The following is a 72,089-nucleotide window of genomic DNA, read 5'->3' as shown; positions in this document are numbered from 1 at the left end:
TGTGTCCTGACACTTGGGAGGGGGGGACAAAAACAGTCGGTAGCTCTGTACCATCAATGGTAAAAGTATTCGTCATACACCATCGATGATTTCAAATCATTGATAGTCGATGGCCATCCCTAGGCTGAGCCTCCCTGCCGGTTATAGTGTCTTTGCCCTGCATAGAAGCTGCTCTGCCCGTGTTCCTGCTCTCACCGCTGTGTCTCTCTTAGATTCCACCATGTATTCTTGCCCGTCAGCAGTAACTTACTATACCTCAGTACCCGTCAGCTCTGCCTCCCAGATTCCAGCCTGTGTTGTTACTTGTCAGTAGTAACTTACTATACCTCAGCACCCACCAGCATCTATCTTATATATCACTGCTGCTATCTGCGTTCCTTTGTCTACCACCAGGTATCCTGGTTCCTGTAGGCATTCCCTGGTAGATGGCCACCGATGACCTGTGCTAGGTCCTGACTCCTACTACCATGAGTAGTACTGGAGGTTACCTGAGTACCTGTGAGAATTTCTACTAAAGGTGGAGACTTCTGTAGCCGGGATCTAGGAGGTCATGCGGTTACCTGGGTGTGGTGTAACGGGTAATAGTGAATTGGTGATGAGCTGGGAATCTAGTCTCTCTCAGCATTATGGAGATTGGTCAGGTATACTGCACCAGCTACTCTGTACATGGAGCTGCTGTCCCTAGAAGGCATCCGGCCCTCTAATATAATTATCTATGGGTAGGTGAGGGACGCACTATTACTGTGTGGTGGTGGGGATGGGGGAAGGGAAATTGTTGTGTTATACAAAATGGACCTGTAATTATACTGTGAGTACAATAAATGCAATTGAGGCAGAATGGGGCAAATGCTGTTTTTTTTTATTATTTATGATGCTTTAGCTTATCTATTAAGCATTAGCTAATCTATAACACTGCTGATATCTAAACAATTCCAGGTGGAGTCCTTATGGAGCGGTATAATGGTAGGACACGATGCTTAGATCCGCCGACCAGTACTAAGCGGTAGTCTGACAAGGCTAAACACTTAGTACTGGACACCGGATCTAAGCATCGCTCTGCACATGCAGATTGATAGTGATGTCCCACCATTATACTAATTTACAAGGTGCTCCATAAGGGCTCCACCTGGAATGGTCTAGATATCAGAGGTCGGCACATCCTTTAGCGGGGGCGGCAACAGGATCTTCCTTTCTTTCTTTTGGGAAAAGGCCTCAATCTCTGGTTAGAATCCACCTCATATACACGTATTTCAACATTCTCAGCAAAAGACACTGTTTTCTTTCTTTTTCCTTCTTTCTTCTCTTTCCCTGAGTGATGTAAAGTAGAAATAGTTAGGAAGGGGTAATAAGCTGCTCACAGTGGTCCCCATGGGGGTAATTATAGTGGGTGCAATGGTGCCATTGCTATGGGGCCCAGGGCTTAGGGGGCCCTGAACCCAGCTCAGATAGTTGTCTACCAAGTTCTTGAAATTGCGGGTAAGAAATTGGGTTTTGCCAATAGCCTGGGCATGAAAAGGTGGACTCATCAGTGGCACTTCTATGGGGCATAACATGAACTAGGTCACTACTAAGGGGCAATTAATACAATAGGGCACTATTACTGTATATTGCATACATTGAACTAAGGCAATATTATGGGGCATAAAATGAACAACCACTGCGGAGAGAGGTGTCCCTCTAGAGGCCAAGGGGAGGGGCCCCTTCATAATGTAGCTGTGGGGCCCACAAAGTTCTGGTTACACCCCTGGTGGTCACCCGTTATTGAGTAGATCTTATATCTAGTTACTCTTACCAGATGTTTTGGCCCCCGCGCTCACTCTTGTGCGTTTCTTGTAACTGCAAAAAAAAGAAAAAAAGGTCAGTTACAGATGATAATTAGCAAGTAATGGGGACTGAAACTGCGGCACGTCATCAGGGTGTGTGATGTCACAGAGCAGTATTCCATGGTACAGTACAGGGCAGGATATGGTAGTACAGTACAGAAGCAGAGGTAGCTCAGTATATTGCAGTGTAACACAGATGTACCTTAGTGTGTCTGTATGTGCACTTGTGTGTTAGGGAACTTAGAGTGTGAGCTCCAGTGGGACAGAGAGAAATATTCTCTGTACAGCACCGTGTAAACCTGTGGTGCTATATACATAAGCAATAGTAATTACATATAGTGTATTATACAGAGTTGGAGGTAACACTGTCTGCCCTCCGCTGGGAATAGAGCCGGGAGAGATCCTATGGACACAGTCCTACTACACCTAATGCTAAATCTGCTCCTGGTAAAGGCTGGGACACATACACCGAGCCTCCGACTAGATACTTCTGTTACCACTAGATAATAGTAATAATAATATTGTAATACACAGTCTAGTAACCTGTAACACCATCTGTAGATAATCTTAGTAACTTACTAGGTAGACGCCCCGAGTTTCCCGTTGTTTCCTATGTAAGAAAGAAACACATCTGGTTAGTACATACATTATATTACATCCATGTTACACGTATCAAAAATGACAGAAAGCAATTTTTCCAGTAAAATAAGTGCTCTCATTAAAGTTGGGGTACATAAAAATGGGTATAAGTATACATTTGGGTCATTTTAGGGGACGTTAAAAAAAGCGGAAATGGACCGATTACTCCCACCTGTGAGTCTAAAATCACTTGTCCCACTCATAAAACAACCCGATATACCTGTCCCATACCTTGTACCCCAATTTTCATCACTTTGCATTTTTTGACCCCAAAAATGATATGTCATTATTGGCTAATTAAAAATAACTAAAACTTTAAGTGCCTAATTAGTTATTACTTATACCCTGCTCAGAGATGGTGAAGAGAAATCCGCGATAAACCCTATGGAGACTTATCAGCGATAACTTATCACCGGTAATAGGATACCGAATTATCACATTTGCGATAATTTATCATGAAACTGCGATATTGCGGATAATAGGATCCCCCTTTGTGATAACAGCACAGAAGATAATGCAGTGTGTCCTGTAAATCCTACAGATCACCGGCTTAATAACAGTAACTGAAGTCTCCGTTTACCTTTCTCCATGGTGTTCTATCCGCTGTGTTGCACAGATGTTATCACGTCAAGATATTATCACTGGAATGGCAGTAACTGCTAAAGCCCCTGCTATTACCCCAGCCAAAGCTCTATTATGATGCGTCTGTGATGTCATAATGCAGCTAGGACAGGGCTGTGACTATTGGGATCAGTAAACTATAATAATGTATCAATGTAATTATAATGAAGAATTGCTATTGGAGAAATGTAATTAGTAACGGGTCACCCTTTCTTTATATATTACCTAGATCAGTAGCGCTTACCCTGTGACCCAGGACACACATCGTGGAGAGGTCATGTTATTTAGGGGGGTAGTTACAATGAAAGATGCCGACCCCAGTGTTTTGGTGCTTGTTTTGCATCTGTATTAATTTCTTGATTTGGTTTTTCGAAAAACAGAAAAAAAAAACAGCACTAATCCAGGCGCTAATCAATTTATAATGATAAATATTCTTAATTCTTTAACGTAATTTAAGCTGCAACCTCCGTCCAGCTGTACCTGTGTTCGTACAGCTAAAATTGATTATGAGGTAGGGGGCTCACTTGCTCTCCTTCCTCAGAAACCGAAGAAGTAAGAAAGAAAAAGAAAGAACTGATTGCGCTATATTACCAGGTGCGTATATGAATAAAGACACATTTAAAATTACATCTCTGGTTTTTATTTTAATTCAAAATATCACAAATGTAAATATATAAAAACTCAATATGCATGCATATTCACTATGAGCTCACTTAAAAACTATAACACTAATTCTATGTTTAAGCGTCCAGTGCTCAGATCTGTTTTTTGGGGGCAGTTTTATTTCTCCCACTGATATATATAAATAGCTCGTATTCCCACAACAATAGGTGATGTTTTTACTAGGGATGAGCGGGTTCGGTTCCTCGGAATCCGAACCCGCCCGAACTTCATGTTTTTTTACACGGGGCCGAGCGACTCGGATCTTCCCGCCTTGCTCGGTTAACCCGAGCGCGCCCGAACGTCATCATCCCGCTGTCGGATTCTCGCAAGGCTCGGATTCTATCGCGAGACTCGGATTCTATATAAGGAGCCGCGCGTCGCCGCCATTTTCACACGTGCATTGAGATTCATAGGGAGAGGATGTGGCTGGCGTCCTCTCCGTTTATAGAGAAGAGAGTGAGACAGTAGAGAGAGACACAGTAGTAATTTTGGGGAGCATTAGGAGGAGTACTAGTTACTTGCTGAAGTGATAGATAGTGTGACTGTATATTATCTGACTTGTGGGGGAGACACTGACAGTGGGGAGCTCCAAAACATAGACAGAAAGAAATAATTACCACACCATATCACAGGCGCTTCTTATGCAATATTCATAGGGTTGCTACACACCCCTGATCAAGGAGTGGACGTGACCTTAAAAACAACATAAAACACAGGCATAGTGTAATATCGTCAAAACAGTCTAAATTCTTCTGTTTCAGTAAAATTGGCCTCGTATCCCAAAGAGTGGTCTACCACAAGTAGACAATCAGCACTTAGATAGGGAGCGGATCACCGATCAGATGCAATGCCTCCGTTCTACATGCGATTCTTGTGGTTATGAGCCCCTTTTCCACGTTAATTCATCAATGGAGTATGTGGATCAAAGATAGCTCAATAGTGTATTACCATAAAAACATTTTATTTTACACTAAAACAAAAATGGGCAGACAGGTGGACTCTCACCGAACTGAATGGTCTACAGTTGGAAGTAGACAAACAAGCATGTGTTATTGTCAGCTGAGCTTCCCCAGGAACAATCGTCAAACGTCCAGCGAGTCTTCCTTGAGTCTCCCACGAACTTTCACCGACGCGTTTCGATAACTAATGGTTATCTTTTTCAAGGTGTGTGTTTGTAACCCCAAAGGTGTTGGTATTTATACCCCACCTAATGGGAACATATCTAATCCTAATACCAGACATAGACTTCCTAATCACTACTGGGCCTATTCACAATAACACAAAAGTTCATTCCAGATAGTCCATTCCCTATGTCACCGTGTTCTTTTCATATTGGTCCTTTCCCGCGTAATGTGCGGACCGCATGTTGATGACGTGCCTCGGTCTCACTTCCGGCGGAAGTCTGTCATTACGCCGGCTCTCACTTCCGGCCATCCACATGGTCGGAAGTGTACTATCCGTCCGTTCCTCCGATATCCATCACGTGACCGGAAGTGGAATGTGTTCGTGCCGCTTGTCTCCAGCTGTACTAACATAGTGTGTTGGAGTCTCTATTAGGCGCCATTTTGGAGAAGCCCGTTCATAATCAGTAACATAGTAAAAGAGAATAAAAAATGTATAAAAAAAGGAGAATAAAGAATATATAAATACATACATAATTATAGAGACATCTTCATGTTTTCATGCCCCCGCTAATCCCACGGAAATGAACCCAAAATATTTCTTTAATAAAATATTTAGGATCTCCCAATTTAATACATCCTGATCTAGCACTTTTCGGTAATACCGATCCATATGTATTTTACACAATCATTATGACTAGAAAAAGGTGTATAATCACAATGTTAAGAAACAAAATGGATCTTACTCGACTCATAGAAACCACTTTGTCTCAAAATCTTTGTTGAGACCCATGGGTTCCAGAGTCTTGTAAGTAAAAATGGCTTGCATCTCCGTTTTTGCTAATTTTTTGTGTCCAAATTGATACACAGCCTTCATGCAGTACCTCCAAATAAACCCAAGATAACATCCATTGGGTTTTATAGATGTGGAACATGCATAGCATGTAGAAACATCCCTAATACGTTTGGAAATAAGAACGAAGAGGTTACCATCAATAACAAAAAATGTGTCATTAGTGACTTTATTACATGTCACTCAGTGGACGTTGTTTACTGCATTGAATGTAGTTGCAATAAGTTCTATATTGGTCGTACCGGAAGAGCTTTGAAGGTCAGGATAGGAGAACATCTCCGAAACATTAAAAAAGGTCTGGATACTCATGCTTTAGCAGCACATTTTAAGAAAGTCCATCAGTGTGACCCCAAGAATATATTAAATTTTTATGCAATAATGAAAATATCTCCAGACACAAGAGGGGGGGATCCACACAAAAAATTAGCAAAAACGGAGATGCAAGCCATTTTTACTTACAAGACTCTGGAACCCATGGGTCTCAACAAAGATTTTGAGACAAAGTGGTTTCTATGAGTCGCGTAAGATCCATTTTGTTTCTTAACATTGTGATTATACACCTTTTTCTAGTCATAATGATTGTGTAAAATACATATGGATTGGTATTACCGAAAAGTGCTAGATCAGGATGTATTAAATTGGGAGATCCTAAATATTTTATTAAAGAAATATTTTGGGTTAATTTCCGTGGGATTAGCGGGGGCATGAAAACATGAAGATGTCTCTATAATTATATATGTATTTATATATTCTTTATTCTCCTTTTTTATACATTTTTTATTCTCTTTTACTATGTTACTGATTATGAACGGGCTTCTCCAAAATGGCGCCTAATAGAGACTCCAACACACTATGTTAGTCCAGCTGGAGACAAGCGGCACGAACACATTCCACTTCCGGTCATGTGATAAATATCGGAGGAACGGACGGATAGTACACTTCCGCCCATGTGGATGGCCGGAAGTGAGAGCCGGCGTAATGACGGACTTCCGCCAGAAGTGAGACCGAGGCGCGTCATCAACATGCGGTCCGCACATTACGCGGGAAAGGACCAATATGAAAAGAACACGGTGACATAGGGAATGGACTATCTGGAATGAACTTTTGTGTTATTGTGAATAGGCCCAGTAGTGATTAGGAAGTCTATGTCTGGTATTAGGATTAGATATGTTCCCATTAGGTGGGGTATAAATACCCACACCTTTGGGGTTACAAACACAGTCTGTGAACTGTCAATTTTAAGACAGATGAATGCCGCTTACCGCCGCAGCCATGAGCACGGACGTGCTGGGGAGATCCTCGCTGTGCACAGCGGCGTGTCTAGTTCTCCTTTCTCCCGTCTCTCTTTAGCGGTGGTAGCGGTGCTGAATGGTCTCTACCCCTCAACGTGCTGGAGCGGCAGGTGTGTGGAGTCTCGTTGGTTGTCCTTAGCTCCCAGTCCGGCGGGGCAGATCCAAATGTGGAGTGTCACTTATCAGGGTGAACAGCAGATCTGGGAGCTAAGGTCAACCAACGAGACTCCACACACCTGCCGCTTCAGCTGAGCCGCAATCAGAGGAGACGCGGTCAGCCAGGTAAGGAGTCTGTTCTGCATGTGACCGCATACAAGCGGCTCCAGCACGTTGAGGGGTAAAGACCATCCAGCACCGCTACCACCGCTAAAGAGAGACGGGAGAAAGGAGAACTAGACACGCCGCTGTGCACAGCGAGGATCTCCCCAGCACGTCCGTGCTCACGGCTGCGGCGGTAAGCGGCATTCATCTGTCTTAAAATTGACAGTTCAAAGACTGTGGCCAGTACACAAACAGGAACTGTGTTTCTATTTAGAGGACTGAGTCCCACTATACTGGTAAAAACATCACCTATTGTTGTTGGAATACAAGCTATTTATATATATCAGTGGGAGAAATAAAACTGCCCCCAAAAAACAGATCTGAGCACTGGACGCTTACACACAGAATTAGTGTTACAGTTTTTAAGTGAGCTCATAGTGAATATGCATGCATATTGAGTTTTTATTAAACATCCTAGTGATATCTGGTGGACCCCCTTTCTTCAAAGTAAAGCATTCGTTACCTTCAACCCAGAAATAAAGACACGGAGACTTGAATTTTGGCAGAAAAATTGCTAGCTATTTATTTGACCCTAACCAATAGCAAACCTGTAATAGAAAGTTTTTATTAAGATGCCGATCCAGCCGGCATATGGTGGCAGAAAAAAGAACGGCTCTATTATATTAACCTAAACTAACCGTAAAATACAAAAAATTCGAAACCCTCCTAATTTTACTACAACTATCAAAAACCGGTAATAGGTGACAACTCAACCCCCACAGTGACTACCCACCCTGATGGGTGCCCTGCTGCTGCCTTCCCGGACGGGTGGTCAAGCGGGCAATAAGTCGATGGAGGTGAGTGCACCTAAACAATACCAAACTGTAAAACACTACAGCTTACCATACAAATACAAACTGCCGTTCTTTTCCGCCAATAAATAGCCAATGATAAAACCAGCCAACAATTTAACGCCAAGGCACCACGTGCCAGAACCTCTGACAAAAAGGGGCGGGAGGGTGGGAAGGCAAATCACCACAAGAGAGAACTAAAATGGCCTCACCTTCCCTATATATATTAACCCCTCCCCTTCAAGAAGGCTGTACTTTCCTCACAGCTAGGTCCACCCCTCCCCAGATGTTTAACTCTTTCCTTTCCTATGCAGTCAATTCTCTCTCCATATTTACATTTGTGATATTTTGAATTAAAATAAAAACCAGAGAGGTAATTTTAAATGTGTCTTTATTCATATACGCACCTGGTAATATAGCGCAATCAGTCATTTCTTTTCTAAAAACAGCCCTCGTGGGTTTTTGGTTTTGCATCTGTATTTTTATTTTATTAAAACTGCTATAATCATATAATTTGGGCCTTTTTTTGTTTCCATCACATTATTAACCCCAATAACATTTATTTCCAGTCATTTCCACTCACTTTTGACCACCTCACAGCTCACAATATTGTTCACCAACATAGGCCAAAGGCCGGCTGGCTACAGTAAGCAGCAGAGCAGCGGCACAAACACACGGCAGTTATTTCTGTGTAACAATGTATTGCAGATTAGTAATGTATTAGCAATAACCAATCAGACCAGCTCACAAGTGCTTCCAAAGTTCCACTAGAAAACAATAGAAATAGTATAGAGACCCCTTTTTTATGGCTTCTTATAAGTGTGGTTGAATGACAGTGAATGTGTCGTCTTCTAGGACAATCACTTCTGTACCGCTCCTCCGGAGAACAACATCCCGGTCATTCTGGCCATGCTGGGAGTCTGGTACATCAACTTCTATGGGTGCGAGACTCACGCCCTGCTGCCGTATGACCAGTACATGCACCGATTTGCCGCTTACTTCCAGCAGGTCGGTAGCACAGCTGACCAATCACCTGCAGAGCCCAGTCTCCATCCGTGGTACATCATACAGTAACAATACTTCTCTCCCTTTGCAGGGAGACATGGAGTCTAAAGGGAAATACATCACAAAGACTGGTGCGCGTGTGAATTACAGCACTGGGCCTGTTGTGTGGGAAGAGCCTGGAACTAATGGCCAGCACGCGTTCTATCAGCTCATACACCAAGGTAAATCCCTCTCCCCCTAATGCTTTACTTATTGGGGCAAGACCTCAATACGCCTATCACACAATTGTGCAGCTTGTGCCTGTTCCTGCTGGGCCTGTGCAGACCAATGTGCTAGAACTAGGAAAGCAACAGTGTCGCCTAGTGTCAGAGCGCAATATTGCACTAAATGTAAATGCTACACTTTATAATTAGGAGGTATACTACCCACCAGCACAGTAGGTAAGTGGTTTCTTTAGCATCGCTGCGTTTACTCTTCTGAAGGATTACACATTCCTGTAGCGTTTTCAATTAACCTGACATCAGTCTGGCTATCTCGGTGTAGTCAGTAGCGGATCTTGCCACGGGCAAGCAGGACTTTTGCCAGGGGCGCCGCCTTCCGGAGGGGGCGCCGGCGCCATCTGGAGGGCGCCACACCATGGCAAGATCCGCTACTGCTGTGCCCCCTGCTGCCCGCTGTGTCCCCCGGCTGTGTCCTCCTGTGAAGGGAACTAGACGCTACGCGCCTAGTTTCCCTTCGTGGAGAGGACCTTTGCTGTGCGGTGCGCGATGACGTCATCGCGCACCGCTCAGCATTTCAGCGGCGCTACTCTACTGTACAGGGGGCGTGACTGACCACACCCACTGTATGAAGCCACACCCCTATTTCCCGCCCGGTGCGCAAGAAGGGCTAGAACCGGCCCTGGGTGTATTATGGGTTTGGTAATGACTGCACTCACTTGGGGCTATAGGTATAGCTATGCTGTATCTAGAAGGTTCCTGACCGCCTTAATTATAGGGGGGCTGGGGGAAGGGTATCCGGACTCCAGGTCAACACCACTTAGGTCAACACCAAAAATAGGTCGACACAGACAAAATGTCGACATGAACTAGGTCGACATGGGAAAAAAAGGTCGACGTGAGTTTCTCACAGTTTGGTTTTCCATTTTTTTAAACTTTTTCATACTTTACGATCCACGTGAACTACGATTGGAACGGTAGCCTGTGCCAAGTGCAGCGGCAGTGGAGCGAGGCACCTTGCCCGAAGCATGGCTAGCAGACACGGTGCACTATTTGGAGTTACCCCACCCAAATCTAACTCTCTCTGCACATGTTACATCTGCTCCACCTGCAGTGCACATGGTTTTGCCCATTAGCTAACAAATTTGATACTTGCGATCAGATCTGAATTAGGGCCACAGTGCGTACGGTCCTCTGTCAGCAGAAGCTTCACTTCTGTTTACCTACCCCTTGACCACACTTTATTCAAAGGTAGGTAGCCTGTGGCTTTCCTGCTGTTGAACTACATCTCTCAGAATGCCTTGCCCGCTATGATATGGTGTGACTTGTAGGAAGACGGGTGAGGATACTGGTAATCTGACACATTATCTCCACTATAGGGATCCGAATAATCCCTTGTGACTTCCTCATCCCAATACAGACTCAGAATCTCATCCGGAACGAGCTGCATCACAAGGTGAGACGCAATGGTCTGCAAGTAAACGTTGCTTACACAGAGCAGGAGCACAATGTGCTGCGGGCTGAGCGACTATCCGGGTGCATGCCGCCTAGTCACTAGGAGCCAGTCACATCGCATAGACCTCAGTGGTCTGATATTTGAGGTGTTTCTCGGGATGGATTGGGCGTCAGTGAGGACTTGTTGCAGGGGACTGGTCCACTTTATATTTGTGGCTGGAAACTGCCTTTTGTAAACCAGCGATGTATTCCGCACCCTCTGATCATGTCTGTTCCTCCCACATCACAGAAGCAGCCGTGCTTGGTTCAGCTCCTCACAATAGCATAATTGGGTGCGGCAGGAGAACATGGACTCGGTGGTTTATGTATCTGACAATGTGGCTGCTATATAGCTGAATGTGAAACACTTCATCCAGCGCCACCTATTTTGTCATCCGTTCTATTATACAAACTTTGGGATCTATGTACTAAGCCTTGGAGAGATAAAAAACCAACCAATCAGCTCCTGTTCTTTTTCAAACACAACCTGTAACATGGCAGCAAGGAGCTGATTGGCTGGTACTCTATCTCTCTGCAAGGCTTAGTACATAGACCCCTTGGTGCCGTCTGAGACAGACCCTCCCAGCAGTGAAGGAGATACTCTGCCCCAGAGGCGGATTTAGACCTCATGGGGCCCTAAGCGAAATACCGATTTGGGGCCCCCCTACCTCAAACAATCCATAGCACTATATTTTTGTTCTGACTTATGCCCCCTTACATTACAGATGGAGTTCCATCTGTGCCTGGGCCTAGCACCGCGTCTGGGGCGCGCACGTGTCCATGACACACACGCGCCCCATTCACTAGAATGAGAGTGTCTGTGTGCACTCCCGGCGGGGCTAAGCGGCGACCAATCAGACAGAGAGTGCCACATAGAGGCGCGCACCAAAAAAATGGGTGTGGCCAATTAAAATGGGACATGATACACAGACATATGCCCCCAATAGTGCAGTGCAAGATCCACAATTGCCCCCACAGTGCCAGATCCACAACTTAACCCACAGTGCCAGGTATACAAATGCCCCCACAGTGCCAGATCCACAAATGCCCCCACAGTGCCTGGTATATAAATGCCCTACAGTGCCAGATCCACAAATGCCCCCACAGTGCCAGGTATACAAATGCCCCCACAGTGCCAGATCCACAAATGCCCCCACAGTGCCAGGTATACAAATGCCCCCACAGTGCCAGATCCACAAATGCCCCCACAGTGCCAGGTATACAAATGCCCCCACAGTGCCAGATCCACAAATGCCCCCACAGTGCCAGGTATACAAATGCCCCCACAGTGACAGGTATACAAATGCCCCCACAGTGCCAAATCCACAAATGCCCCCACAGTGCCAGGTATACAAATGCCCCCACAGTGCCAGATCCACAATTGCCCCCACAGTGTCAGATCCACAATTGCCCCCTCAGTGTCAGGTAATACCTGACACTGTGGGGACAATTGTGGATTTGACACTGTGGGGGCAATTGTATACCTGACAGGTATGCAAATGCCCCCACAGTGCCAGGTAAACAATTGCCCCCACAGTGCCTGGTATATAAATGCCCTACAGTGCCAGCCAATTGCCCCCACAGTGCCAGGTATACAATTGCCCCCACAGCAGCCAGTGCTGCAGCTGCTTACCGCTGCTGCTCCTTCGGGCTCCGGCTGTGAGGGATGGGTGAGGTGACGGTGTCAGGAGAGGAGAGCGTGCAAGCCGCAGCGCGGCTATGTCTGGACTCTGTCGGCGTGTAGCGGACTTCAAACCAGCCGCTGGTTCGTGAGCCAATCAGAGCTGGCGGACCGGCAGCGGCGGCTCCTGATAGGCTGCCGGTCCGCGAGCTCTGATTGGCTCACGAACCGGCGGCTGGCCTGGTTTGAAGTCCGCTACACGCCGCCAGAGTCCTGACATAGCCGCGCTGCGGCTGGCACGCTCTCCTCTGTCTCCTAACAGCTGAGACACGCTGCCGCCGGACTGAGCGGCAGCGTGTCTCAGTGACACAAGCGGGGGGCCCGCTTCGGGCCTCTTGGCACCCGTGGGGCCCTAGGCAACCGCTTAGGTTTCCTAGCGGCAAATCCGCCTCTGCAGTCTGCCCCCCTCATTCTATACCGGCAGGAGAATGTCCTGACCGTTGTTCCTTTTGTGTCAGATCCTCTTGGCCAACTTCCTGGCACAGACGGAGGCTCTCATGAAGGTCAAATTCACAGAAGAAGCCAAGGCAGAACTGCAGGCCTCTGGTCTGAGTGGAGAGGCGCTGGAAAAGTTGCTGCCACACAAGGTAAGTGCCGTATGCAGCCCAGGACACCCCACTTGCTGGGATGGGAAAATATCTCCATGTTTACTAACCTAGGATAAAAGGTCACTCAGTGTAGAGGCCCCATGGTGACAGCGCTTCACGTTGGCTTAATATCTAATGTGTAGCAAGTTGCTTGGCTAGAGGTGGCTGCGTGGCCTGATTGCTGGAGCCACCTATCCTCCACGTACAAGGTTACTCTAGGCTGCAGCCTCCAGAGATTATTACTGTAAGACACAACTGCTTGCTGCAGACTGGGGGTACATGCAAGCCACAGCATAGGCCCAATGCCCCTCTTACCATGGTGGGGGTCTTACACAGGTGGCACGTGCCCTACATGTAAAACCAGAGCCACCCTGTTCATCTGTCAGAACTTGGTGACTAACAGGAATTTCCTTCCCCATAAACTCCGGTCATTCTGGGTGATAAGTAATTCTCCATGACACTCTTATTCCTGGATCATTCACCATCACAAATACTGGGGTGCGGCAGAAGAGGGGGCGGAGGATGCTACATGTAAGAGCATCCGTGGTGGAACCCCAACCCAAGCTGAAATTATGCCACATATCAAATAGGTGATGGGGAGAGGCAGTGTTACAAAGTAATGGAGGGGGAGGCAGTGTTACCAAGTAATGGAGGGGGAGGCAGTGGTTGACGGAGAGAGGCAGTGTTACCAAGTAATGGGTGGAGGAGGCAGGGGGTGACGGGGAGAGGCAGTATTACCGCATAATAGAGGGGGCGGACAAGGCTAACAGGCAGTGGGTGATGGGGTGAGGCAGTGGGGCCCATCATGCTTTCTGCACTGGGCCATTCATCTAACATTGCTCAAAATGGTCAGTGGGCGGGAAGCTAGGGGATAACTCATTGCTGGCCTGGGCATCAGTGGGCCCTTTAGCCTCAGGGTGCCCGGTGCAATGAACCTGCTGCACCAATGGTAGTTCCGCCTCTGTGCCGGGCACACCCATGAGAAGCTTCTTGTGTGTGTTCGCAATTGTTGCCCATTTGCCACCTAGAAACACATGGAGAGAGATGACTGAGATGCTTACGTCTCTGAATCAACCGTAAATTTACAATGATGCATCCATTGTTATAGCATACACGAATCAGGCCCTGTAGTCATTGGCGGTGATTCAGACCTAGTATATTTGACCCAGTGCCAGTCAGTAATTTAAATACCGGCCGCCTTTTGGTGGGTATACTCACCCCACCTGGACTAAAGTATATGCAAGAAAGAATTCCACTTCGTGGAAAAAAGCGCTGTTATTTGAGCAATTTAATAATCAACATAATTAATTTAAATGTCCTAAATAAACAAGCAATTGCTATATATGAGCCGCTGATAGCTTATTAGTTGTAGAAAGCAAACGCTGCTTTTCTATTAGCCAACAGGATATGCAGTAGATCACCTTGTGAGATTTAAAAAGGTGAAGTCCTCCCGACCGCTGGTGCTAAATCCTTTAAACGCGGTCTTGTCCAGAGGGAATAGAAATGAAGACAACCATGGTATAAAGTTCCATCTCCTTGGTCAGTAGGACGCTTTTGTGTAAGACGTGTCAGGAATGCAGTGACACACTTACCGCTCCCTGCAGCGCACTACTGCAGGGAGGACTTATGGGGACATGTACTAAGCAGTGATAAAAGTGGAGAAGTGAGCCAGTGGAGAAGTGGCCATTGGCAACCAATCAGCTTTGGCGTAACATTTAGAATTTGCATACTATAAATGTACTGTATACAGAAGAGCAGCCGATTGGTTGCCATGGGCAACTTCTCCACTGGCTCACTTCTCCACTTTTATCACTGCTGTCCTTAGTACATGTCCCCCTTAATTTACTATGGACACTGTGGACGGGTAAAGTGCCCCTGTACCTTTATAAATCTCACAAGGTGACCTATATCCTGTTGGCTAATAGAAGAGCAGCGTTTGCTTTCTACAACTAATAAGCTATCAGCGGCTCATTTATAGACCTGATCGATGCTGTTCATTTTCACACAGTGGGCGATTAGGTCCTAATTGCGCATGCATCACCAGTCAGCGTTGGGGTGGTGCGAAAAATCAGATCGGACAGGAGTTTGCCAGGTGATTGACAGGAGGAGGCTATTTGTGGGTGGCAACTGACCCTTTACAGGGAGTGTCCGGAAAAACGCAGGTGTGTCCAAGCGTTTTCAGGGAGGGTGTGTGACGTCAGCTCCAGCCCCGATCAGCCTCTTCACATCGCACTGGAGGAGTAAGTCCTGTGCTGCGCAGAGACTGCACAAAGTGCATACATATGGGATCGCACACTTGCACGGCTAATTTAACCCCCCCTTGAGGTGGCGACTATCCGAATGCAGAACAGAAAACTTTGCAGCCCAGAGATTTGGTCTGAATCAGCCCCATTGTACCTTATCATGTTGAAGATATTGTTCTCTGGAATCAAGATAGATCAGCATTAGATGCTAAATCTACTAACTTTGTCTATTGTGGACAGGGCCGGTTCTAATGCTTCCAGCGCCCCGGGCGGGCAAAAGGGGCATGGCTTCATACAGGGGGCGTGGTCAGTTACGCCCCCTGTACAGTAGTGAAATGATGTGCCGTGCGCGATGAAGTCATCGCGCACCGCACATCAAAGGTCCTCTCCACGAAGGTAAACCAGACGCTACGCTTCTAGTTCCCTTCACAGCGGGGAGCAGCGGGACAGAGCGGGCAGCGCGAGGGGGTGGGGGGGTGGGGGCATAGCAGCAGCGGATCTTGCCATGGTGCGGCACCCTCCGGAAGGCGCCGGCGCCCTCCGGAAGGCGGCGCCCCGAGCAAAAGTCCTGCTTGCCCGTGGCAAGATCCGCTACTGATTGTGTATTACACATACATGCATGCAGGGCTGTAGAGAGCTGGGTGGGGCACAGGAAAATTTTGGGGTGGGGCCTAACCATGTGAGGCAGGGTAAAAAAAAAAATAGGGGGCGGGGCATTCAGTGTGATTGTTGCCCTTCCCACTTCTGACACACACAAAGACACAGCAGCGTGTGTGGGGCCGAGGTGAGAGACTGCTGCTGCTCACAGGTAAGGGGGTGGGTCGGCGTAGTGTGTACATCGGAAATGGTATTTCTCAGGATTGTTTCATCCATCAGAAAAAAATAAAATAAAATCGGGCATTCTTTCTCTACGCTGTCAGGTGTGTCCCTAGCTGTAAACTGGACAGATCTGATCATTTCTCCGTCAGGCTAAAAATTTGTCCGCATCAGCACACCCACAACGGCACACCTGTTGCAGACGGTCCCAGCCCCCTAGTTGTACCCAGTGCTGACTGTGGTGGTCATTCCAAGTTGGTCGCACGCTAGCAGTTTTTAGCAGCCGTGCAATCGCTATGCCGCCGCCCACTGGGTGTGTATTTTAGCTTAGCAGAAGTGCGAACGAAAGGATTGCAGAGCGGCTACAAAATAATTTTGTGCAGTTTCAGAGTAGCTTCAGACCTACTCAGCGCTTCAGACCGTTCAGTTTCTGATTTGACGTCACAAACACGCTCTGCGTTCGCCCAGCCATGCCTGCGTTTTTCCTGGCACACCTGCGTTTTTATGAACGCTCCCTGAAAACGGTCAGTTGACACCCAGAAACGCCCTCTTCATGTCAATCACTCTGCGGCTGCCTGTGCGACTGAAAAGCATCGCTAGACCCTGTGTGAAACTACATCGTTTGTTGTAATAGTACGCGGCACATGCGCAATGCGCCGCATACGCATGCGCAGAAGTGCCGATTTTTTGCCTCATCGCTGCACAGCGAACGAATGCAGCTAGTGAACAACTCGGAATGACCACCTATGTGAACACCATGAGAGTGTGAGAACCTGCCTCTGAATCTTTGTTAAAATTAAGGACAAAGAGCAAAATTTTGTGTTCATTTTTAACAGGTGTTTTTTTTTTCTCCCCCCTCCCCCCCTCCACGTTTGTGTGTGTGTACGAGCCTCCAATAATTTACAATAAGCGGTATCTTAAAAAAATTGATTTTATTTGAAGGAAGTTTGAGATGAGTTATATTTTATTAAAACACTTTGAAAAGTTTGTTTGTGATTCAAGGCTTGGGTCATTAAATTGTGTTCTGGGGTAGAGGCAAAGAACCTTTCTTCATGGCTTGTCAGCCCTGAGCGATCCTAGATCCAGGACTGACAAGATGAGTAGCGCTGTTCTGATCTTTCAAGTGGAGCAATGTTCTAGGTAACTGTTATCCATGCACTAAAATCAAACTGCTCTTTTTATACGAGTACAAGTTTGGCAAAATCCCATTAATTGTATGTATTCTACACACCAGAGGCACACAGACCTGTAGCTCTCCAGCCTTTGGGGAACTACAAGCCCTAGCATGCCCTGACAACCTCAACATTGTCTAAATTTGTTGGCATTTTCAAAAATTTGCCAGCTATGGGGATGTAATCTAATTCCGCATGTGGCCCGTGCATCATTTCCATGTACCATAGGACAGGTGCCGATCACGATGATGACTTGTAGTGCCACACACATAGGGGCTTATTTAGACCTGAACGCTGCTATGCGTGTTCGCACAGCAGCGATCAGGTCTGAACTGCGCATGCGTCGGCGCTGCAGTGCGCCGGTGCATGGCAGACAGCCGACAGCTGTCTTAGCCCTGCGATCGCCTCTGCCTGACTGACGGCAGCGGGCCGGCAGCGTTTGGCCACCATTTACGGGGCACGGTCCGGCCAACGCAGGAGTGCCCGGACCGTGCGGGGGGGTGGGCCACGGCGATTGTGTGACGTCACACGCAGCTGTTGTGACTCGGGCAGCGATGAGTAACTCCCTGCCAGCGCGCAGGAGCTGCGCTGGATGGCAGCTACTCCTGAAGTACAAAAGCATCGCCGCTGTGCAATGCTTTTGTACTTGTGTGGTGGTGGTGGGGGGGAACGGGCCAGACATGTGGGATGGACTAGCCCTGTGCTGGGCATCCCCCCGCATGTCTGTGTGACCAGAGGCGTAACTAGGGTAGGGCAAGTGGGGCACGTGCCCTGGGCGCCTTGGCAGGCCCAGGAGAGGGGGGCGCAGCCGGCAGCCAGGGCATCATGCCACACTCGCCCCCGTCCTGCCGAAATGTGAAGATAGGAGAGCGCAGCGTCTCTCCCTCCCCTCACCGCTGCGTGTGTCCGGTCTCCGGCGTTAGCCAATCAGAGCTTGCGGACCGGCTCCTGATTGGCTGCTGGTCCGCGAGCCCTGATTGGCTGGCGAACCGGCACCACACAGCCGCCGGGGACCTGGAGCGGTGAGGGGAAGGAGAGGCGCTGCGCTCTCCTCCCCTCACATAGACACAACAGGCGGTGAGTGACCGGCGGGGGGGGGACTCGGGGGAGCACAGTGGGGCATGTATCTGGCACAGTGGGGCATGTAACTGTCACAGTGGGGCATGTATCTGGCACAGTGGGGCATGTATCTGGCACAGTGGGGCATGTACCTAGCACTGTGGGGCAATGTATCTGGCACTGTGGGGCATGTATCTGGCACAGTGGGGCATGTATCTGGCACAGTGGGGCAATGTATCTGGCACTGTGGGGCATGTATCTGGCACAGTGGGGCATGTATCTGTCACAGTGGGGCAATGTATCTGGCACTGTGGGGCATGTATCTGGCACAGTGGGGCATGTATCTGGCACAGTGGGGCAATGTATCTGGCACTGTGGGGCAATGTAACTGGCACTGTGGGGCAATGTATCTGGCAATGTAACTGGCACTGTGGGGCAATGTATCTGGCACTGTGGGGCATGTATCTGGCACTGTGGGGCATGTATTCGGCACTGTGGGGCATGTATCCGGCACTGTGGGGCATTGTATCTGGCACTGTGGGGCATGTATCTGGCACTGTGGGGCATGTATCTGGCACAGTGGGGCAATGTATCTGGCACTGTGTGGCATGTATCTGGCACAGTGGGACATGTATCTGGCACAGTGGGGCAATGTAACTGGCACTGTGGGGCAATGTAACTGGCACTGTGGGGCAATGTAACTGGCACTGTGGGGGCAATGTATCTGGCAATGTAACTGGCACTGTGGGGCATGTATCTGGCACTGTGGGGCATGTATCTGGCACTGTGGGGCATGTATTCACCACTGTGGGGCATGTATCCGGCACTGTGGGGCATGTATCTGGCACAGTGGGGCATGTATCTGGCACAGTGGGGCAATGTATCTGGCACTGTGGGGCAATGTAACTGGCACTGTGGGGCAATGTAACTGGCACTGTGGGGCAATGTAGCTGGCACTGTGGGGCAATGTATCTGGCACTGTGGGGCAATGTAACTGGCACTGTGGGGCAATGTATCTGGCAATGTAACTGGCACTGTGGGGCAATGTATCTGGCACTGTGGGGCATGCATCTGGCACCGTGGGGCATTGTATCTGGCACTGTGGGGCAATGTAACTGGCACTGTGGGCCATTTTCAGTGGCCACACCCCTTCTGGTGCATGGTCACACCCCTTCTGGTGTGTGGCCACACCCATTTTTCCGGCGCACACGCCTTCGACGCACGCACATGCTTCTTTTGGTGGTTTATTTTTATTTTTTTATTTTTTGGGGGGGCGCCATTTTCCATCTTGCCCTGGGCTTCAAAAACCCTAGCTACGCCTCTGTCATCATCATTATCTTGGGAGACCGAATGGAGTCAGTCATTTATTTAGGGAGCAGTGACATCACTGAGGTGTTCTGTGCCATCGAGATGTTTCAAGTTATACTGAAGTGGTAGGCTACATTGACAATATTGCTGCCTCAACTATGTGTACAGTAAGTAACAGATACACTTTAAAGGTAAATGAAACACTGTATTATCCTTTTCAGTAAATATGTATTGTTTGGACATACCAAAAGTTATTCTATGCTTATAACAGAGTATCTCTCTCTTTTATCCCTCTCTCTCTCTCTCTCTCTCTCTCTCTCTCTCTCTCTCTCTCTCTCTCTATATATATATATGTAGAATGGCCATTCGTATATTGTTTGCTCTGCTAGCTAAAATGAAATGGAATGTAGTACTGCTGCTATTTCGCAGTTATAATATTATCTGAGTCTATGGGGGGGATTCAATTGTTTGAAAAGTCGGTTGGGTGTCTATTTTTTCCTAACAGACAGGAAAAAACAGACACCCAACCAACTTTTCAAACAATTGACTTCCCCCCTATGTCAGGGGAAATGAGGTGGACTTTGCCAGTAAGTGGCAGTGTCCACCTAGAGAATTTTTTTAATGTTTTTTTGAATAAACACAGCTTTATCCTTTACAGAAGCATACAGTAAATCCTCAGTATTACTCACTTTATTAGAAAAGTTTGTATTCATGTGACTAGTTTTAATTAATTGTCAGTCATTCTAGTATGAATAGCCAATATACTGTATTTCTGTTCTAAATCGACTTTAATATGGATTGAGGAAATCACATGATGTGTTTTAATTTGCACCAGATTTTTAGATGACACATAATTAATTCTAATGTTTTATTTGTGGTCTTTCCACAACAGGAACATTCCAGTAAATGTAATCAAATGCTTCACATGCAAACTGCTTCCTTCTCGCTCCTGGTTCTCGCTACTAGAGTACCTCCACAAAGGCACCAATAGTGCAGTGATGATCACTGATCAGAAATAAGGACTCTCAGTGCTCCTCTTTACTCTTCTTTGATATTATATGCATAGAGAGGGTGCGTGAAACAAGCTTTAACAAAAGATTATTTTTTGGCAAATGCCAAAATTTGGCATTACCATGTCTATTATAGAAGCAAATTGTATCAATGCTTGCTTGTCACTTGCCCAATATTATGAACAAAAATCTTGTATAATCACTTAAAATATTTATAAGTAGGAAGCTAATAGAATATCTTGGACATTATAGCCGATTACTATTTAGTGTTATCCCACAATTAGGGGGAGATGTATCAAACCTTGGCCTGAGATAAAGTACCAACCAATCAGTTCCTCTCATTTCTCAAACAGATACTGATTGGTTGGTACTGCACTGTATCTCTCTCCATTTTATCTCACTCCAACTTTTGATACATCTCCCCCTTAATACCCAATTATGTGATAGATAGAAAATATGTTGTCTAATGTTAATTCATCTTTTGAAGCTGTCACCAGCATCTGCAAACACAGATTGTTTTTCATAGAACACAACTGACAGATGTTTGCCACCCATTACATACTTTAATGCTATATAAGTTGAATGAGGATGTATGAGTGCTACTTCATTTATTCTTATCTTATATAAGGTACAGCTGTGTCCTTCCTCGTTGAACCTCTGTATGTTATGACCTCCCCGTGTTTTGGTTCTAATTCATCATCAGGTTTTGGTTTTGGATCTATAGTTTTTCAAAAATGTATAAAACTCCTAATATCACACCATCTGAGACTTTTTTGTTTCCACTGTATTATTAACTTCAATAGCATTCATTTCAAGTCAATTTTGACCACCTCACTGCTCATAAGCAGCTACACAAACACATGGCATCTTATATCATATCTATAAAACATTGGGCCTAATTCAGATCTGATCGCTGGGCTGCTAACTTTGCTGTCCTGCGATCAGATAGTCACCGCCTCCAGGGGGAGTGTAAATTTGCCGTGCAAGTGTGTGATCGCATGTGTATGCCGAGCTGCAAAAATTCACTTTGTGCGCAACCCAGGACTTACTCCTCCAGTGCGATGAAAACAGGCTGATAGAGGCCGGAGGTGACGTTAGACACCCTCCCTGAAAACGCTTGGGAACACCTGCATTTTTCTGGACACTCCCAGTAAACGGTCAGTTGCCACCCACAAACAGCTTCCTCAGCTTCCTCCTGTCAGTCACCTTGTGAAGGCCCATGCGATCGGATTTTTCGCACCATCCCACGGCTGACTGGTGATGCTAGTTGTTGTCTGACATGCATGCGCATTGCGGTGCATACGCATGTGCAGTTTGGACCTGATTGCCCACTGTGCAAAAAAACGCACAGCGGTGATCAGATCTGAATTACCCCCATTGTCACGCAGCAGTAGCATAAAATAAAAGCAGCCGAAGATGGATTTTTTTCCTTGGTCCTCTCACCAACCCTTATGTTGGATATTAAAAAGGACCTGCACAATTTAACAAACCAAGCACTTTAGTGACAGGGACTGCTACTTTTGTGGCTGAAGTGCTTGGTTTGTTTGGGACCCCACAATCATTTTTTTGGTAGGGTTACCTCTGATTACTGTTGATGATGGGGATCTTGGCGGTGGAGATTGCATGGGCTGGTCCAAACTGCTGGTAGCTGATACTGGGCTACCTGTTATTATTTTACAAATTATTAAAATTTTGTAAAATAAATTTCATGAACTCGCCGCAAATGATGTAACATGGATGATAGATGGTTTTCTTTTTATCACAGCCAAGAACTGCTGCCACTGGTGGCTGACACACAAAATGTCATCAAGATCCTCATCATCCTCATAAGTGTCAGACAGTACATAAATATTCCCCTCATCCTGTTCCACTTCCACACTAGCATCATCAATTTCTATTATGTCATCATCACCATCTTTACTTATACTGCTCATCCATACATTTGCAGGGAGCTTCTTTATGAGTACAGTCTGAGAAATGTCAGACTCACACATAGCTAACGTGGACATCTCTACACTCTCTTCATGGATTTGTGGACACACAGTGTGTTTTTCAGCCTATGTTCTTTTTTTTGCCCACTGATTTGCTGATTTTTAATGTGATACTTTTACCCTTTTTTAAACATTGTGAAAGATATTGATTTCAGGTGCCCTTTCCTAAGCTTTCTGCCCCCTGCCACCTTTAGTAGATGTTGTTGTACTATCATGTCTGGCAGCAGCCACAGCACTAGTACTTGGTTTCTGCTCCTGCTTTTGTATCAACTGATCATGATCCATGCTCGTATTCATTAACGCAGTGGGACGCAGGCACCTACTGACCTTATTTTGTACAAAATAAAACATTTTTGTTCATAAATGACAACAACTTCAACAAAAACTTTTGCGGGCAACAGCATACACTGTGCACCAATAAAGGGTTAATGCTGCCATGTATTAGGAGCTTTGGGCTGCAATGTAGACAGTGACAAAAAAACACCAGTGTGATGTGTATCAAGAGTTAATGCTGCCCTATATGGAGCTCTGGGCTGCAATGTAGGCTGTGACAAAAAACACCAGTGTTCTGGGCACCAAGGGATAAATCTGCCCTATATGGAGCTCTGGGCACACTTAGGGTTACAGGCAGTACCTGTGTGACTCACTTATATAATAGATGTAACTTTCTGCACTATAATAATTTGAAAATAATGTTTGTCTAACTGCCTGCAGATGAAAACTAGCTCAGCCAGTATTAACACTAAGGGCAGGACGTAGTAAGCTTAGAAAAGTGATAATTTCACTGTGATAAAGTACCAGCCAATCAGCTCCTAACTGCCATGTCACAGGCTGGGTTTGAAAAATGCCGGTTACAGTAGAAAGTGATTGTCTGGCAATTATCACTTTTCAAAGCTTAGTACATCCCACCTTAAAAGACAGTAAGGGACATGTGGGTGCCACTACCCATCAAACAGTGTCCTCTCTCTGTCTGCCTGACATTTAACAAACACCTCCAACGGTCCGGTAAATTGGCTCCCTAATCACCACAGGAGGGACTTGTATTGAATACAAAATGCGCAAGAGCTGACATCAGGAAGATGACGTTTTACGTTTACCTCATTCTGGAATCCGCACATTTCTAATAGCAGTGCACTGCAAACAAGATGTATTTTTTGGGAAAAGACACACAAAAAGACGTTCAGCATTAGTAAACTCGCTTGGGACTAGGCACAACTAGAAGGGCAGTTTAACTTGACTGCAGCAACAAAGACTGAGGACGTACAGTATCTGTATTTAGCAGCTTTGAGATGTACAAGCATATTTGCCTTCTTTTTTTGTCTGTGACAGATGTAAGCTTAGGACCTTGAAGGACAGAGGAAATGTGTATACACTATACTCCTTATCTCTCTGCTGATGACAATCATCATGCTTATATGGACTGAGTATGAAATCCCAGCAGTTACAATCCCTACGGTCAAGATGCTGACAGCAGCTTCCGGATGGTCAAAATCCAGACGAATCCCAGTAAATATTTTAACCCTACCCCTTTTCCTAACTCACCCCTCCCGCAACCTAACTCTAACCATCCACTCCCACAGCCTAACCCTAACCGCCCCCACAGATGAACCCTTTCCTCCCCCTAGGGCCTAACCTCCCATACTAACCGTCGGGATCATGCTGTCAGTATTCTGGCTGTTGGAATCCTGATTACCCATCAACATGCCCCTTATATGCTATCAGACTCCATAACATGCTCCTTTTGTGCCATCAGAACCCTTAACATGGCATTTTTGCGCCAGCCACCTCCAATATTCCTTATGTTTTAATATGTTTTTACATTTTCTTTAAATGTACCTTTAATTCTACTGTTTCCAGCAAAGGGGTGTCTTCAAAGCTCTTTCCCTGTTGTAGTGTCTCACTCTGTAGATCTGGTGCTTTGCAAGCGTCCCAAAATTGGAAATGTATGCAAACCAACACAGACGCCCCACAATTGGAGATGTGCACAAACCAGCGCAGGTGTCCCACCATTGGAGATATAAACAAACAAGCACAAGCGCCCCACCATTGGAGATGTGCGCAAGCCAGCATGGACGTCCACCATTGGAGATGTGCGCAAACCAGCACAGATACCCCACTTTCAGAAATGTACGCAAACTAGTGATGAGCGGGTTCGGATCCTCGGGATCCGAACCCGCCCGAACTTCACCTTTTTTTCCACGGGTCCGAGCAACTCGGATCCTCCCGCCTTGCTCGGTTAACCCGAGCGCGCCCGAACGTCATCATCCCGCGGTCGGATTCTCACGAGATTCGTATTCTATATAAGGAGCCACGCGTCGCCGCCATTTTTCACTCGTGCATTGGAGATGATCGTGAGAGGACGTGGCTGGCGTCCTCTCAGTTTCTATGCTCAGTGTGCTGCAAATATCTGTGCTCAGTGTGCTGCAAATATCTGTGCTCAGTGTGCTGAAAATATCTACGTTCTCTGCCTGAAAAATGCTCCATATCTGTGCTCAGTGTGCTGCAAATATCTGTGCTCAGTGTGCTAATTGCTTTATTGTGGGGACTGGGGACCAGCAGTATTATATAGTAGGAGGACAATGCAGAGTTTTGCTGACCAGTGACCAGTGACCACCAGTATTATATGTTCTCTGCCTGAAAAACGCTCCATATCTGTGCTGCATTGTAGTATATAGTAGGAGGACAGTGCAGAATTTTGCTGACCACCAGTATAACTATATATATAGCAGTACGGTACAATAGTCCACTGCTCTACCTCTGTGTCGTCACGTATACTATCCCATCCATACCTGTGGTGCATTTCAGTTTTGCACAGTTTGCTGACCACCAGTATATATAATATACAGCAGTACGGTACAGAAGGCCACTGCTCTACCTACCTCTGTGTCGTCAAGTATTCTATCCATCCATACCTGTGGTGCATTTCAGTTTTGCACAGTTTGCTGACCACCAGTATATAATATATAGCAGTACGGTACAGAAGGCCACTGCTCTACCTACCTCTGTGTCGTCAAGTATACTATCCATCCATACCTGTGGTGCATTTCAGTTTTGCACAGTTTGCTGACCACCAGTATATATAATATATAGCAGTACGGTACAGTAGGCCACTGCTCTACCTACCTCTGTGTCGTCAAGTATACTATCCATCCATACCTGTGGTGCATTTCAGTTTTCCACAGTTTGCTGACCACCAGTATATATAATATATAGCAGTACGGTACAGTAGGCCACTGCTCTACCTACCTCTGTGTCGTCAAGTATACTATCCATCCATACCTGTGGTGCATTTCAGTTTTGCACAGTTTGCTGACCACCAGTATATATAATATATAGCAGTACGGTACAGTAGGCCACTGCTCTACCTACCTCTGTGTCGTCAAGTATACTATCCATCCATACCTGTGGTGCATTTCAGTTTTGCACAGTTTGCTGACCACCAGTATATATAATATATAGCAGTACGGTACAGTAGGCCACTGCTCTACCTACCTCTGTGTCGTCAAGTGTACTATCCATCCATACCTGTGGTGCATTTCAGTTTTGCACAGTTTGCTGACCACCAGTATATATAATATATAGCAGTACGGTACAGTAGGCCACTGCTCTACCTACCTCTGTGTCGTCATGTATACTATCCATCCATACCTGTGGTGCATTTCAGTTTTGCACAGTTTGCTGACCACCAGTATATATAATATATAGCAGTACGGTACAGAAGGCCACTGCTCTACCTACCTCTGTGTCGTCAAGTATACTATCCATCCATACCTGTGGTGCATTTCAGTTTTGCACAGTTTGCTGACCACCAGTATATAATATATAGCAGTACGGTACAGAAGGTCACTGCTCTACCTACCTCTGTGTCGTCAAGTATACTATCTATCCATACCTATGGTGCATTTCAGTTTTGCACAGTTTGCTGAGCACCAGTATATATAATATATAGCAGTACGGTACAGAAGGCCACTGCTCTACCTACCTCTGTGTCGTCAAGTATACTATCCATCCATACCTGTGGTGCATTTCAGTTTTGCACAGTTTGCTGACCACCAGTATATATAATATATAGCAGTACGGTACAGTAGGCCACTGCTCTACCTACCTATGTGTCGTCAAGTATACTATCCATCCATACCTGTGGTGCATTTCAGTTTTGCAGTTTGCTGACCACCAGTATATATAATATATAGCAGTACGGTACAGTAGGCCACTGCTCTACCTACCTCTGTGTCGTCAAGTATACTATCCATCCATACCTGTGGTGCATTTCAGTTTTGCACAGTTTGCTGACCACCAGTATATAATATATAGCAGTACGGTACAGAAGGTCACTGCTCTACCTACCTCTGTGTCGTCAAGTATACTATCCATCCATACCTGTGGTGCATTTCAGTTTTGCACAGTTTGCTGACCACCAGTATATATAATATATAGCAGTACGGTACAGTAGGCCACTGCTCTACCTACCTCTGTGTCGTCAAGTATACTATCCATCCATACCTGTGGTGCATTTCAGTTTTGCACAGTTTGCTGACCACCAGTATATATAATACATAGCAGTACGGTACAGTAGGCCACTGCTCTACCTACCTCTGTGTCATCAAGTATACTATCCATCCATACCTGTGGTGCATTTCAGTTTTGCAGTTTGCTGACCACCAGTATATATAATATATAGCAGTACGGTACAGTAGGCCACTGCTCTACCTACCTCTGTGTCGTCAAGTATACTATCCATCCATACCTGTGGTGCATTTCAGTTTTGCACAGTTTGCTGACCACCAGTATATAATATATAGCAGTACGGTACAGAAGGTCACTGCTCTACCTACCTCTGTGTCATCAAGTATACTATCCATCCATACCTGTGGTGCATTTCAGTTTTGCAGTTTGCTGACCACCAGTATATATAATATATAGCAGTACGGTACAGTAGGCCACTGCTCTACCTACCTCTGTGTTGTCAAGTATACTATCCATCCATACCTGTGGTGCATTTCAGTTTTGCAGTTTGCTGACCACCAGTATATATAATATATAGCAGTACGGTACAGTAGGCCACTGCTCTACCTACCTCTGTGTCGTCAAGTATACTATCCATCCATACCTGTGGTACATTTCAGTTTTGCACAGTTTGCTGACCACCAGTATATAATATATAGCAGTACGGTACAGAAGGTCACTGCTCTACCTACCTCTGTGTCGTCAAGTATACTATCCATCCATACCTGTGGTGCATTTCAGTTTTGCACAGTTTGCTGACCACCAGTATATATAATATATAGCAGTACGGTACAGTAGGCCACTGCTCTACCTACCTCTGTGTCGTCAAGTATACTATCCATCCATACCTGTGGTGCATTTCAGTTTTGCACAGTTTGCTGACCACCAGTATATATAATACATAGCAGTACGGTACAGTAGGCCACTGCTCTACCTACCTCTGTGTCGTCAAGTATACTATCCATCCATACCTGTGGTGCATTTCAGTTTTGCAGTTTGCTGACCACCAGTATATATAATATATAGCAGTACGGTACAGTAGGCCACTGCTCTACCTACCTCTGTGTCGTCAAGTATACTATCCATCCATACCTGTGGTGCATTTCAGTTTTGCACAGTTTGCTGACCACCAGTATATAATATATAGCAGTACGGTACAGAAGGTCACTGCTCTACCTACCTCTGTGTCATCAAGTATACTATCCATCCATACCTGTTGTGCATTTCAGTTTTTCACAGTTTGCTGATCACCAGTATATATAATATATAGCAGTATGGTACAGTAGGCCACTGCTCTACCTACCTCTGTGTCGTCAAGTATACTATCCATCCATACCTGTGGTGCATTTCAGTTTTGCAGTTTGCTGACCACCAGTATATATAATATATAGCAGTACGGTACAGTAGGCCACTGCTCTACCTACCTCTGTGTCATCAAGTATACTATCCATCCATACCTGTGGTGCATTTCAGTTTTGCACAGTTTGCTGACCACCAGTATATAATATATAGCAGTACGGTACAGAAGGTCACTGCTCTACCTACCTCTGTGTCATCAAGTATACTATCCATCCATACCTGTTGTGCATTTCAGTTTTGCACAGTTTGCTGATCACCAGTATATATAATATATAGCAGTATGGTACAGTAGGCCACTGCTCTACCTACCTCTGTGTCGTCAAGTATACTATCCATCCATACCTGTGGTGCATTTCAGTTTTGCACAGTTTGCTGACCACCAGTATATATAATATATAGCAGTACGGTACAGTAGGCCACTGCTCTACCTACCTCTGTGTCGTCAAGTATACTATCCATCCATACCTGTGGTGCATTTCAGTTTTGCACAGTTTGCTGACCACCAGTATATATAATATATAGCAGTACGGTACAGTAGGCCACTGCTCTACCTACCTCTGTGTCGTCAAGTATACTATCCATCCATACCTGTGGTGCATTTCAGTTTTGCACAGTTTGCTGACCACCAGTATATAATATATAGCAGTACGGTACAGAAGGTCACTGCTCTACCTACCTCTGTGTCATCAAGTATACTATCCATCCTTACCTGTTGTGCATTTCAGTTTTGCACAGTTTGCTGATCACCAGTATATATAATATATAGCAGTATGGTACAGTAGGCCACTGCTCTACCTACCTCTGTGTCGTCAAGTATACTATCCATCCATACCTGTGGTGCATTTCAGTTTTGCACAGTTTGCTGACCACCAGTATATATAATATATAGCAGTACGGTACAGTAGGCCACTGCTCTACCTACCTCTGTGTCGTCAAGTATACTATCCATCCATACCTGTGGTGCATTTCAGTTTTGCACAGTTTGCTGACCACCAGTATATATAATATATAGCAGTACGGTACAGTAGGCCACTGCTCTACCTACCTCTGTGTCGTCAAGTATACTATCCATCCATACCTGTGGTGCATTTCAGTTTTGCACAGTTTGCTGACCACCAGTATATAATATATAGCAGTACGGTACAGTAGGCCACTGCTCTACCTACCTCTGTGTCGTCAAGTATACTATCCATCCATACCAGTGGTGCATTTCAGTTTTGCACAGTTTGCTGACCACCAGTATATAATATATAGCAGTACGGTACAGTAGGCCACTGCTCTACCTACCTCTGTGTCGTCAAGTATACTATCCATCCATACCTGTGGTGCATTTCAGTTTTGCACAGTTTGCTGACCACCAGTATATATAATATATAGCAGTACGGTACAGTAGGCCACTGCTCTACCTACCTCTGTGTCGTCAAGTCTACTATCCATCCATACCTGTGGTGCATTTCAGTTTTGCACAGTTTGCTGACCACCAGTATATATAATATATAGCAGTACTTCGAGAAAATGTGGAGAAAATGATGTTCATCAAAATTAATTATAATCAATTCCTCCGTGGAGACATTCACCAGCAATTGCCTCCTGAAAGTACACAGGGACCTGAGATGGTGGATTCCAGTGGGGACGAATTAATAATCTGTGAGGAGGGGGATGTACACAGTGAAAGGGGTGAGGAATTGGAGGAAGAGGAGGAGGTAGGCATCTTGCCTCTGTAGAGCCAGTTTGTGCAAGGAGAGATTGATTGCTTCTTTTTTTGGTGGGGGCCCAAACCAACCAGTCATTTCAGTCACAGTCGTGTGACAGACCCTGTCGCTGAAATTATGGGTTTGTTAAAGTGTGCATGTCCTGTTTATACAACATAAGGGTGGGTGGGATGGCCCAAGGACAATTTCATCTTGCACCTCTTTTTTCTTTCAATTGTCTTTGCATCATGTGCTGTTTGGGGACTATTTTTGGAAGTGCCATCCTGTCTGACACTGCAGTGCCACTCCTAGATGGGCCAGGTGTTTGTGTCGGCCACTTGGGTCGCTTAGCTTAGCCATCCAGCGACCTCATTGCGCCTCTTTTTTTCTTTGCATCATGTGCTGTTTGGGGACTATTTTTTTGAAGTGCCATCCTGTCTGACACTGCAGTGCCACTCCTAGATGGGCCAGGTGTTTTTGTCGGCCACTTGGGTTGCTTAGCTTAGTCACACAGCTACCTCATTGCGCCTCTTTTTTTCTTTGCATCATGTGCTGTTTGGGGACTATTTTTTTGAAGTGCCATCCTGTCTGACACTGCAGTGCCACTCCTAGATGGGCCAGGTGTTTTTGTCGGCCACTTGGGTCGCTTAGCTTAGTCACACAGCTACCTCATTGCGCCTCTTTTTTTCTTTGCATCATGTGCTGTTTGGGGACTATTTTTTTGAAGTGCCATCCTGTCTGACACTGCAGTGCCACTCCTAGATGGGCCAGGTGTTTGTGTCAGCCACTTGGGTCGCTTAGCTTAGTTATCCAGCGACCTTGGTGCAAATTTTAGGACTAAAAATAATATTGTGAGGTGTGAGGTGTTCAGAATAGACTGAAAATGAGTGGAAATTATGGTTATTGAGGTTAATAATACTATGGGATCAAAATGACCCCCAAATTCTATGATTTAAGCTGTTTTTGAGGGTTTTTTGTAAAAAAACACCCGAATCCAAAACACACCCGAATCCGACAAAACATTTTCAGGGAGGTTTTGCCAAAACGCGTCCGAATCCAAAACACGGCCACGGAACCGAATCCAAAACCAAAACACAAAACCCGAAAAAATTTCGGTGCACATCACTAACGCAAACCAGTGTAGGCATCCCACCATTGGAGATGTGCGCAACCAATGCAGGCGTTCCACCATCAGAGATGTAAGCAAACCAGTGCAGTAGTAACATGCGGTGGGGTGAGGCAGGTGAGGCAGAGCCTTTCCTGTCATATTAACGTTTGTGCTGGAGTTTTGACTGTATAAAGTATATGAAAAATACAAAGAATATGTTTGAAATAACTTCTTTGCATTATTCTAATCATTTTTATAGCCAAAACTCTGGAGTAAAAAGTCTATGGCAGGTGAGACAGTACCTCCTATGCCTATCTTTTCCGCACATCTCTGATCAAAACTCACCAAATTTCCAGGAGTTTTTATTGCCACACCTGTGTATAATGACCAGAATGCTTTGTCTCATATATTGCATGTAAATCTGGCTCTGGTGCAGTGCAGGCATCCCACCATTGGAGACAGAGGCGTCGGAACTGGGGGGGAGCAAGGGGGCAGCTCGCCCCCCCCCCCCCACCCCTCCCAAACATAGAGAGGTGCCGATCATTTACAGGAGGAGTGGAGGAGCGATGTGTGGTCAGGTGAAAGACTGCACATAACATCCTCCGCTCCGTGCAGTGAACGTCCAGTCAGGCCCAGCGCTACCTGCCCCGCAAGGTCTGCAAAGCAGGGAGGCGCGGTCCCTGCTCTGCTACCTTGCTGATATGCAGTGTTGCTGCCGGAGCTGCGCCTGTTACACTGACAGGCAGCGCGCCGGCTGCATCAGCAGAAGCTCTTCACACTCTGGTCTCCCACCCACTGCACGCTCCTCCCCGCTGCACTAGTCAAAACAGGCAGCAGTGTCGCCCCTCCAGTCCTCCCTCCCCTCCCCACTGAAGACACAGCAGTCTTCAGCATCACTCACCCCTCCCCTGCTATCAGCAGTGGATTCACGTACGGGACACCAATGCACAGACAGGAAGTCATGTGATGTACACCTGCCTGTGCACTGACGGTTGATTCTATTTCGGAGTGGGAGAAGGGACCTTCTGACGTATCTAGGGGAGGAGACACGTCACCAGGGGGAGGAGCTACGGGCGAACAGGGTACCCGAAAAGTACCCTCGCGGGCTCGCTTCGCTCGCCACGCTTCAGGCTCGGTGGCTCGCTTCGCTCACCACCTGATTACTAAAGGTAATAGTTGGTGGCGTGGATAGTAGAGGAACTATCCCACTGGCCTAGCTCCTCCCCCTTGTGTTGTGACCCCTCCCCCAGACGGAAAAGGTCCCTTAGCCCACTTGATTCTAGCATCTACCGTGCACTGACTGGAGGAGCCAGCAGCCACGGGAAGAGGAGCAGCCCTGTTAGTGCAGCAGTAGCAGCCAGCCAGCCACACAGAGGGACGAAGACTGCTGCAGAGGCTCAGGTACTGTAGTGCTGCCTCATATAATTAAAGGGAGAGGGGGGAGGAGAGAAACTATCACATTAATGTGTGTTGGGGGAGGGGGTGTCATAATAATGTGTGCTGGGGGGGAGGGGGTGTCATAATAATGTGTGCTGGGGGAGGGGTGTCATAATGTGTGCTGGGGGGAGGGGGTGTCATAATAATGTGTGCTGGGGGAGGGGTGTCATAATGTGTGCTGGGGTGAGGGGGTGTCATAATAATGTGTGCTGGGGAGGGGGGGATGTCATAATAATGTGTGCTGGGGAGGGAGGGGGATCATAATAATGTGTGCTGGGGAGGGGGGGTCATAATGATATGTGCTGGGGAGGGGGGGTGTCATAATAATGTGTGCTGGGGAGGGGAGATCATAATGATGTGTGCTGGGTAGGGGGGTCATAATAATGTGTGCTGGGGAGGGGGGGTGTTTTAATAATGCGTGCTGGGGAGGGGGGTAGTGTCATATTAATGCATGCTGGGAAAGGAGGTGTCATATTGATGTGTGCTGAGAAGGGGGGTATCATAATAATGTGTGCTGGGGAGGGGAGGGGGTGTCATAATAATGTGTGCTGGGAAGGGGGGTAGTGTGATATTAATGCGTGCTGGGGAGGGGGGTAGTGTCATATTAATGCATGCTGGGAAAGGAGGTGTCATATTGATGTGTGCTGGGAAGGGGGGTATCATAATAATGTGTGCTGGGGAGGGGAGGGGGTGTCATAATAATGTGTGCTGGGAAGGGGGGTAGTGTGATATTAATGCGTGCTGGGGAGGGGGGTAGTGTCATATTAATGCATGCTGGGAAAGGAGGTGTCATATTGATGTGTGCTGGGAAGGGGGGTATCATAATAATGTATGCTGGGGAGGGGGTGTCATAATAATGTGTGCTGGGGAGGGGGGGTGTTTTAATAATGCGTGCTGGGGAGGGGGGTAGTGTCATATTAATGTATGCTGGGAAAGGAGGTGTCATATTGATGTGTGCTAGGAAGGGGGGTATCATAATAATGTGTGCTGGGGAGGGGAGGGGGTGTCATAATAATGTGTGCTGGGAAGGGGGGTAGTGTGATATTAATGCGTGCTGGGGAGGGGGGTAGTGTCATATTAATGTGTGCAAGGGAGGGGGGGTAGTGTCATATAAATTTGTGTTGGGGAGGGGGTAGTGTCATATTAATGCGTGTTGGGGAAGGGGTAGTGTGATATTAATGCGTGCTGGGGAGAGAGGGGTAGTGTGATATTAATGCGTGCTGGGGAGGGAGGGGTAGTGTGATATTAATGCGTGCTGGGGAGGGGGGTAGTGTCATATTAATTTGTGCTGGAGAGGGGGTAGTGTCATATTAATGTGTGCTGGGGGGGGGTTGTGTCATTAATGCGTGCTGGGGAGGGGGGGTCATATTAAGGATTGCTAATGAACAAAAGAAACTGGGTCCCTGCGCATATGTAACAGAAACCTAATGCAACATCTTTCTATTCCACGGAACCTTCACCTTGGTTCCAACAACAATTAACCAATAGAAAAAAGGAGTAATAGAAAATTGTGCAATCATCTCTTATTAAAATGCATAGAAAAAACATGTAAACACCCTTGTAAATATGTTGTAATTTCCTTATATTGTCTGTAAGTTCATAGGATATTGCCAATATAGGGGGTCATTCCGACCTGATCGCACACTGCAGTTTTTCGCAGGGCAGCGTTCAGGTCACTACTGTACATGCATATGCACCGCAATGTGCAGGCGCGTCGTACGGGTACAAAGCGGATCGTTGCTGAGCGATGGATTTAACGAAGAATCCATTCGCACAGCCGATCGCAAGGAGATTGACAGGAAGAAGGCGTTTGTGGGTGGCAACTGACTGTTTTCTGGGAGTGGTTGGAAAAAGCAGCCGTGTCCAAGCATATGCAGGGTGGGTGTCTGACGTCAATTCCAGTACCGGACAGGTTGAAATGATCGCAAGGGCTGTGTAAGTTCAGACCTACTCAGAAACTGCACAAAATGTTTTTGCAGAGCTCGGCTGCACAGGCGTTCGCACACTTGCCCAGCGAAAATACACTCTCCTGTGGGCTGCGACTATGCGTTTGCACGGCTGCTAAAAACAGCTGGCGAGCGATCAACTAGGAATGACCCCCATAGAGAGATCCTTCAATCCCTTATGTTCTGCAATTCATAAGGTGAATTCACATTTCCACAACATACAGTGATTCTCATAAAAGAGAAAGAAAGATCAGCAGTGTAGATAACTCAAGATAATTGGCTCCAGTGTCTGAATGCGCTTTGTATTCCAGCGTGCGTTGCACCTATGTGCGCATAACCGGAAGTTAAGTCTTTCCAGGTTCCTTATCATACCAATGGAAAGACTTGACTTCCGGTTATACGCACATAGGTGGAACGCATGCTGGAACGCAAAGCGCATTCAGACACCGGAGGCGATCGGACATTCTGCATTGCTTAACTGTTAACACTTTATAATGTATTAAGCGTGAGCACCTGCTCCTCATTAGAAAAGGTATAAAACCTCGATCAATGTCACTAGCCACCAGACACTTCTGAGGAAGAACCGCAAGGTTTGAAAGGCATTAAGCGTGAATTGGTTCTAACACTGACCAACTGAGTTATACTACCCTGAGCTTGGATACCACGTTTTGGTTGCTGGAGTGTCCGGGCACCTTCTTTTCCTACCGATTACCATTAGGTCCAGTTGGGTTATGAGATGAACCATCACCAGTCGGGTGTTTTTTACATGCTTGTGTGTAATATATGAAATGTGAGTGCTATGTACATTAAATTTGTCCAATTACCTTTTAGTTATCTGCACTGCTGGTCTTCCTTTTCCTGTTGTGGAAACTTCTGGAAACGGGAATTCACCTTATAAGTAGCGAAACTCATTTTATGGACATTTAAGGATCTCTTTATATTGGCAATATCCTATGAACTTACAGACAATGGGGGTCATTCTGACCCAATCGCACGCTGAGCTTCTTCGCAGCCGTGCGATCGAGTCGGAACTGCGCAGCGACGCCTCCAACAAAGAAAGCTGTCGCAGCGGTGACCGCAAGAAGATTGACAGGAGGAAGGCGGATCCATCAACTCACCATTTTCGGGGCGTGGAGATCTGAACGCAGGTGTGTCGAGGCGTTTGGAGGGCGGATGTCTGACGTCAATTCCGGGACCTGCAACGCTGAAGTGATCGCACAGGGTAAGTAAGTCTTACCGTAGACTAGTTCTGCACAAAACTTTTTTTGCATAGCAGGGCTGCTCAAGCGATCGCAGCCTTGCTATGCAAAAGTCCACTCCCCCATAGGCGGTGTCTACTTGATCGCACGGGCAGCAAAAAGTTGCAGCGTGCGATCAGGTCAGACGTTCCGCTAAAGACGTTCACGGCGCGCTGTGAGGAAGTCTGCCGACAGACATCACCATCTCCCCCAGAGAAGGACGATCACCATCAAGGGATATCCGGGCATTCGGAACGCACCACGGAGGAGGTATGGAATTCATCCCCACCTCATTCTATACGGAGCAGCTATACGGGTAATAAATATACCCACACATCATACCAATTGCCACACAGGACTTTTGCCTAATTAAGGACGCGGTTTATACATGGGCTTATCCCACACATTGGGTAATCTAGGGACATCACCTAAACGGTTCAGTAAAGATTTACCTATTACAACGGCAGATGAGAGTAAGACGCTGCATAGCGCTTCACACTGCCATTCGCATAGGTTGTTTGTATATGTTTGTATTCTGTCTTTGTCTCTGACAACGTATGTTTGTTTGTCAAGTGTACCGGTACTAGGATTGTACACTATCATTCCTATTCCCTATATACTTATATAGGAACCACCCATTCATATATCACTTCTATAGCCCCCCATGGCAATTCCAGTAGAACAGGCACATGCTATATCATCACAGCTGTTTTTAAGTAATATTTGTCAAGTAATAAACCTCTTATAATTTAATAAAACTGAGTACTTTATATTTTATTCCTGTTGGGTAGTGCGCAGGGAGCAACCACCAATTTTTTCCTCCCTCTAACTCCCCTGTCAGCATTCCTGGCCTCACCCAACCGGTAGCTCCCTGTCAGCATCCCTGCCCTCACCCTCCCTCTAACTCCACCGTCAGTGCACCCGCCCTCACCCTACCTGTAACTCCCCCCCACCCCCCAATGGCAACTTCCCTCACCCTATCTGTAACTCCTTCCCCCCGTGCCCCTTCCCTCACCCTCCCTGTAACTTTCCCCCCCCATGGCCCCTTCCCTCACCCTCCCTGTAACTCCCCCCTCAGTGCTCCTCACACTCATTCTAGCACCCTTTCAGCATCCCTGTCCTCACCCTCCCTGTAACTCCCCCTCAGCATCCCTGCCCTCGCTCCCCCTCAGCATCCCTGCCCTCACCCTCCCTGTAACTCCCCCCCTCAGTGCTCCTCACACTCCTTCTAGCTCCCTTTCAGCATCCCTGTCCTCACCCTCCCTGTAACTCCCCCTCAGCATCCCTGCCCTCGCTCCCCCTCAGCATCCCTGCCCTCACCCTCCCTGTAACTCCCCCCCTCAGTGCTCCTCACACTCCTTCTAGCTCCCTTTCAGCATCCCTGTCCTCACCCTCCCTGTAACTCCCCCTCAGCATCCCTGCCCTCGCTCCCCCTCAGCATCCCTGCCCTCACCCTCCCTGTAACTCCCCCTCAGCATCCCTGCCCTCGCTCCCCCTGTAACTCCCCCTCAGCATGCCTGCCCTCGCTCCCCCTCAGCATCCCTGCCCTCACCCTCCCTGTAACTCCCCCTCAGCATCCCTGCCCTCACCCTCCCTGTAACTCCCCCTCAGCATCCCTGCCCTCGCTCCCCCTCAGCATCCCTGCCCTCACCCTCCCTGTAACTCCCCCTCAGCATCCCTGCCCTCACCCTCCCTGTAACTCCCCCCTCAGTGCTCCTCACACTCCTTCTAACTACTTGTCAGCATCCCTGCCATCGCTCCCCCTCAGCATCCCTGCCCTCACCCTCCCTGTAACTCCCCCCCTCAGTGCTCCTCACACTCCTTCTAGCTCCCTTTCAGCATCCCTGTCCTCACCCTTCCTGTAACTCCCCCTCAGCATCCCTGCCCTCGCTCCCCCTCAGCATCCCTGCCCTCACCCTCCCTGTAACTCCCCCTCAGCATCCTTGCCCTCACCCTCCCTGTAACTCCCCCCTCAGTGCTCCTCACACTCCTTGTAACTTCTTGTCAGCATCCATGCCCTCACTCTCCCTGTAACTCCCCCTCAGCATCCCTGCCCTCGCCCTCCCTGTAACTCCCACGGCCACTACAATCAGTCACCTCGGTGCCAGCACTGCACTGGTCACTGCTAGTGCTTGATGTACTCTCCCTGCTACATAGGGCACACCCGGCACATGGTGGGAAACTAGAGGGACATGGGAGAGCTGAAGTGACATAATACAATCAGACATTCTGGTCTCTAATTACAGATGTTGTCACGATGCATATGCATGGGCATATGCATCGCAGCAAGCTGCAGTGTACGCCGTGCTGCAACTAGTCACAGCTGGTGATTGCACCATTGAAGTCTATGGTGTGCATGCCATAGATGCGGGAATACTAGCCACGCCATCCATGTCGTGATGATGAGCGTGGTTACATCTGTACATGAGGCAGCCAAAAAAATTGTATGCTTTTCTGGGTGTGGGAATTTAGTGTGGATCTGGCCTTCTCAATGTATTTTATGTGGATCTGGCCTTTAGCGATTCAGCAATTTAGGGGCGCTAAAATGAGATTATATCTTGCCCCACCAACCTAAAAACGTTTTGACGCCCCTGATTGGAGATGTGCGCAAACCAGAGCAGGCATTCCACCATTAAGATGTGCGCAAACCAGCGTTACACCACTGGCGATGTGCGCAAACCAGCACTGGCGTCCACCACTGGAGATGTGAGCAAACCAGAACAAACGCCCTACCATCGGAGATGTGCACAAATCAGAATTATAGGAACTTCAACAGCTTCTTGCATGCGATATGCTTTACACAATATGAATATGTAAGGAAGTGTTTGTCAACTTTTGTTGTTTTATTTCATTACATTTTATATTCGGTTTTATAGATAATTTTATGTTCGATTTTGAAATTGTCACCCAAACCGCATAAGAAAGCACTATTCAAAATCAGCAAACATTGAATTAGATTTTGAAATTGATTTCAAAATCAAATGTTAATAAATTAATGATTTGGACAGTGAAAAAGAATGTCGATTGGATTAGAGTTCAGTCTGTTTAAATCGACCTTGAAATCAAATGCAAAATTGAACATTAGTAAATGTACCCCATGATATTTGTTGATCCTTACTGATTGACTTCTTTATGTTTAATATATTATTGTTGACCTGATTGAAAAATGCAATTCAGTTGAAATACAAAATCATCTAAATAGATTTCTCCATCTCTGGTGAAAATGAAGAGCCAAGAGAGTAATAATTGCTTTGAATGTGTTCAAGAAAATTGGAACCACCTGTCCTTTGGATAAAGCATACCAGTGACTAAAGAATCATAGCAGATCAGGCTTGAAAAGCACCCAAAACAACTTGTGTTAATAGGAAGCATTCATCTCTTATGAAATTTACTATGCTGTGCTAGGATAATGTGTAAAGTGGTCTCAGTGTACTCTTGTACCAAGGAGTGCTATTGATGACACACAGTACAGATACGTTTTCCTTGCCATCAAAGTCCACCAGTCATGTGGATTCAGTTTACAATCATTGCCTTTCTATTTGAAAAATAAAATACTTTTAGCAATTAAACATTTACCGCAGTGTATAATTTAATAATACAACTGAGGGGTCTGTTTTCCGTTTTTAACACTATGTAAAGAGTGCCAAAGAAAACCTTTTGAAATCCATTAAATAATACAGTAAAAGGAAAATAATTCTAAATTGACATGTAACTGCTAAGACAGAAGGGGTGATGTCAGGTCTAGAGTCTCTAGACAGTTGAAGGACAGGATGGGCCAAACTACCTGCTCTAGGGGGCAGTGTATTACAGATTGGGTGCTAGAAAGTACAATTCAAAGCTGGCTCCTGCCAAGAAATTACATCATACCCTGTAGTTACCAGAATGGCAAAAAGAGAAGAAAATACGCAAGAGTGGCAGAGGAGGAGGTAGATTCAGCCAAAGTCAGGTCAGCTGCCATATTCAGTTATACTGTATCAGCACAGAAACACATTTTCATATGGTGTATATACATCTTAGAACCAAGCAGAATAATGGAAAGAATAACCCTTCTCTTTGGGATTGTAAAGGGCCCTACACATTGGCCGATCCTCCGCCGAGCTGCGGATACGGCCGACGGGCGACCCGGCGGCGGAGGGGCAGTGACGGGGGGAGTGAAGTTTATTCACTCCCCCCGTCACCCGGCTGCATTGAAGTGCAGGCAAATATGGACGAGATCGTCCATATTGGCCTGCATGTACAGCCGACGGGGGACTAGCGATGAACGAGCGCGGGGTCGCGCATCGTTCATCGCTGTAGCCTCCACACTCAAAGATATGAACGGTATCTCGTTCATTTATGAACGAGATCGTTCATATCTTTGACTGATGTCGGCCAGTGTGTAGGGCCTATAAGTAATGACAAAGGCTTTGCGCCCCATATATAAGTCTAGAGAGCAAGCTACCTTACTGACAGATGGAACTGCAGTCTCTACAGATAAGGTTGCAATTTTTAGGGGTCAACATTCTTACTGTGTTCATGCTGCTTGCAGGAAAGTAAGGTGTCTATTTACTAAGCCTTGGATGGAGATAAAGTGCACAGAGATAAAGTACCAGCCAATCAGCTCATAACTGTCATTTTTCAAACCCAGCCTGTAACATGGCAGTTAGGAACTGATTGGCTGGTACTTTATCTCCACCCACTTTATCTCCATCCAAGGCTTAGTAAATTGACCCCTAAGTCACCAAAGTTACCAGTCTGCCAGGAAAATCTGCAATATTGCTTGTGGTAATTGCAGGATTATCAATATCAGTGGAACATTTACCAATGCCAGAGAATAATTTGCAAAGGGCACTGTATAAACCAGAGGTTCTCAACGCGGTCCTCAAGGCACCCCAATGGTCCAGGTTTTAAGTATATCTATCTATGGCCCAACACAGATGGTTAAATCAAATTGACTGAGTTACTAATTAAGTCACCTGTTGCCAAACACAGATATACTTAAAAGTTACAACCTGGACTGTCGGGGTGCCTTGAGGACCATGGTGGTCATTCCGAGTTGTTCACTCGTTGCCGTTTTTCGCAACGCAGCGATTAGGTGGAAATTGCGCATGCGCATGGTACGCAGCGCGCATGCGCTAAGTTATTTTACACAAAACTTAGTAGATTTGCTGGTGTTCCTGCGGCGCTTTTCAGACGCACTGAAATGATTGACAGGAAGGGGGCGTTTCTGGGAGGCAACAGAGCGTTTTCCGGGAGTGTGCTAAAAAACGCAGGCGTGTCAGGGAAAAACGCAGGAGTGGCTGGAGAAACAGGGGAGTGGCTGGCCGAACGCAGGGCGTGTATGTGACGTCAAACCAGGAACTAAACGGACTGAGCTGATCGCAATCTAGGAGTAGGTCCGGAGCTACTCAGAAACTGCAAAGAATTATTTAGTAGCAGTTCTGCTAATCTTTCGTTCGCTATTCTGCTAAGCTAAGATACACTCCCAGAGGGCGGCGGCCTAGCGTTTGCAATGCTGCTAAAATCAGCTAGCGAGCGAACAACTCGGAATGAGGCCCCATGTTTGAGAACCTCTGGTATAAACTACAAGAGAAGCAGGGTGAGCCTAGGTCCAGCAAAGAGCTAAGGAGTAAGGAGAGAGCTAGATACCAGCCTTGAGAGAAATGGAAAGCACAGAAACACTGTAAACTGGTCTATGTGCTGTTGAAAGCAGAGTGCTCTACTGAACAGACTCCATGGGGGTCATTCCGAGTTGATCGCAGCTGTGCTAAATTTAGTCATGTTCCCAGACATGAGTGGGAACGCCCAGCACAGGGCTAGCCCGCCCCGCATGTCTGTCCAGCCCCCGCACAGCGGCGATGCTTTTGTACTTGTTGAGTAACTCCCGACCAGCGCAGCTCCTGCGGCTGACCGGGAGTTGCTCGTCGCTGCCCCTGGTTGCAGCGGCTGCATGTGACGTCACATGGTCCGGCCACGCCTGTGTTGGCTTGACGGCGCCCCCAAACGCCGCCGTAGTGCCCCCTCCCGCCCAGCGACCGCCTCTGCCTGTCAATCAGGCAGAGGCGATCGCTAGGGAACGACTGCCTTTGCCGTCCGGGTCGGAATGACCCCCCATGTTTGTACTTTTCCAGTGAAGCGTCATTCCCTGTACCAAGATAAAACAATAGTATCTTTTGGTGCGCAAAACCAATGCAGCCTATTCACTCTGATACAAGGAGTTTTACCACAGCTCCAAAATAAACCATGTAGACAATGAAATGTATCAGGTAAAATGGTGCTTTGGAATAATAAAATATACTGTAAATACAAACAGTAATCCCCTGTCATTTGGATACTGTAGATCTTTTTCCATGAGAGGTTCAGATATAGGGGCAGATGTACCAAGCCTTGGAGAATGGTAAAGTGGAGAAAGATAACATACCAACCAACCAGGTCCTGTCGTTTTTCAAACCCAGCCTGTAACATGGCAGTTAGGAGCTGATTGGTACTATATTTCTCCACTTTATCACTCTCCAAGGCTTAGTACATCTCCCCCATAACACGAAAGAGAAAAAACACACAATCGTGTAATCCTGTTTTTACAACATATATTGTCCCAATTAAAAAGTGATCAGCATCAAGTTTAAGGTGTATATATATTATCACCTCCACTTGGACATAGTCAATATTATTGGGGTTGCCAGCACACATTAGACTTACAGCCTTAAACTGCTAAATCACATTTCTCTTACGTCCTAGAGGATGATGGGGACTCCGTAAGGACCATGGGGATAGACGGGCTCCGCAGGAGACATGGGCACTTTAAGAAAGACTTTAGGTCTGGGTGTGCACTGGCTCCTCCCTCTATGCCCCTCCTCTAGACCTCAGTTTGATACGGTGCCCAGAGGAGATGGGTGCACTTCAGGGAGCTCTCCTGAGTTTCCTGACAGAAAGTATATTTGTTAGGTTTTTTATTTTCAGGGAGCCTGCTGGCAACAGACTCCCTGCATCAAGGGACTGAGGGGAGAGAAGCAGACCTACTTCTGTGAGTTTCAGGGCTCTGTTTCTTAGGCTACTGGACACCATTAGCTCCAGAGGGAGTCAGAACACAGGTCTCACCCTGGAGTTCGTCCCGGAACCGCGCCGCCGTCCTCCTCACAGAGCCGGAAGATAGAAGCCGGGTGAGTATGAGAAGAAAAAGAAGACTTCAGAGGCGGCAGAAGACTTCATGATCTTCACTGAGGTAACGCACAGCAGTGCAGCTGTGCGCCATTGCTCCCATACACCTCACACACGGCAGTCACTGTAAGGGTGCAGGGCGCAGGGGGGGTGCCCTGGGCAGCAATATAAACCTCATTTCTGGCAAAAGAGATATATATATATACAGCTAAGCACTGTATATATAAAGAGCCCCCGCCAGTTTTTATTATATTTAAGCGGGGCAGAAGCCCGCCGCCGAGGGGGCGGGGCTTCTCCCTCAGCACTCACCAGCGCCATTTTCTCCACAGCACAGCTGAGAGGAAGCTCCCCGAACTCTCCCCTGCTTATCCACGGTGAAAGGGGGTTTCAGAGAAGAGGGGGGGGGGGGGGGGGGGGACACATAATTGGCAGCAAATAATAGTATTACAGCGCTACTGGGTAAACACATTGTGTGTTTTTCCTGGGGTATTAGCGCTGGGTGTGTGCTGGTATACTCTCTCTCTGTCTCTCCAAAGGGCCTTGTGGGGGAACTGTCTTCAGATAAGAGGATTCCCTGAGTGTGTGGTGTGTCGGTACGTGTGTGTCGACATGTCTGAGGTAAAAGGCTCTTCTAAGGAGGAGAGGGAGCAAATGTGTGTGTGTGGTGTCTCCGTCGACAATGCCGACACCTGACTGGATATGTGGAATTAAGTGCTGAGGTAAATTTATTGCACAAAAGATTAGAGAACAGACAGGGAATCTACCCATGTCTGTCCCTATGTTGCAGGGACCTTCAGAGTCTCAAAACGCCCACTATCCAAAATAATAGACACTGATACCGACACGGAGTCTGACTCCAGTGTCGACTACGATGATGCAAAGTTACAGCCAAAACTGGCATAAAAGTATTAAATATATGATAAAGATGTTTTGCATATCACTGATGACCCATCTGTCCCTGACACGAGGGTACACATGTTTAAGGGGAAGAAAGCTGAGATAACATTTCCCCCCTCTCATGAACCAAATGAATTGTGTGAAAAAGAGCGGGAATCTCCAGACAAGAAACTGCAGTTTCCCAAAAGAATTCTCATGGCGTATCCTTTCCCTGCTAGGGCCAGGATACGATGGGAATCCTCCCCTAGGGTGGACAAGGCGTTGACACGTTTACCCAAAAGGTAGCGCTGACATACCAAGATACAGCTACCCTCAGGGATCCTGCAGATAGCATGCAGAAAAGTACTTTGAAGTCCATTTACACACATTCTGGTACACTACTCAGACCGGCGATTGTGTCGGCAGGGGTTTATAGCGCTGTAGCAGCGTGGACAGATACCTTATTAGCGGAGATTGAAACCCTAGATAAGGATACCATGTTATTGACCCTAGGATATATAAAAGATGCTGTCTTATATATAAGACATGCTCAAAGAGACATTGGTCTACTGGGTTCTAGAGTCAACGCTATGTCGATTTCTGCTAGACGTGTCCTGTGGAACATGCAATGGACAGGTGATGCCGACTAAAAGAGGCATATGGAGGTTTCACCTTACAAGGGTGAGGAATTGTGTGGAGAAGGGCTCTCGGACCTGGTCTCCACAGCTATAGCCGGTAAATCTGATCTTTTGCCTTATATTCCCTCACAGCCTAAGAAAGCACGACATTATCAAATGCAGTCCTTTCGGTCGCAGAAAAACAAGAAAGTACGAGGAGCGTCCTTTCTTACCAGAGGTAAGGGCGCAGGGCACAGCTAGTTCCCAGGAACAGAAGTCCTCCCCGGCCTCTACTAAATCCACCGCATGATGCTGGGGCTCTGCTAAGGGAGTCCGCCCCAGTGAGAGCACGTCTTCGACTCTTCAGCCACATCTGAGTTCACTCACAGGTGGATCCCTGGGCAATAGAAATTGTTTCTCAGGGTTACAAGCTGGAATTCGAAGAAGTGCCTCCTCGCCGGTTTCCCTTATCGGCCCTACCGGCTTCTCCCCCAGAAAGGGAGATAATATTAAATACAATTCACACATTGTATCTCCAACAGGTGGTGCTCAAGGTTCCCCTACTTCAACAAGGAAGGGGATATTACTCAACCTTGGCTGTAGTCCCGAAACCGGACGGTTCGGTCAGACTTATTTTAAAATTAAAATCTCTGAACCTATACTTGAAAAGGTTCAAATTCAAGGAGGAATCGCTCAGAGCGATCATCGCCAACCTGGAAGGGGGGGATTTTATGGTGTATCTAGACATAAAGGTTGCATACCTTCATGTTCCCATTTATCCACCCCATCAGGCGTACCTGAGAATTACGGTACAGTATTGTCATTACCAATTTCAGGGTAATTGGTGTAAATGATGGTGCTCCTACGCAAGCAAGGAGTCACAATTATCCCATACTTGGACGATCTCCTAATAAGGGCGAGATCAAAAGAGCAGTTGTTGAACAGCGTGTCACTTTCGCTGAAGGTGTCACAGCAACTCGGCTGGATTCTCAATATCCTGGAATCACAGTTGTTCCTATGACTCGTCTGCCCTTCTTTGGTATGATTCTGAATACGGACCAGAAATGGGTTTATCTTCCGATAGAGAAGGCCCAGGAACTAATGACTCTGGTAAAAAACCTATTAAAGCCAAAACAGGTGTCAGTGCATCACTGCACTCGGGTCCTGGGAAAGATGGTGGCATCTTACGGGGCCATTCCCTTCGGCAGGTTCCATGCGAGGACTTTCCAATGGGATCTACGGAACAAGTGGTCCGGTTCACATCTACAGATGCATCAGTTAATCACCCTGTCCCCTAGGGGCAGGGTGTCTCTCCTATGGTGGCTGCAGAGTGCTCACTTTCTGCAGGGTCGCAGGTACGCCATCCAGGACTGGATTCTGGTAGCCACGGACGCGAGCCTCCGAGGTGGGGGAGCAGTCACACAGGGAAGAAACTTCAAAGATCCTTGGATCAAGTCAAAAAAACTTGTATTCAAATCAACATCCTGGAGCTGAGGGCCATATACAACGCCCTTCGGCAAGCGGAAACATTGCTTCGCGACCTACCGGTTCTGATCCAGTCAGACAACATCACCGCAGTGGCTCATGTAAACCGCCAAGGCGGCACAAAGAGCAGAGTGGAAATGGCAGAAGCCACCAGGATTCTCCGCTGGGCGGAAAATCATGTAAGCGCATTTTCAGCAGTTCATTCCGGGAGTGGACAACTGAGAAGCAGACTTCCTCAGCAAACACGACCTGCATCCAAGAGAGGACTTCTTTAGGAAGCCTTCGCACAGATTGCAAGTCAGTGGGAACTGCCACAGATAGACATGATGGCGTCCCGCCTCAACAAGAAGCTACAGAGGTATTGCACCAGGTCAAGAGACCCTCAGGCAGTAGCTGTAGATGCCCTAGTGACACCGTGGGTGTTCCAGTCGGTCTATGTATTTCCCCCTCTTCCTCTCATACCCAAGGTGTTGAGAATGAGAACAATCCTCATTGTTCCAGATTGGCCACGAAAGACCTGGTATCTGGGTCTGCAGGAAATGCTCACAGAAGATCAGTGGCTTCTTCCTCTAAGACAGGACCGGTTGCAACAGGGGCCATGTCTATTCCAAGACTTACTGCGGCTGCGTTGGACGGCATGGCGGTTGAACGCCGGATCCTAGCGGGTAAGGGTATTCCGGATGAGGTCATTCCTACGCTAATAAAGGCTAGGAAGGACATGACATCTAAACATTATCACTGTATATGGCGAAAATATGTTTCTTGGTGTGAGGCCGAGAATGCTCCTACGGAAGAATTCCATCTGGGCCGTTTCCTTCACTTCCTGCAAACTGGAGTGAATTTCGGCCTAAAATTAGGAACTATTAACATTCAGATTTCGGCCTTATCCATTTTCTTTCAAAACCAATTGGCCTCTCTCCCTGAAGTACAAACTTTTGTGAAGGGAGTACTGCATATTCAACCTCCTTTTGTACCTCCGGTGACGCCTTGGGACCTTAACGTGGTGTTAAGTTTCATTAAGTCACACTGGTTTGAACCACTTAAAACGGTGGAGTTGAAAAATCTCACTTGGAAGGTGGTCATGTTATTAGCCTTGGCTTCGGCTAGGCGAGTGTCGGAATTAGCGGCTTTATCACATAAAAGCCCCTATCTGGTTTTCCATATGGATAGAGCGGAATTGCGGACCCGTCCTCAATTCCTGCCAAAAGTGTTTTCATCCTTTCATATGAACTATTGTGGTGCCTGTGGCTACGCGTGACTTGGAGGATCCCGAGTCCCTTGATGTGGTCAGGGCTTTTGAAAATTTACGTGGCCAGATCGGCTACAGTCAGAAAAACAGAAGCACTGTTTGTCATGTTTGCAACCAACAAGATTGGTGCCCCTGCTTCAAAGTAGACTATTGCTCGCTGGATCTGTAACATGATTCAGCAGGCGCATTCTACGGCGGGATTGCCGTTACCTAAATCGGTCAAGGCCCATTCCACTAGGAAGGTGGGCTCTTCTTGGGCGGCTACCAGAGGGGTCTCGGCGCTACAGCTGTGCCGAGCTACTACTTGGTCGGGTTCAAACTACTTTGCAAAGTTCTATAAGTTTGATACCCTGGCTGAGGAGGACCTCCTGTTTGCTCAATCGGTGCTGCAGAGTCATCCGCACTCTCCCGCCCGTTTGGGAGCTTTGGTATAATCCCCATGGTCCTTACGGAGTCCCCAGCATCCTCTAGGACGTAAAATGAAAATAAGATTTTAAACCTACCGGTAAATCTTTTTCTCGTAGTCCGTAGAGGATGCTGGGCGCCTGTCCCAAGTGCGGACTACTTCTGCAAGACTTGTATATAGTTATTGCTTAAATAAGGGTTATGTTATAGTCTCATCGGTCTTGGACTGATGCTATGTCGTTTTCATACTGTTAACTGGATAGTATATCACAAGTTATACGGTGTGATTGGTGTGGCTGGTATGAATCTTGCCCTTGGATTAACAAAAATCCTTTCCTCGTACAGTCCATCTCCTCTGGGCACAGTTTCTCTAACTGAGGTCTGGAGGAGGGGCATAGAGGGAGGAGCCAGTGCACACCAGATCTGAAGTCTTTCTTAAAGTGCCCATGTCTCCTGCGGAGCCCGTCTATCCCCATAGTCCTTACGGAGTCCCCAGCATCCTCTACGGACTACGAGAAAAAGATTTAACGGTAGGTTTAAAATCTTATTTTCTGTGGCATCTTTTGCAGCACTTGTAAACCACCACTGGAAGGGATAAATGAAATTTGGGGTTGTACCCCCCACATATCACCCACAGAGTCCTAATGGAAAGAATGCACATCACATCTTTATCGTTGAAATCAGGACATGGGGGGTCATTCCGACCCGATCGTTCACTGCAGTTTGTCGTGCGGGGCGGACACTGACATGTGGGGCAGACTAGCCCTGTGCTGGGTGTCCCCCCGCATGTCAGTGAAGATGATCGTAGCTGTGCTACATTTAGCACAGCTACGATCAACGCGGAATGACCCCCATAGTCACTTTCAGAGGTTCAAATTAGTATTTATTGTAGTATTTAAAGTAAAACAAAAAAAAGTTATAGTATAAATCCTTTTTTAGTTATTAAAAAAAAAAGGAAACAGATGGGATTCCTGCTCGAGGAGGGAAGTGATTAGCAGTGCACAGCAGATGTACGGGATCCCACAAGGTGTCACCACATCAGAAGTTCTTCCTTCACTGCTGGGTAGGTCCTCTAAACAGCTGTCAGGTATCCCACCAGATGGTGAGCTGTAAGATACCCTGCTCCAGTCAAACTTCGCTCCATCGACCACTGTGTATAATAGTAAGTACGGCTGTACCTGCTTTATTTAAAAAAAAAACGCTCCACAAGTTAAATAACTGGGTTGTTTGTAGGGGATCGGTATGCGTGATTGGCAGATGGGATGCTGGCATTCATAATACCAACGCCGGCATGCTGATGGTCATTATCCCAACAGGGTCAAGGTAAATATTCTAACTCCACCCCCCACCCCCCTAAACCCTCCTTACCGCAGACTAACCCTAAGCTCCCCCTTAGTGCCTAAACCTAACCCCCGCCTTTCCGCAGCCTAACCCTAACCATCCCCCTTACTGCCTAGTCCTAACCTTCCCCCCACCCCTGGTGTTGCCTTTTTCTAAGCCCCCCTCCCTGCAGCCTAACCCTAGCCCCTCTCCCACCATCCAAACCTAACCCTAACCTCCCTGGGTGGAGCATAAACCTAACACATACACCCCCCCTCCACAGCCAAACCCTAACCCTCCTGGCTATACTTACCTTGGGGATTCTGGCTGTCAGGATTTCAGCGTCAGGATGTTGACTTATTCCAACTGCAGGGATCCCGACAGCCGGTATCTTAAACGTACACCATTTGTAGTTGGAAGGCAATGAGGCAATGAGTACAGAAGCTATGCTACATCCTCAAGCCTGCATACACTTTTTTCCAAACATGTGGAAGTGGTGCAGGATGCTGGAACAATATCTAAAACAGCAGGTACTGTTGGCCTCACTGGAGTCCTAACAGAGTCTCAAGATTGCTCTGCACATGCTCAGTAGTAACCTTGCCAGGTGTCTTGGTACAGAGAAAGAAGCTTCCCTGGAGCAGTAAAATATGGAATCTGCACACTACTTTCAACAAGATGTAGAAAGAAACCTTTGACAGCCAGAGCTGGACTGGGCCACTGGGGTATAGTGGAAATCCTTGGTGGGCCCCACTGTCTGAGGTATTTTATTTTCTAGTAACAGCACAGTGCTGGCTGCTGTTGGTGATCGCGTCTTTCCTACCCTGCCACTTTCATAGTATACCAGTGGAGCAATGAACATGCGCCTGCCCATTAGCCAGGTCCCTGCAGCTGCAGAGTGGCTAGAGCATACATTAAGCAGAGCTGCCCAGGTGAAGTGTGTGGAGAACAAGGCAGAGCATCAAACAGAGTTATGACAACAAAGGATGGAACAGTGGGTACTACATTTACATTAGTGGGATTGGGGTTGGGGGATAGGTATGAGGTGATTGTGCTGTATCTGGCACAATGTGTATAATGGGCTCTACCTGGCATAATGTGTATAATGGGCTGTACCTAGCATAATGTGTATAATGGGTTCTACCTGGCATAATGTGTATATGTATCTCTAACTGTCATAATGTCTATAATGGGGGGCATAATGTGTATAAGCAGCTCTACCTGGCATAATATGTATAATGGGCTCTACCTGGCGTAATGTGTAAAAATAGGATGTACCAGGCATAAAGTGTATAAGTCGCTCTACCTGGCATAACAAGTATAAGTCTCTCCTGTGTGGCATAATGTGTATAAGGGGCTCTCCTGTGTGGCGTAACATGATTAGGGGGCACTCCTGTCTGGTGTAATGTGTATAAGGGGCTTTACTGTGTGGTGTAACATATATAAGGGTACTACAGTAATATGACTAATGGACATTGATGTGCGGTGTAATGTGACAAATGGGCACTACTGTGCCGTGTAATGTGAATAATGGATGCTACTGTGTACTATAATGTGATTAACGGACACTACTGTGTGGTGTAATGTGAAGTAGTACTATTCTGTGGCCACACCCTTTCCCATGAAGTCACACACCTATATTTTTGATGCACACCATTGGTGCTCACTATCCCTATTTTCAACATGGCGGGCGCCAATTATAACGATTGCCCTGAGCTCCACAAAGTCTAGAACCGGCCCTGTCACCAATTTAGGATTTTTTTCATATTTTTTTCATTTCAAATGTAACATGCGCCCATCTCAGTACAGTGGAAGGGGAGCCGAAACATACCCTTGCTCTGGGCACCATGGCACCTAGCTGCACATCTGCCCAGGACTATGGTTTATTCAGTACAATGCATTGCTGTTATAAATCTGGTACAATGTCATGCATGCGCTATCAGAATTTTCAATGTTTAGCCAAGCCTCTGTGGTGGCTGGTCACGCCCCTTCCGGTGGCTGGCCACACCTCTTAAGTGTGTGCTCTTAACATTGCATTCTCCCGGAGGGTCTTTTATGCCCCAGTCCACCACTGTTGACAGCCACCACCTAGAGTGACACAACTCTTCCCTACGGAAGATGGTCACAAGTTATAGATTTGGAAGTTTTCAGTATATTAGGTATGTTTGGTATAAATATATAAGTATATTTCAGAGCAGTATACATAGTATTAGTTATTAAAAACAATTACTGGTGTGTGTTTTTTGTTTTTTTTAAGCTATGTGGCTAATGCAGAGTTGTTGTTAAAATAGATGTGAAAAAAAAGCACAGAATAATAGCGTATCGCCACATAAAGAGCCATACACATATACAGTATACTGTACATGCAGCATATGCACCTGGTTTCCAATAAGTCATCAGCAGCAGCATGTGTAGCACATCCCCTGTACAGGTGCATATTCCTGTTTTGATAGATCTGCATGGGAAGCGGTTAAAATACAGCTAGTCGGGTACAATGCCGACGCTAGGATCCTGACTAGCGGTGAAATGCCGCCGCCAGAATACCGGCGACACAGGCTATTCTCCCTCTGTGAGGGCTTTCTAGTGCTTGCCTCACTGCAAGCATTACAGCAGACGGGATACGTCCTGCCAGCATGTCATACTGATCCCGTCTGCATATGCATAAAACGCCTTTACTGTATTTAATGAGTGCTAAAACGTCCTTCACTTCCTTCAAACTAGCTCTCAGGGCATAGTTGGGTGTAACTTTCAGCATTGCAAAAGTCAGCATAGACACTTTATGGACATGTGTATAGCAGTTTACGCGAGACACCCTATGCAAATTGGCAACGTTCTGCTTTGTATTATGAAATATTATGGCGCTATGGTATCAGCGCACTTTAAGTGCACTCTGATACTGGTTCCCCCATGTATTACAGCAGCAGTGTGTGCTCAGTGCTGTGCGCCTCTGTCATTATCGGCGCTGCTATCTTTTAGATATCATGCTGACTTACAGAGCAATGCAAAAATGGTCAGTAGCACTGACCGTTCCAGTTTGTCTCCGCAGCCCGCTATTGCGGGGGAGTCTGAAGAACCCACTCTTTGTTTATCAACATTCAATATATTTTTTTCTTTTTTAAAATAACTTTAGAGATGTGCGGTTTGGTTCTGTAGCAATCTGAACCCACCTGGAGTTTGTGTATCCAAACAGACCCAAAACCCAGTTTGGATCTCTCAATAAGGTTTAAAGTAACATTTATCAAGTAGTTAGTACATTCCATAAAATTATACGTAGTAGCTGATTTGTTGCCATGGGCAACTTCTCCACTGGCTCACTTCTCCACTCTTTTTACTGCTTCATCATACATCTGCCTCCAACACACTTAAAAGCAGATTCATTCTGCATAGGAATGAGTATGTATAAGACTCATAGGTTTTTTGCTAATGGTTGAGTGTGCCAGTCTGGTTGCTGGGCAGAATTGGAGAATGGGTTGACTGTCAATCAAAAGTTGCCAGCCTATTAGGGGAGGTGTTTCTGTTTAGTGTTATTTAAGGAGGTGGCCATTTTGGACAGCCTCTAGCCTGTGTTCGGAGTCCTGCCCGCCCATCCGATTTTGTGTTGTCACTGCTTGTTACTTCTTTCTCATCCAGGAGAGGCGCAGCTTGGCCGGAGAACGCTGCAGTCTCATGGCCTTCTGTGGCGCAAAATGACGTTGTGGGGAACCTATCCTCCGATCACTTGGCAAGTTTGTCCTGCTTTGTGCAGGGGGCCTGGGCGCTCTTCGTGCGGGAGCGCTCAGTCTTGGCCCAGGAGGCGTGGTGAGTCCGCATGACGCTAGTGCGTCTCTACAAGGGGGGACATCTTAAGGGGAGTACACACGGAGAGATCCGTGTTTAAAATCTAAGCAATCTGACTAGATTGCTTAGATTTTAAGCACGGATGTCCCGTGTGTATGCCCCCCAGCGATAGGTCCGCGCATCGCTATCTCCGGTGCTAGATTGAGTCTGCATGCAGGCTCAATTTAGCGGATCGCTCACTTCACCGTTGTGTGAAGTGAGCGCCCCCCTTCCCCCTCTCGCTCAGCACATCGCGCTGTGCTGAGCATGGGGAGAGATGTGTGCTGAGCGGTCTGTGTTAAGATAGTGATAATAATTAAGGCTGGTAACGAGATTGCAGTGGCCATCTTTACCTCATTCGGTTAACCGCAATTGGAATAAATAGCTGTGACCTTTAAGCGAAGCCGTTTATGTGTCCGTCTCAGTTATTGTGTCAGTGTCATTATTTTATTTATAGTGTTAATGTTAAGCTTTATCTTAAGTATTTGGTATTAAGAGGGATTTAATGTTTAGAGGGTCTATATAAAATATGTCTGGTTCAGTTAGATAATAATGATAGATCAGTCATTAAGGCTTTAATGGTGTTTTAGGAATAAACCAATGGAGCTCTTATGGTGGTTTTCTAAACCAAAACATGATGGTGAAATTAGAACTATAGCACGAGATTTAGTGATGTGCACCGGAAATTTTTCGGGTTTTGTGTTTTGGTTTTGGATTCGGTTCCGAGGCCGTGTTTTGGATTCGGACGCGTTTTGGCAAAACCTCCCTGAAAATTTTTTGTCGGATTCGGGTGTGCTTTGGATTCGGGTGTTTTTTTACAAAAAACCCTCAAAAACAGCTTAAATCATAGAATTTGGGGGTCATTTTGATCCCATAGTATTATTAACCTCAATAACCATAATTGACACTAATTTTCAGTCTATTCTGAACACCTCACACCTCACAATATTATTTTTAGTCCTAAAATTTGCACCTAGGTCGCTGGATGACTAAGCTAAGCGACTCAAGTGGCCGACACAAACACCTGGCCCATCTAGGAGTGGCACTGCAGTGTCAGACAGGATGGCAGATTTAAAAAATAGTCCGCAAACAGCACATGATGCAAAGAAAAAAAGAGGTGCACCAAGGTCGCTGGATGGCTAAGCTAAGCGACCCAAGTGGCTGACACAAACACCTGGCCCATCTAGGAGTGGCACTGCAGTGTCAGACAGGATGGCAGATTTAAAAAATAGTCCCCAAACAGCACATGATGCAAAGAAAAAAAGAGGTGCACCAAGGTCGCTGGATGGCTAAGCTAAGCGACCCAAGTGGCCGACACAAACACCTGGCCCATCTAGGAGTGGCACTGCAGTGTCAGACAGGATGGCAGATTTAAAAAATAGTCCCCAAACAGCACATGATGCAAAGAAAAAAAGAGGTGCACCAAGGTCGCTGGATGGCTAAGCTAAGCGACACAAGTGGCCGACACAAACACCTGGCCCATCTAGGAGTGGCACTGCAGTGTCAGACAGGATGGCAGATTTAAAAAATAGTCCCCAAACAGCACATGAGGCAAAGAAAAAAAGAGGTGCACCAAGGTCGCTGGATGGCTAAGCTAAGCGACACAAGTGGCCGACACAAACACCTGGCCCATCTAGGAGTGGCACTGCAGTGTCAGACAGGATGGCACTTCAAAAAAATAGTCCCCAAACAGCACATGATGCAAAGAATATAAGAGGCGCAATGAGGTAGCTGTGTGACTAAGCTAAGCGACCCAAGTGGCCGACACAAAAACCTGGCACATCTAGGAGTGGCACTGCAGTGTCAGGCAGGATGGCACTTCAAAAAAATAGTCCCCAAACAGCACATGATGCAAAGAAAAATGAAAGAAAAAAGAAGTGCAAGATGGAATTGTCCTTGGGCCCTCCCACCCACCCTTATGTTGTATAAACAGGACATGCACACTTTAACGAACCCATCATTTCAGCGACAGGGTCTGCCACACGACTGTGACTGAAATGACTGGTTGGTTTGGGCCCCCACCAAAAAAGAAGCAATCAATCTCTCCTTGCACAAACTGGCTCTATATACTGGTGGTCAGCAAACTGTGCAAAACTGAAATGCACCACAGGTATGGATGGATAGTATACTTGACGACACAGAGGTAGGTAGAGCAGTGGCCTTCTGTACCGTACTGCTATATAGTATATACTGGTGGTCAGCAAAATGTGCAAAACTGAAATGCACCACAGGTATGGATGGATAGTATACTTGACGACACAGAGGTAGGTAGAGCAGTGGACTACTGTACCGTACTGCTATATATATAGTTATACTGGTGGTCAGTAAAATTCTGCACTGTCCTCCTACTATATACTACAATGAAGCACAGATATGGAGCGTTTTTCAGGCAGAGAACGTATAATACTGGTGGTCACTGGTCAGCAAAACTCTGCACTGTCCTCCTACTACATAATACTGCTGGTCCCCAGTCCCCACAATAAAGCAATTAGCACACTGAGCACAGATATTTGCAGCACACTGAGCACAGTCAGATATGGAGCGTTTTTCAGGCAGAGAACGTAGATATTTGCACTTGCAACACACTGAGCACAGATATTTGCAGCACACTGAGCACAGATATTTGCAGCACAATTTGCAGCCCACTGAACATAGAAACTGAGAGGACGCCAGCCACGTCCTCTCACGATCATCTCAAATGCACGAGTGAAAAATGGCGGCGACGCGCGGCTCCTTATATAGAATACGAATCTCGCGAGAATCCGACCGCGGGATGATGACGTTCGGGCACGCTCGGGTTAACCGAGCAAGGTGGGAGGATCTGAGTCTGCCTCGGACCCGTGTAAAATGGGTGAAGTTCGGGGGGGTTCGGATCCCGAGGATCCGAACCCGCTCATCACTAACGAGATTCAGTGCACATCTCTAATAACTATGGAGATTGCTCTGTCACTGTGATGGGTACTGCTACCCAGCTCACTGACCATCTGAAGCCTGGTTTCTATGAATAACAGTGCTGGGAGAGAAAGAAATGGCAGGCGCATCTGGATGTTTTTGATAGTTGAATTTTAAAAAGTCAAAACTAGAGATGAGCGGGTACGGTTCGTCGAAATCCGAACCCCCCCGAACTTCACGTGGTTTACCCAGGTCCGAGGCAGCCTCAGTTCTTCCCGCCTAACACGCAAAACCCGAACGGGGGAAAACGTCATCATCCCGCTGTCGGATTCTCGCGAAATTCGGATTCCATATAAAGAGCCGCGCGTCACCGCCATTTTCACTCGTGCATTGTCGATTGAGCGGAGAGGACATGGCTACGTTCTCTGCCTGAAAAACTCAATATCTGTGCTCAGTGTGCTGAATTGTGGGGACCAGTATATAGTAGTACAGTGCTGCATTGTGGTGACCACCAGTATATAGTAGTACAGTACAGTTGTCCATTGCTGTATATGGAAGCTCTGTGTCAGACTCAGTTCTATTCTCCGGATCAGTGCTCAATATCTTTGCTGCATTGTGGGGACCAGTATACTACAGTACAATAGTCCAGTGCTCTTCTCGCTGCTCAGTGTCAGTTCTCAGTAGTATCATTAGTGATCAGTATAATCAGTTCTCAGTATAATCAGTGCGCTGTTAGACGTGCGCCCGTTTTCCACCATTAGTGCATTGGGATTTAGACAATTGATGAAGTTATTGTGTCCCCAGTACAAAATCCCATCTAGATTCCACTTCACTAGGCAGGCGATAGCGAGATTTTACCAATTAATATCAGTGATTTATAATTATTAATTAGAGTGACCTTGCCAAATAATTCCAGTGATTTTGTCATTTTCTTCCAGTGATTTGGACCAATAATACCATTGATTAGAACTAATAATTCCTGTGATTTTGTCATTTTCTTCCAGTGATTTGGACCAATAATACCATTGATTAGAACTAATATTTCCTGTGATTTTGTCATTTTCATCCAGTGATTTGGACCAATAATACCATTGATTAGAACAAATAATTCCTGTGATATTGAGGTGTTTGTGTCGCTTAGCTTAACCATCCAGCGACCGCAGTGCACCTCTTTTTCTCTTTTCTTTGCATCATGTGCTGTTTGGGGACTATTTTTTTAAGTGCCATCTTGTCTGACACTTCCGTATATGTCCAGTGGTACTGCCATTTGATATAATTCCCGACATTACTGCCATTTAATTCCATTGATTTTGTAATTTTCTTCCAGTGATTTGAACCAATAATACCATTGATTAGAACGAATAATTCCTGTGATTTTGTCATTTTCTTCCAGTGATTTGGACCAATAATACCATTGATTAGAACGAATAATTCCTGTGATTTTGTCATTTTCTTCCAGTGATTTGGACCAATAATACCATTGATTAGAACGAATAATTCCTCGGATATTGAGGTATTTGAGTCGCTTAGCCATCCAGCGTCCACAGTGCACCTCTTTTTCTCTTTTCTTTGCATCATGTGCTGTTTGGGGACTATTTTTTTAAGTGCCATCCTGTCTGACACTGCAGTGCCACTCCTAGATGGGCCAGGTGTTTGTACCGGCCACTTGGTTCGCTTAGCTTAGTCATCCAGTGACCTCGGTGCAAATTTTAGGACTAAAAATAATATTGTGAGGTGTGAGGTGTTCAGAATAGACTGGAAATGAGTGGAAATTATGGTTATTGAGGTGTATAATATTATAGGATCAAAATTACCCCCAAATTCTATGATTTAAGCTGTTTTTGAGGTTTTTTTTTTTTTTTAAAACACCCGAATCCAAAACACACCCGAATCCGACAGAAAATTTTAAGGGAGGTTTTGCCAAAACGCGTCCGAATCCAAAACACGGCCGCGGAACCGAATTAAAAACCAAAACACAAAACGCGAAAAATTTTCGGTGCACATCACTAGTCAAAATACAGCACAGCAAAAATTGTCAGCTAACTTTAATTAAATCATATAGACCAGACTGATCTTGACAACTTCGCGCTACATCGGTTTTGACAGGAATAATTTTTGAATATATGAATTTACCAAAGTAAATGACCCATTTTGTTTTAATTTATTAGGGGATTCTTTTGGTAACATTGATATAAATCACTTTTTTTCTGTGCTTCAGTTATATAAAAGGAAAAAAAAAAGCACATGTTAAATACATACTTACTGGATTCTAAGTTCTCCACTCTGGGAGAAGCATGGAGAGGAGCTGCAACTGGCAAGTAATTGGGGGCAGGGTTCTAGCTTCATTAGGCCACGCCCACAAAGCAGTAAAATGCAACATTTGTAGGTTCATATGGTGGGGGTGGGGTCAAATTATGATTTTTTTTTTAGCCCGACGCCTTAATACAAACTCGCTAATCATGGCATTATCTCCCCATCCTGCCCACTTGCAGGAGAGCCACCAACTTTTCCGGGGGTGCTGGGGACTACTCAGAAAATCGGGTCCCACAGCTTCCGGGAGAGTAGGTAAGTTTTGTTGATGCAAATTATGTCTTGTTTACCTACAGTAAGGTCTTAAGCTGGGTACACATATATTACCGATCACGCGGTTGATCGGACTAAATCACCTGATCAGCCTGAGCCAAGTAGTATGTACAATGTTTGACCCCCATATGACTCCCTGCACACATTGAGCAAGAAATAGCTCACTGTGTACGTTCTTCTGTGGGATTGGGAGGTCGGTAGCTTAAATATTAAACAGATGCAACCTTCAGATCCAACAGTTGCAGGAGTGTTGCATGAGAGGTTTAAGCCATTTATTGGTTACAGCTTCTGCATCACTCCAGCAAATACACTTTGTCTGGCCGATCAGTCTATATTGGGTGATCGGGCTGACAATTGTATATGTGTGTATTCAGCCTTAGCCTGATGCTTTTACATTGTACAAAGAACTCCTTGGACAGATCATAGAGAGTCAGGAGCAGGGGCACCATAATGTGTTGTGGTTGCGGAGGGCGTTGATAAAAATAAATTTTAGTGCTCTCCCCACGATTACCCCCCATGTGGGGAGCGCTTACCCCCAGATCATCGCGGAGACTCTAACTTCAAAACTCTGGCGCCGCAGCGTGCTGTCCCGTGTCCTGTCCTAGCTGGCTCTCACAGATGCATTACTGGGAGGAGGCGTGGCCATGCTGCCTCCTCCCAGTAATGTCTCTAAGTCTGTGTAGAGCCGGCTGGACAGGACACGGGGCAGCATGCTGCGGCGCCAGAGTTTTGAAGTAAGAGTCTCCGAGGTGATCTGGGGGTAAGCTCTCCCCACGCCTGCGCCTCTGACATGTTTGGGGGGAGTGGGGGCATGCTGCCCCCTTCCCCCACCCCATTCCGACGCCATTGGTCAGGAGCCACACAAAATGGTTCCTAGCTCTGTTGCTAGACCATAATCTAGTTATGGGAGGACTGCAGCAGGAACATGCTGATATTAAGAGTCTGTGGGGTCTATTTACTAAGCCTTAGATGGAGATAAAGTACCAGCCAACCAGATCCTAACTGTAATTTCTCTAACGTCCTAGAGGATGCTGGGGACTCCGTAAGGACCATGGGGAGAGACGGGCTCCGCAGGAGACATGGGCACTTTAAGAAAGACTTTAGGTCTGGGTGTGCACTGGCTCCTCCCTCTATGTCCCTCCTCTAGACCTCAGTTTGATACTGTGCCCAGAGGAGATGGGTGCACTACAGGGAGCTCTCCTGAGCTTCCTGTCAGAAAGTATATTTGTTAGGTTTTTTATTTTCAGGGAGCCTGCTGGCAACAGATTCCCTGCATCGAGGGACTGAGGAGAGAGAAACAGACCTACTTCTGTGAGTTTCAAGGCTCTGTTTCTTAGGCTACTGGACACCATTAGCTCCAGAGGGATTGGTGCACAGGTCTCACCCTCGCCGTCCGTCCCAGAGTCGCGCCGCCGTCCTCCTCGCAGAGCCGGAAGATAGAAGCTGGGTGAGTATGAGAAGAAAAGAAGACTTCAGAGGCGCCAGAAGACTTCATGGTCTTCACTGAGGTAACGCACAGCAGTAAAGCTGTGCGCCATTGCTCCCATACACCTCACACACCGCAGTCACTGTAAGGGTGCAGGGCGCAGGGGGGGCACCCTGGGCAGCAATAAAACCTCTCCATTGGCAAAATAACTATATACATGTACAGATGGGCACTGTACATGTATATAACAGAGCCCCCGCCAGTTTTCAGGAATTTTGAGCGGGACAGAAGCCCGCCGCCGAGGGGGCGGGGCTTCTCCCTCAGCACTCACCAGCGCCATTTTTCTCCACAGCACAGCGCTGAGAGGAAGCTCCCCGGACTCTCCCCTGCTAATACACAGTGATAGAGGGGTTTTAAGAGGGGGGGCACAAATTTGGCGGATATAAAGTATAAACAGCGCTACTGGATAAACATTTAGTGTATTTTTCCAGGGTCATATAGCGCTGGGGTGTGTGCTGGCATACTCTCTCTCTCTCTCTCTGTCTCTCCAAAGGGCCTGGTGGGGAAACTATCTTCAGATAAGAGGTTTCCTGTGTGTGTGTGTGTGTGGTGTGTCGGTACGCATGTGTCGACATGTCTGAGGTAAGGGGCTCACCTAGGGAGGAGGGGGAGCGTATGAAACTATGAATGTGAGGTCTTCGTCGGCGGTGCCGACACCTGACTTAATGGATATGTGGAATGTTTTAAGTGCTAGTGTGAACTTATTGCACAAAAGATTAGACAAAGCTGAAGCTAAGGAACAGTCAGGGAGTGAACCCATGTCTGTCCCTATGTCGCCGGGACCTTCAGGGTCTCAGAAGCGCCCACTATCCCAGATAGGAGACACAGATACCGACACGGATTCGGACTCCAGTGTCGACTACGATGATGCAAAGTTACAGCCAAAAGTGGCTAAATGTATTCGATATATGATTATTGCAATAAAAGAAGTGTTGCATATCACAGAGGAACCCCCTGTCCCTGACACGAGGGTACACATGTATAAGGGAAAGAAGCCTGAGGTAACTTTTCCCTCCTCACATGAGTTGAACGAATTATGTGAAAAAGCGTGGGAATCTCCAGACAAAAAACTGCAGATTCCCAAAAGGATTCTTATGGCATATCCTTTCCCGCCAACGGACAGGATACGGTGGGAATCCTCCCCTAAGGTGGACAAAGCGTTGACACGCTTGTCAAAAAATATAGTGCTGCCATCCCAAGATACGGCTACCCTCAAGGATCCTGCTGACCGCAAGCAGGAGGTTACCTTGAAATCCATTTACACACATTCTGGTACATTACTCAGACCGGCAATTGCGTCAGCCTGGGTTTGTAGCGCTGTTGCAGCATGGACTGATTCCTAATCAGCGGAAATTGAGACCCTAGATAAGGATACCATTTTATTGACCCTAGGCCATATAAAGGATGCTGTCTTATATATGAGAGATGCTCAAAGAGACATTAGTTTACTGGGTTCCAGAAAAAACGCTGTGTCAATTTCTGCTAGACGAGTCCTCTGGACCCGGCAGTGGACAGGTGATGCCGACTCAAAACAACATATGGAGGTCTTACCTTACAAGGGTGAGGAATTGTTTGGGGAAGGGCTCTCGGACCTGGTCTACACAGCTACGACAGGTAAATCGAATTTTTTGCCTTATGTTCCCTCACAACCTAAGAAAGCGCCACATTATCAAATGCAGTCCTTTCAATCAAATAAAAGCAAAAGAGTACGTGGATCGTCCTTTCTTGCCAGAGGTAAGGGCAGAGGTAAAAAGCTGCACAGCACAGCTAGTTCCCAGGAACAGAAGTCCTCCCCGGCCTCTGCAAAATCCACCACATGACGCTGGGGCTCCGCTGAGGGAGTCCGCCCCAGTGGGGGCACGTCTTCGACTTTTCAGCCACATCTGGGTTCACTCACAGGTGGATCCCTGGGCAATAGAAATTGTTTCTCAGGGATACAAGCTGGAATTCGAAGAGGTGCCTCCTCGCCGGTTTTTCAAATCGGCTCTACCGAATTCTCCCCTAGAAAGGGAGATAGTGTTAAATGCTATTCACAAATTGTGTCTTCAACAAGTAGTGGTCGAAGTTCCCCTGCTTCAGAGAGGGAAGGGATACTACTCAACCCTGTTTGTAGTTCCGAAACCGGACGGTTCGGTCAGACCCATATTTAAAATCCCTGAACCTATACTTAAAACGGTTCAAGTTCAAGATGAAATCGCTCAGAGCGGTCATCGCCAGCCTGGAAGGGGGGGATTTTATGGTATCTCTGGACATAAAGGATGCATACCTTCATGTCCCCATTTATCCACCTCACCAGGCATACCTGAGATTTGCGGTACAGGATTGTCATTACCAATTTCAGACGTTGCCGTTTGGGCTTTCCACGGCCCCGAGGATTTTCACCAAGGTAATGGCGGAAATGATGGTGCTCCTGCGCAAGCAGGGTGTCACAATTATCCCATACTTGGACGATCTCCTCATAAAAGCGAGATCACGAGAGAAGTTACTGAACAGCGTGTCACTTTTATTGAAGGTGTTACAGCAACACGGCTGGATTCTCAATATCCCGAAGTCACAGCTGGTTCCTACGACTCGTCTGACCTTCTTGGGCATGATTCTGGACACAGACCAGAAAAGGGTTTTTCTTCTGATAGAAAAAGCTCAGGAACTCATGACTCTAGTCAAGAACCTATTGAAGCCAAAACAAGTGTCTGTGCATCATTGCACTCAAGTCCTGGGAAAGATGGTGGCAACATACGAAGCCATTCCCTTCGGCAGGTTCCATGCAAGGACTTTCCAATGGGACCTATTGGACAAGTGGTCCGGGTCACAACTACAAATTCATCAGCTGATCACCCTGTCCCCCAGGGCCAGGGTATCTCTCCTGTGGTGGCTGCAGAGTGCTCACCTTTTGGAAGGCCGCAGGTTCAGCATTCAGGATTGGATCCTGCTGACCACAGACGCGAGCCTCAGAGGGTGGGGAGCAGTCACACAGGGAAGAAACTTCCAAGGACTTTGGAAAAGTCAAGAGACTTGTCTTCACATCAACATCCTGGAACTGAGGGCCATATACAACGCCCTACGTCAAGCGGAGAACTTACTTCGCGACCAACCAGTTCTGATCCAGTCAGACATCACCACAGTGGCTCATGTAAACCGCCAAGGCGGCACAAGGAGCAGAGTGCCAATGGCGGAAGCCACCAAGATTCTTCGCTGGGCGGAAAATCATGTAAGCGCACTGTCAGCAGTGTTCATTCCGGGAGTGGACAACTGGGAAGCAGACTTCCTCAGCAGACACGACCTGCATCCAGGGCAGTGGGGACTTCATCGGGAAGTCTTTGCACAGATTGCAAGTCAGTGGGGACTGCCCCAGATAGACATGATGGCGTCCCGCCTCAACAAAAAGCTACAGAGGTATTGCGCCAAATCAAAAGACCCTCAGGCGGTAGCAGTAGACGCCCTAGTGACACCGTGGGTGTTCCAGTCGGTCTATGTGTTTCCTCCTCTTCCTCTCATACCCAAGGTGTTGAAAATAATAAGAAAGAGAGGAGTGAGAACAATTCTCATTGTTCCAGATTGGCCACGAAGGACCTGGTATCCGGATCTGCTGGAAATGCTCACAGAAGATCCGTGGCCTCTTCCTCTAAGGCAGGACCTGTTACAACAGGGGCCATGTCTGTTCCAAGACTTACCGCGGCTGAGTTTGACGGCATGGCGGTTGAACTCCGGATCCTAGCGGAAAAGGGAATTCCGGATGAGGTCATTCCTACTCTGATAAAGGCTAGGAAAGACGTGACAGCGAAACATTATCACCGGATATGGCGAAAATATGTTTCTTGGTGTGAGGCCAGGAATGCTCCTACGGAAGAATTCCATCTGGGCCGTTTCCTTCACTTCCTACAGACTGGAGTGAATTTGGGCCTAAAATTAGGCTCCATTAAGGTTCAGATTTCGGCCTTATCCATTTTCTTTCAAAAAGAATTGGCTTCTCTCCCAGAAGTACAGACTTTTGTGAAGGGAGTGCTGCATATTCAGCCTCCTTTTATACCTCCGGTGGAGCCTTGGGACCTTAACGTGGTGTTGAGTTTCCTTAAGTCGCACTGGTTTGAACCACTTCAAATGGTGGAGTTAAAATATCTCACTTGGAAGGTGGTCATGTTATTAGCCTTGGCTTCGGCTAGGCGAGTGTCGGAATTGGCGGCTTTGTCCCATAAAAGCCCCTATCTGGTTTTCCATATGGATAGGGCGGAATTGCGGACCCGTCCTCAATTCTTGCCTAAGGTGGTGTCACCTTTTCATATGAACCAACCTATTGTGGTGCCTGTGGCTACACGAGATTTGGAGGATTCCGAGTCCCTTGATGTAGTCAGGGCTTTGAAAATTTATGTGGCCAGAACGGCTAGAGTCAGGAAAACAGAAGCACTGTTTGTCCTATATGCAGCCAACAAGGTTATCGCCTCTGCTTCGAAGCAGACTATTGCTCGCTGGATCTGTAACACGATTCAGCAGGTGCATTCTAAGGCTGGATTGCCGTTACCAAAGTCGGTCAAGGCCCATTCCACTAGGAAGGTGGTCTCGTCTTGGGCGGCTGCAACTGTGCCGAACTGCTACTTGGTCGGGTTCAAACACCTTTGCAAAGTTCTATAAGTTTGATACCCTGGCTGAGGAGGACCTAAGATTTGCTCATTCGGTGCTGCAGAGTCATCCGCACTCTCCCGCCCGTTTGGGAGCTTTGGTATAATCCCCATGGTCCTTACGGAGTCCCCAGCATCCTCTAGGACGTTAGAGAAAATAAGATTTTAAACCCACCGCTAAATCTTTTTCTCGTAGTCCGTAGAGGATGCTGGGCGCCCGTCCCAAGTGCGGACTACTTCTGCGAGACTTGTATATAGTTTTGCTTACATAAGGGTTATGTTATAGTTTCATCAGGTTGGACTGATGCTACATTGTTTTTTCATACTGTTAACTGTTTAATAGATACACAAGTTATACGGTGTGAATGGTGTGGGCTGGTATGAATCTTGCCCTTGGATTAACAAACATCCTTTCCTCGTACTGCTCGTCTCCTCTGGGCACAGTTTCTCTAACTGAGGTCTAGAGGAGGGGCATAGAGGGAGGAGCCAGTGCACACCCAGACCTAAAGTCTTTCTCAAAGTGCCCATGTCTCCTGCGGAGCCCGTCTATCCCCATGGTCCTTACGGAGTCCCCAGCATCCTCTATGGACTACGAGAAAAAGATTTACCGGTAGGTTTAAAATCTTATTTTTTCAAACCCAGCCTGTTACATGGTAGTTAGGAGCTGATTGACTGCTGCTTTATCTCTGTCCACTTTATATCCATTCAGAGCTTAATAAATAGACCCCTGAAATCTGATATCGGATGTAGTGTAGCAATGTTTTTTGTACGCACATACATTTGCTTGTGAATTCTGGGGGTGATTCAGAGCTGATCGTAGCTGTGCTAAATTTAGCACAGCTACGATCAACCACACAGACATGCGGGGGGACGCCCAGCACAGGGCTAGTCCACCCCGCATGTCAGGCGCGGCCCCACCGCACAAGTACAAAAGCATCACACAGCGGCGATGCTTTTGTACTTGAAGAGTAACTCCCAGCCAGCACAGCTCCTGCGTGCTGGCTGAGAGTTACTCGTCGTTGTGATGGTCGCAGCAGCTGCGGGTGATGTCACGCAGCAGCTGCGGGTGATATCACACAGCCACTGCGGCGCACCCCCCGCACGGTCCGGCCACACCTGCGTTGGCCGGATCGGCCCATACCCGCCCAGCGACCACCTCTGCCTGTCAATCAGGCAAAGGCCATCGCTGGGCTACAACAGCCGTCGGCTGTCTGGCATGCGCCGGCGCACTACGTCGCCGGCGCATGCGCACTTCTGACCTGATCGCTGAGCTGCGATGAACGGCAGTGTGCGATCAGGTCAGAATAGTTAGTACAGAGTTAGAGTACAGATTTGGATGCACAGTATCAGAAATGTAAGGCGCGTTCCTGGACTGTGAAGAGTGATGAGTAGCAGTCCTGGGCCCCTCCATTAGACGTGGGCCCGGGTAATTAGCACCCCCTCCCCTCTCAGTGCCACTGCAAGTATTGATGCTGCAACCGATAGTATGTCTAAAAATGCATTAAGCAGGAATTATGCATCTGTGGATGCAGGCAGTGGGCGTCTCAGTCCTTGAACATTTGGACACACAGATTTACACCAGGGAAGAACTTTGTTGTAACACTATTAAGGCCCTTACGCATTAGAAGAGAAAGTAAAAGATATTGCTCAGAAGGGTGTGTGTGTCCCCCCACCCCCCGCCGTTGCTCGCTTCCCCTGCATCTGTCTTCCCAAAATCTCTGTTCATCTGTGCCCCAGTAAAGAAGATATAACTAAGATTTACAACACTGTACCTACACAATTTGTTATTCCCAGTATTTTTTGTCCATAGGAAAAAAACATACATCAAACCTGTCTATACATGAATTAAAGTTCATACAAGAAAAGTATTGTCGCAGCACTGGTCCTTACTCTATTCCTGTCACAGTCTGTTCTGCCTTCTCTCCCTGGGGTGACGTTTTCCTTTACACACTTCCTGGTGAACAGGGATCTAACACACTCATGTCTTTCTTTCTGAGCCAACATTTCCAATCCCCCATTGGGAGAACATGTAACAAAATTAACAAATTAACTTTTTTATTATTATTTCATTCCAATGCTCCATTGTACTACGGAACAACAACGATAAAGAATTTCATTATAACCACCCTGGGACATCTAAAGTTGTCGTACAATCTATGACAACAATTAAAAATCTCTCAAGACTTAAAGCACAAAGACTCTCGCTTGTTACTGGAGACTGCCATGCTTCTCAGAGTTGTCTTGCTATCGAAGGACAGTTTCTAATTTTAGGGCTGCTTAAATGGGGATCGCCACCTTTAGAGAATTTTGTTGTCCAGGAAAATGACTTTCATATTTTGTGGAACAGATCTCAGTAGTGAATCCCTATGCAAAACATTCCTGCAAAAGAAGCTGGACAAAATTCAGGGACTCACTTATCAATGGGGGTAATTCTGAGTTGATTGCAGCAGGAACTTTGTTAGCAGTTGGGCAAAACCATGTGCACTGCAAGGGAGCCAGATATAACATGTGCAGAGAGAGTTAGATTTGGGTGGGTTATATTGTTTCTGTGCAGGGTAAATACTGGCTGCTTTATTTTTACACAGTAATTTAGACTGCAGATTGAACACACCACACCCAAATCTAACTCTCTCTGCACATGTTATATCTGCCTCCCCTGCAGTGCACATGGTTTTGCCCAACTGCTAACAAAATTTCTGCTGCGATCAACTCAGAATTACCCCCAATGAGTGATAAAACTGATTGTGAATGATAAAACTTGTTGCATATGATAAATGCTGCTCCAGCCAATCAGCTCCTAACTGTCATGTGTTCAGCTCCTATCTTTCATGGGTTTGAAAAATGACAGTTGGGAGTTGATTGGCTGGAGCACTATTTATCATATGCAAGGAGTTTTTATCATTCATTATGACTTTTATCAGTCTTTTATCTGTTTTTGTACAGACTTGTTTATTAGGTAATTTGCCACTACACCCTGTCCCTCTCCTGATGGTCAAGTGCAAATGGCTTTATTACTTTGACTTTATTACTTTATGTAAATGGCTCTGCCTTCCATCCAAACCACTGTACCCCCATGTACTGTCATACTGTGCCTCTGTAGTAATCCATTATTTTTTCTTCTATGTGTGTGAGTTCTTATCTTTTGTTATGTTTGCAGTGTTGGAACTAGCATTGTGGTAAGTGTACTGTCTTTATGGCCCAGAAGTAATCCACTTCTGCAACTCCTACTTTGATCTCCTGAGCATCTACGGAGACTGGTGCAGGTGCAGTAAAACCCCATTTACAGATATGTCCTCTTTCATCATTGCTGCAGTCACGTGAAAATCTTCTAGCATCAGGTGTCTTTTTTGCGTCTTTTATTTACAGAAAATGCAATGCAACTAGGACGCACAAGGAAATTCTGCTGATTAATTTGACATATGTACGACTGAGTCTCTAAATATACAAGTGTCATATCAAATGAATCAGCACAATCTCCTCGTGCATCCTAGCCACAGAGGGTGGAATTCAGTTGTTTCCGCCGCTATCGCGCCCGCTGGTAGCTATTCAAATGTTTCTGCCGATGGCCGCGATATCAGCATTTCAGCTTGCTACCCCCGTGGGTGGCGAGCTGAAATGCACAAAAAGTGACCAGTTTGGGCGCCCAAAAGGGACTTTTCTCAATCATGCCCATGACTTTAGTCGGGTTTAGCTGCATAAAGTTATTGCTATGGGCTTGATAGGGGCGATAACGGGGAACAACTGAATATCGCCCCGTGATCTCCCGTCACTTTAGACCGGAGATCGGGTGTGATGTATCAATTGATTATCGCCCCTAGTGTTGCAACTAAGACACATTTTTGTAGACCATCTCCCCAAAATTTCCCCAACCATAAAAACTGTGTTTCCGAACCAGCGGAATACAGTGTGGTGTACAGTGCGGAATACTTTGGGACACACTGTTAAATATTGAGTGGGTTACAGCTTCAAAGTGTCATTTCAAAGACTGTACTAGATAAATGACTGGAGCTGATTGGTTGCTTTGGGCATCTTCTCCACTTTATCTCTCTCCAAGGTGTTATACATCTCACCCTCAGAAAAGTATGGTCATTGTGAATATTAGGGTCAATTCAGAATTATGCCATGAAGAACCATACTGATAAACTACAAGATTCGTAGATACAGACTCAGCCTTCAACAAACAAAGGAAACATTACGCTTTAAATACTTATCTCTTCCTCAGATAGTAAAGAGAATAAGAGACAGAGATTATGTGCCTAGAGCTCAATAAGGAAGGTTATTTACACAGTAATTGAGTAAATGTCCCCGCGCTCCGGCCTTTATCAGATTCATTTGAAAGCGCCTAACATAATGATCCTCTGTGCTTAACTGAGGTTTCTGCTTTATGAAAAATTGATTGAAGCTTTTTACATTAAACTGGAGGAGGAACCGTGTTTACAAGATTTTTTTTGCCTTAACATAATCAGAACAGGGCCGTTTTATGAGGACATAGTATCAGATGCTAAAACAGAGAAGTACCTGCCTGCATAGTTCAACATGGTAAACTGAAGCCCACTGCTATTATCTGGCTTGGAATAGAGCCTAGATTTAAATGGGAACAGCAGGCAAGTGTTTTCCATTGTCTTTACATTAGTTTTGATTTCTTGCACCTCGGCAGAAGTCCCCAGGCACTAGACTTTGAGCATTGTCTACAATCCACTAAAACCTGTACGTTTATTTACAGATTTGAGATCTATAATGTGATTTTATTTTCCACTATACCACAGCTGCTTTTATATGATGAATAAAAGAATGCTGATTTTATGTCATGTTTAAAGAAGGGATCTGAGAGGGAAAGAGTATGCAATCCGATAAATCAGTGCCTGGAAGCTGCTGTAACAAGGATGGAGAAAGGCTGGAATGTGTGACTTGGCTGGGTGTTGAGAATGCTGTATCCCTCAGCATAACAGAGGTTTGAAATACATTGAATAAAATGTTCGGCCTGTAGCAGGGGCCAGTGTACTGGTGCAGTCAGTGGCTCTGCTACTGTGCACCCTCACCCTCCACATCTGGGAGTGTTGGGGTTCAGATAAGTGTTGGGGTTCAGGTAATGTCCCAGACATAGTGGGATCCATTCATCTATGCCGGGGCGCATGGCAGTGGCGTCTGGCAAGGCTGAGGACGTGGATTTTGTCTGTACCAGTTCCAGCCTGCCAGAACAGTAGAGATCGGCAGCAGCCATAGAGGTAGCGGCGGATTTCCACCACTGCTACATGTGCACAATAGAGTTGGGCCTGAATTTGCAAGATTTCAGGTCCCACCAATCGAAGAGCAGTGTTTCAAATATGGCACTGGCTCCAAGCCAATGAAATTGAATGCACCAGAAGTCAATCGGAGTGAACCGGTTTACAAACTCAGTTCGTTGGCCAGGAAGGAGTGTGGAGGACGTGTTCTTGAAGACTATAGAAAGAGACAGCCAGAGAAGCCACTGGAAATCCTGTAGCCGCCCACCGGGTGAAGATCAAACAGCCGCCATCTGTCATAAGTGGAAGACAGCAGAAGCCCCAAGGACAGTGGCCAATGCAAAAGAGCTGATACCACCCATTGGGAAACCCGCAAAGATCAAGAGGTGGGTGTGGCTGAAGGCTAAAGGACTGGTAAGTCCACCCTAGACCGCCAGGTGTAGGACGGCATTATCAGACACTAGGCCTGGAACATTGTAGAAAGGCAGTAGACCCTCCAGGACTGTATCAAAGGAAGTAGGCCCAGTAAATATTGGTATTTCCCCACTGAACAGATAGGGCCTTAGGCTGCGTGGTAGTTGTAAGTGGCCTCATTAGTAGGGTATGTGTTGTGTATACGCAATAGGTGTTGTGCTGTAACTTGTGTAAGCAGTCAGACCGCATGAAAGGTATTCTGTGGTAAGTCAGCAATCCCCCACAGTCAGGTGCCCATTGAAGATAGGTTGTTGGGGAGTGTAGTAGTAGCGTGCTAGGGAGTACACTACACCTAGCCTGGAGATATTTTGGTTGCCCATCCATCCAGATGTGTGAAGGTGTAGCCAATTTATTGTGGGTGGCACACACTAGAGACAAGAAGTTAGCACAGCCCTGTGGGTGGGCTGTTGTTTTATATTTTCAGGTGATGGGAACAGGAGCATTCATCCAGCAAGGGAGCAAGGTTAAATCTCGTAAATGTATCAGTTTTTTGTGCTTTCCTCTGTGTTTTGTGTGTTACTCCCGCCCCCATCCACATCCTATTTGGGCATTTGCATTTGAGATTGCTTCCTGGTGTAACTAGTCTGAAGCCAATAGAGCCAATGATGACTATTCACTGAGCCCAGTGGAGGTCAACCTTTTTGTAGTGCATCACTTTGCTAATTGCCAGACTACACCTTAACAGGGGGTGTAGCCTTGTTAAAATGGGTTTGGCTTTGCTACAAGGGGCGTGGCATTGCAGGAAAAGACTACCTTATTCCCAAGTTTTGAAACCTGCACCACTAGACATTGGCCACAACAGGAAAAAATAATCCTGATACATGCCCCTTACATTATTTGTAAATTTTCCACCTTATAGTAATGCCCCTTACAGATTATGACACACACCGCAATATCCCTTGAACATTATGCCAAATACTGTAATGCCCATTACACAATATGCCACATTGTAATGCCCCTGACACATTATGCCACACACTGTAATGCCTGTGACACATTATGCCACACACCGCAATGCCTGTTATACATTATGCCACACACCGTAATACCTGTGACACATTATGCCACACACCACAATGCCCCTGAGACTAGAGATGAGCGGGTTCGGTTTCTCTGAATCCGAACCCGCCAGAACTTCATGTTTTTTTTCACGGGTCCGAGCGACTCGGATCTTCCCGCCTTGCTCGGTTAACCCGAGCGCGCCCGAACGTCATCATGACGCTGTCGGATTCTCGCGAGGCTCGGATTCTATCGCGAGACTCGGATTCTATATAAGGAGCCGCGCGTCGCCGCCATTTTCACACGTGCATTGAGATTGATAGGGAGAGGACGTGGCTGGCGTCCTCTCCGTTTAGACACTTGATTTACTAATTTTGGGGAGCATTAGGAGTACTCAGTAGTGTACAGTGCAGAGTTTTGCTGATAGTGACCAGTGACCACCACTTTTATTTATAATCCGTTCTCTGCCTGAAAAAAGCGATACACAGCACACAGTGACTCAGTCACATACCATATCTGTGTGCACTGCTCAGGCTCAGGCCAGTGTGCTGCATCATCTATTATCTATATATAATATTATATATCTGTCTGACTGCTCAGCTCACACAGCTTATAATTGTGGGGGAGACTGGGGAGCACTACTGCAGTGCCAGTTATAGGTTATAGCAGGAGCCAGGAGTACATAATATATTATATAGTGAGTGACCACCAGACACACAGTGCAGTTTATTTAATATATCCGTTCTCTGCCTGAAAAAAGCGATACACACAGTGACTCAGTCAGTCACATACCATATCTGTGTGCACTGCTCAGGCTCAGGCCAGTGTGCTGCATCATCTATATATATTATATATCTGTCTGACTGCTCAGCTCACACAGCTTATAATTGTGGGGGAGACTGGGGAGCACTACTGCAGTGCCAGT

Source organism: Pseudophryne corroboree, chromosome 3 (assembly GCF_028390025.1).
Source record: "Pseudophryne corroboree isolate aPseCor3 chromosome 3, aPseCor3.hap2, whole genome shotgun sequence".
In the NCBI taxonomy this organism is placed as follows: domain Eukaryota; kingdom Metazoa; phylum Chordata; class Amphibia; order Anura; family Myobatrachidae; genus Pseudophryne; species Pseudophryne corroboree.
This window is presented reverse-complemented; position numbering follows the sequence as displayed.